This window comes from Pteropus medius, unplaced genomic scaffold (genome assembly GCF_902729225.1).
Source record: "Pteropus medius unplaced genomic scaffold, Ma_sr-lr_union100, whole genome shotgun sequence".
Lineage (NCBI taxonomy): Eukaryota > Metazoa > Chordata > Mammalia > Chiroptera > Pteropodidae > Pteropus > Pteropus medius.
In genome coordinates this window covers 5,554,657-5,626,745 of record NW_024349801.1, presented here as the reverse complement: position 1 = coordinate 5,626,745, position 72,089 = coordinate 5,554,657, and the positions used below count along the sequence as shown (strand labels likewise).

Sequence of the window (72,089 nt, the reverse complement as noted above, 5' to 3'; positions counted from 1 at the left end):
AAGAGGAAGAAAGGCCGTGTCCTCCTTAAAGAGATTTCAGTCCCCTATAAGCTGGCGAGGGAGGTTGACAGGTGGCTGACAGCCTCAATTTCGGCACCACCAGTGGCTGTTCATGCTCACCAGGAAACTGGGGCCAGAGAGGGGCAGCCAGGCGGCTATAGAGCCAGCACCTCCCCCAGGGGCGAAGATGCAGCCTTGAGACGTGGCCCCACCTGTGAGCCTGCAGATTTTATGGAATAAACTGGGGCATCAACACCCAGGAGAGGCCACCAGGGAACGATCTGGCCCCAAATAAAAGGATGTTCATCTGACAATCCTTTTTAAAACATCTAACATCCGACACTAAAGAATCTTGGTTTCATAAGATGCCCTAAATGTGAGTGTCCCAAGGCCTTGAAGTTCAGGCACTGGAGGTCATGTAAGCTGGGACATATGCACGGACACACAGTTGGACTGGCAGTCTTTTGAACTCAATAGGTAGTTGAGTCAAAAAATCAAATCGCTTGTTGCTCTTGCTATATAGACCAGTGGCTCTCAGCCGAGCTGCACATTGGAATCTCATGGGCACCTATAGAAGTCCTGACACCCAAGCTGCTTCCAGACCAACTGAGTCAGAAGATCTGGGAGGCAGGGCTCAGGCATCTGGGGTTCCAGTGCTCGGCAGCATTGAGAACCGCGGGTGTGTAAGCACAAGCTGTTGCCACGCTGGCTGGGGCTTTGTAGGGGGACACAGGGCCTTGTGGCTCCCAGGAGCATCTCTGAGAACCTGAGGGTAGAGGTGTGGGCCATGTGACAGCCTGTGTGAAACTGTGCTTCTGCCTCCATCCCATGGGGCCTCCTGTATCCCTCATCCTGGTACCCCCTCCCCATCTTCTAAGTGTGGATCCTGCAGTGGACCCTTGCCTGCAGAATCCACCCTCTTTGGGGCTACTCTGTGCTGTTGGATTTGTGGCAGCCTTGGGTGTGCACTACTCAGAACTCCCTCCAAGGGAGAACCTGGCAGCCTTCCTGTTCCCATTCCAGCCCCATGTGGGGCTCTTCCAAGGGGTCACCTTTGCTCTGGGGATCCCGGATGGCCTGGCCAAGACTTCCTGCTGGTTGAGAATGTTCCCAACCCTCCTTCCTATCGCTTCTCCTTTTTTGGGTGTCAAACCCAAACTATGGGCAAAAGGTTCTCCCCAGATCCATCACATGGTGTCACACCCTGTACATCTCTAACATGTCTAATATTCCAACTGGCATCTGTTTCCCATGGGACCTGAACTGGAATAAAGTGCAACTTGGCTTCTAGCTCAGGACTCATCAGGGGGGTGTGTCCCAACATACCAGAAGAAGATTCAAGTGACGTGGGTGGCCACAGCATGACAAATGTCCTCACTGCTCAGATCTCTCCCCAAAGTCCCACCGTAAGTAGCCTCTGACCTAATCTCTTTAACGGCCTCGCTCTCTCCTCTCTACCTTCCCTCCCCTGTGAAGTCTCTTCTCCTCTTTCCTGCGTCTTTTCACTGTGCCCTTTCTCATATAAATGTGACCCATTTCCCTAATCAGGAGTATAAAGATCTGAGGGCAGGCCGATTACTCAATCCTGCCATCAGGTCCCCTTGGCAAGGTGGAGAAGGACGTGCACGCTTTTTTGTTAATATTTTTTCCCTCTCCCATGGACACCACCTTAATTACAATAACTCACTTTTGTGTTGCTACTAAGCATTTCTTACATGTATGTAAAACATGAAAGTTGAGGGATTGCTTACCATTTGCCCAGAGGGACCTAAGGAAGGCACCTCCTGACCCACGGGTGGTCCCCGGACCACACTTTCAGGAGCTCTGCCTTAGAGGTGCCCATTCTACATTTAGCCCTGGTCCCCATCACCCCCTCTCTTGAGCCCCACCTTGGAAATGAGACAACAGCAGGTGGGCAACGCCTCCACCCCGGCCTTGTGTGTAGAGAAGCCTCTCAGCCCCAGGTTGCAGGAGACTTCTCTCCTGCTCTTCCCTACCTCCTTCCTTGCCTCCCTGCAGCCACGCGGGCCCCACGGCTCCGCTTCCGTCTTACGTTCGGCTGCGCCAGCCAAGTTGAGAGCATAAGCGGATTCCATGTAAATCCCCCTAAGAGAACACAATCCAGCCTCCGCCAGACCAGCCAGTCCAAGACCCAGACCTTCCCGATCTCCAGTTCAGGAAAGTCATGGGATGCCCCAGAGTCGGGGTGAGTGGCCCGAGGCCCAGTGCATTTGCGGTGGAGGCCACAGGCCTTGGAGAGCCACAGGCAGAACATGTTCTTTGTCAGGACTGAGAGTTCCTGATGCCCTTTCAATACCACCGCCGACCCCACTGTAGAGATGACAATTCTAGCCCCTCAGCAGCCCATGAGGTAGAAAACAGAAAAAGTAGCTGTGATATTAATGACCCCAAGGGTTCTCTAATGTGGCATGTGCCAAGCTTAGAAAAACACAATTACTTCTCTGATGTTTCATTTGCCTGTGTGAATCTTAGATCATTGGTTATAGAAAAGAGATTCTTGGGTCCAGCCATTGTTTTCGAGCCATTATTTTTTGAATGCTCAGGAATCTTGTGGGAAAGGATGACACCTGATGTCACAGATGTGAGAATTGGTGCTCAGAGAGAGCTAGTAACCTGTGCAAAGTCACACAGCTAGTAAGGGCGGGGCCAAGGCTGGAGCTTTGGTCTCCTAGTTCTAAGCAGAGCAGGTAGCTTGTCTGACCACCCAGGCACTAATTAAAGGAATTTTCCAACCATGGTCTTTTCTTTGGGCAAGTGTGTTTTGTCATTATTTTAAAACACAATAATATCAAGCACAAAAAATCACATTCACTCCATGCCAGGTACTGATCCGAGCCCTTCTCAGGTATCGATTCATTTAATCATCACAATTCTGTGAGGCAGGCTCGGGCATTATTTATTACATCTGAAGAAACTGAGGCACAGAAAGGTTGACTTGCCTGAAATCACACAAGGATGTCTGAGCATTTGGGCATTTGCTTCCATAATCAACGTCCTTAACCACTGCCCTCAGAAACACAAAGAAAGGAAAAGTAGGTTTGGCTCATGAACGGGATGGAAACTCACTGAATTGAAGGGTAAAAATCCCCTTGGTCCGTAGCATCAAATAGCTGATTGAGATGCGGCCCCCCATCAACCAGAGACAAACGAGCCTCCAGGTAAAGAGAAAGGGCACGGGGCCAAGCTGTGCAGATCTGCTAATTATGTGACCTGGGCCAGGCCATTCACTCTCCTCAGTCTGCCCATCTGTGAAATCGCAGTGCTGTTACCTACCTCACACTGAGGGTGTTAAATGAATGGAGCGCTTAAAACAGTGCCTGACTCTTCTTAAGCGCTAACAAAGGGTAACTTTCGTTATTCCTCTTTTTCTGCTTGATTCAACACTCCCGCTGAACCAGCACCAGCACCTCACTGCTCTCAGAAAGCTGGAGTGAATTTTTACAGGAATAATGCAGCCCCTGGCTCAGAGCTTCCCAGGCTGACTGAGCAACATCCACGTGTGGTCCACGGGGGCTTATGATTTATGACTATGACTTTGTAAAAAGTCGTAAAGGATTCGCGATTGTGACCGTGGGTAATTTCTCTCATTTCAGCTCTGGATATGAACGACCTCAAAGGGAAAGCTAGCGTCAGCTCCTCCCTACGCCGACACAATCCATTTTAAAGTTTAGGAGCTAGAGACCGAAGGGGCTTATGGAGAGTCTATTTCACTTACTCATTAGTTCATTCATTCATTCATTCATTTGACGACTGTTTCTGAAGCACCTACATAGGCCAGGACTAGACTGAGCACTGGCAAACGGCAGGCATAGTTACTGACGCCAGAACCTTGTAAATAGACACGCGCTATCCAACCACATATCGTGTACACAATCACTTAATTGCAAGTGATGTGAAGGAGAATACCATAGGGGTAGGAGAAAGTGTAACGGACATGGGACCTGGTCAGGAATACCAGGGGGCATCCCCAAGGAAATGGGAGTTAAATCTGAGGGATGGAAAGAGGAACATGGACAGTAGGGAGAGAGGGGAAATCAGTTCAGATTGCAGGAAGGTGGAGGGTTGGAGCCGATGTCCGTGAGCCAATGGGAAGCACTGGCAGGAGACGAGAGGCTGGGAGGAGAGAGAAGCCAGGGTATTTACTCCCCTTCCCCCAGCTCTGTACACACTGGGCTTGCTTGGGCAGTGGCTTCCTTCTTCGGTCACGTCCAAAGAATGATCTCATTGATCCACCTCTCTCCGATGCTGCAGCGCTGGTAGATTCTCTTCTCTTCCCCGCTGGGGCTACGGATTGCAGTTGCTCCCTGCTGCAGCTTCCATGTGTTTCTCCATCCCGTTTCGGTTCCCTCTACTGTCTAATTCTCTATAAATAGCCCCTTCATGACATTCCCTCGAGGAGCCCTTTGGGTGCACTGCCCCTTCCTGCTGACCCTGACCGACGCAAATGCAGCTTGCCTTGACTCGACACTGCTCCATGATGCCCGTTAGACCAGGAGTCTGCCAAAAGCCTCTTCACCTATCCTTACTCACACTCTGGTCTTTACTTTGAAGACTTCATTGTATCTGTCACCTTTCTATTCTCACCTTCTATTCCAGAACTGTATGTCCTCTCACCTGAATTGCTTCCATAATGTCCTAACCTTTTTCTCCTTCATTCTATTTGCCCCGGATTCATGCTGCCCACCCTGTCTGATTAATCTTTCAGTCCTATGCCAACCAGAATGCCATCTGGCCACTGAGAAACCTTTAGTAGCATGAGAGAGAGAGTAAAGGTATTTGGCATCCGACAGACCAGGATTTCCTTACTGAACTTCAGTTTCTTTGTCCGTGAAATGGGTACAGTAAGAGTTGAGACTTTCTTGTTACTTAGAGTGTGCTCATGGACCAGCAGCATCAGCATGGTCTGAGAGTTCGTTACAAATGCAGAATCTCAGCCCCCACCTCCAGACCTGCTGAGTCAGAATCCACATTTTAATAAGATCCCCCAAGGAATTCATACCCACATTCAAGTTTGAAAAGTTCTGCCCTACCTCACAAGATCCTTCTTTGGAGTAAATAAAATATAAAGGTCCTAATACATTATTGACTTCAATAAAGATTAGCTAGCTTCCTTCCCCTGTCCTTTTGTGCCTACAGGAAGGTGAAAGCTCCACCCACCTCAACATTTGATCATGATGAGCCTGGAGGAACCAGCAGTTAACAACAGTGCCTGCACTTGGTATGCGTAAACTCCTTTCACTTTCATAGTGCCCTCTGAGGTGGAAACTATGGCCACCATGTTATGGAAGAGGAAACAGATGCTCAGAGTGGTCCCATGACCTGCCCAAGTTCACAGTGGTCGAGGCAGGCCAGGGGACTAAGTTTGACACCCCAGCCCTTGTTCTAACCACTATGCTCTCCCTTTTTCACTCAACCCGCTACCCTTTGGGACCCTAGGCTGCGCGTTCCTAAGAGCCACAGCGGCTCAGGCTCTCTCGTTCATTCTCTCTTCTATCCACAACTTCCACAGACTGGGAGAGGCACCGTCCGGTGTGAATGTGTCCCCCGCATCCCAGGCCAGTTCTGGAAATTCCGGACAAATGCGCCCTCTAAGCAGACAAGCCAGAACTTAAACAAAGAAACACGAAATGTTACTAACTTGCAAATTTATGGGCAATCTGTCTGCTGGATTTGCATTTTTGGCAAAGTGTCCTTTTGTCCACTCTGCTTGCTGAAATCACCCCATTCTGATTCTTTCACTCAAGAGTGTAACCAGGACAATCATTGGGACAGTGAATGTGACACAAGCAGTGACCTTTCTGAAAAGAATGGCCAGTCGCCTCAGCATTCCTGAGAGGAATTCCCCAGTAGTGGCTGGGAATTTTGGTACCGGTTCTGGAAGCAACTTCCTCAGCTGCTCAGATCTCATCTCTATATTTGGGGTCTCTGGCTTCTCGTTGTATGCACACTCGGTTCCCTTCCAGGAGTGAGCCCCTACTCCAGGATACCCCAGCCATTTCCTGCTTGCAGTCCAGGGAGAAGAGGCAGGGGTGGGTTCTAACAATCTCATCGTGAGGAGGGATGTGGGGGCCAAGGGCCAGGAGCAGGAAGGAAGCCACACGGCTGAGCAGCTGCTGGAAACTGCCTCTGCGGATGCTGCACCAAGAATGTGATCTTATTGCTGGAATAACATCATGGCTACGTGTTCATTTAACACAATTTTAAAGCGTATTTATTTATTCCTTATGAAAGTAATATAACTACCTTCCAGAAATGAAAAGCAAGAAATCGAAAACTCTCTCTCTCTCTCTTACACACATACACACAGTGTTGGAGGTCCCCAAGACCACCCCTATGGTCAGAGATTCACTAACTGTACTCATATTTTCAGCATATACTCATGGGTAAGATTTATTTCAGCAGCGGAGTCAGGATACACAGCCAGATCCTAAGGAAAAAACCCATAGGTGGAGAGTTATCAACTGAATGTTCTGTCCCCTCCAAATTCGTGTATTGAAGCCCCACCCCCCATTATGTTGACATTTGGCGTTGGGGCCTTTGAGAGGTTTAGAGGAGGTCAGGAGGGTGGGGCTCCCATGATGAGATTAATGAGGAAATTTTAGTTTCTTCCCCTTCTGAGAAGAAACTAGAGCTTCCTCTCCTCTGCCATGTGAGGACACAGGGAAAAGGTGGCCATCTGCAAGCCAGGAAGAGGACCCTCACCAGGAACCACACCTGTCTGCCTGCCCCTTGATCTTGTATATCCAGCTTCCAGAATGGTGGGAAATGAATGTCTGTTGTTTAATCCCCCCAGTCTGTGGCATTTCGTTATAGCAGCCCCAGTTGACTGGTACATGGAGTCTAGAGGAATCCGTGCTGTCCCTTCCATGAGGGGTGACACAGAACATTCTTCCCTAAGCAACATGCAAGCAATGTTACTGTCCAGGAAGCCCCATAGAGCCTCAAGGTTTTACTGGGACCTGGTCACGTAGGCGCACTCTGTCCGACATGAACCAAAATTCCAGATTCCCATTAAAAAAGCAGCTGTTCAGCATAAACCATATTGTTTATGCGAACAGACGAGGCACAGTAAAATATCCTTATCAGTTAGAGAATGCAGGAAATGGTTCAAGTACCCAGTTCCCAGACACCAGCCAAGGGCCAGCCTTATAAGCAGGCCTTGCTAAAGAGAGCCTTCTTGGGCCTGCAACTCTTTTCTGCACCTACACACACAACCATAATGTGGCCCCAGCTAGCACTTCACGCATTGCCCTCCTTTCAACGGCAGGCAAGACTCTAGAACGGGTGGCCTAGGAACATGTGGAAAAGAAGTAGTTAGTGTTTATTAGGAACCAGCACAATGTAACAATAACAATCATTTGCATCACTACGGGTAACAACCTTGGAGGACAGGAAATATTATTATTCCCATGTTACAGCTGAGGAAAACTGAAGCTCAGAGAGATTAGGTGACTTATCAAGGTCACACAGCCCTTAAGTGGAGATGCTGTGATTCACATCCAGACCTGTCCTCTGCCTAAGCCCGATCCACTAACCACGACCTAAGGGCTTCACACCAGCTCATTTCCTTTCGAACAGGACTCACAGGGCCATAAATCAAGAAAATGCAACAGACACAGGGAAACCGGATGTGAGAGACCTCTCATGATTTCCTTGACATTCAATCAAGTGGATTTCAAATTATAATAAGGTGGCTCTCCATAGGAATTTACTGATTCAAGGGCAGGACTGCTGGCACCTCAAGGGGGTGACATGTCACAGTGCTGTGGGCTTGATGTGGCCCTGATCAGCCAGACCCCTGATCCCCTCACAACCCATCAGCCCCTGACATAACGTCTAGGATGTGAGGTACGCCCCAGGCAGCAGAGAGAAGTCAGCTAAGAAAGCCCCATTATGGACACTGCTAACCTCTCCCTGTCCACTCAAGCCACAGCAACTACTGCTACACACAGACGGGTTTGATCTAATTCAGAGAGTGAGGCACGATAGTTCTCCTTTTGTTAAATGGAGATTTTATAAAGGACTGGATGGGATTTTGACCTCTCAATGGAGAATAAGAACAGTATTCAGTTAATTGTGTAGTTAATTCAATATAACAATAGAAACCAAAAGGCAGATGTGCAGATATATTCATAAGAGGTGCCAATGGTGCTTTGCCGCCCTCCCCTCTGTACTGATGGGCCCCTTAGCTGCACCGATCTGGTCAGACTCCCCTTCATTGTGTTAGGCCCTTTTGGGGTTCTTGGGCTGCCCTGGAGCGTTACCCCCTGGACTCCTGGCTCTGTCAGCACTTGCCCCAGAAGCACCACATTTAAAGGCGTTTGCAACCAGCTCCCACCCCACCCCAGGACTCTCTGCTAGATATCTGAGCTAGGAATGCCTTTTCTCTCATTTTCTTTAGTGGTTCTGGACATTTCCTGTCCTCTAAAATTTCCTGGTCTGTGGCTGCCTCCTCAGAAGTAGTTCTAGGAAGGATTTTGAAATAACTTTCTTTCATGCGAGAAGATTGCCTTTCCAATCGGTCTGTCTTGCTCAAGGTTCTTTGGTCGCGGGGCCCACAAACACAGGGCCGGCTCCATGGGCCACAGCCTGTGCAGTCACACAAGGCCTGGCTTAGAAGGAGTCCCCAGTTGGTTTCATGATCTGCTGGTGCCACTTTGAAATTCTTAAAAATTTGAACACGTGGCCCCATGGTCTCCTTTTGCACTAGGCCTCACATATTATGCGTAGCTAGTGCTGCATAAAGAATGTGGTTGGGCCACACAGGGCCAGAGGCCAGGCCTGCAAAACCAAAAGGAGCTCTCAGAAAGCCCAACTATTTTTCTTTCTGTTCTTTCTCTCTTTCTCTCTTTCTCTCTTTCTCTTTCTCTCTCTCTCTCTCTCTCTCTCTCTCTCTCTCTCTGTCTCTTTCTTTCTTTCTTTCTTTCTTTCTTTCTTTTCTTTCCTTTCCTTCTCTCTCTCTTTCTCTCCTCTCTCTCTCTCTCTCTCTCTCTCTCTCTCTCTCATCAAGTTCTCATTTCTACACCCTGCTGTATTTTCTCTCTGAGACAACATGGATGCCAGCCCCACCTAAGATCCAGAATCAGTCCCAACAGCAATTTCATAGGACAGAGACTATAACGGGCCCAGCTCGGATCAGGCGTCCAGCCTTGGTGCAATCAGTTCTGGCCAAGGGGGCAGGGTCCTACAGTGCCAACACGGTTTCCATGTAGAAGCAGAAAACAGAGTCAGCAGTTGGCAGAAAACAAGTCTGCCTTGAAACTTCCTGTGAAACACATTCAACAGCTCCCTGGCTGTACTGGCCCAGAATTTACTGCTTAACCATCTCATGCTCACTCTCCCATGAGCTTCCCTTCCAGGAAGGAGGTCCATATTAGGTGATTGATTAGTTGACCTTCGACCTTCAGTCCATTTCCAGTTGAGCTATTGATCCCAGGGAAATTCTATCTACTCTCACCATTTTCTTTCTTCTCCTGTTTAAAAAGAAATAAAACCATGTATGTCAACTACAATCGAAAAAATTTTATTATTTTTGAAAATAAATAAATACAAACCAAACCAGAACAAACAAACACAATTTCATAAAGAGGCTGGGAAGTGAACAATGCAGTCACCTATGAAAATGGCTGGTCTGGAAAGAAGCTTCTCTCTCTCTCTCTCTCTCTCTCTCTCTCTCTCTCTCACACACACACACACACACACACACACACACACACACACACACAATAGAACCTGTATTTTCTAAGACGCTCTAAGCAAGCTATGTATCTTTGGCCCTTTAAAGTCTGACCCTTAGTAACTCATTGCAAAGCATTCTCTGGGGGCATTGAGAGTTCTGTGTGGGACAGATAGCAGCCTCTCCAAAGGAAGTTGATTAGACTCTGGGAGATAAGTCTTCTTCGCTTCCTTCCTCTCTGAGATGATTACGAGGAAAGTGCTCTCGCAGTCCTCGCCAGGAACAAAGGCCCTGTGTCCAGTGGGGCACCCCGACCTGACCTCTCATGCATTATGAATCGCGACCTCATGATCATGTTGTAAAGCTTTCCATGCTCTGAAATGGCCACTACCCCTCTGCAGCTGCAATATGCAGCAGTCCCCTTGGCCCCTTTAGGCTGCTGTCCCTCCACTGCCCCTCGCCAGCCTCAGGGGACTGCCAACCCCCAACCATAAATGCCAGCCGGACCTTCTGTTAATGCCGCCCTGACTGATGTCCAGAGTGCAGGGTCCCTTCTCTAAGAGGATCTTCATTTCGCCTTGACATTCTTGCCCTCCTTGTCTGAGGGGGCCAGGCCCTGCAGGGCAGCCAAGGATCCTAAGGGAATAATGAGTACTGGCTTTGGGGGCAGTCACGGCAGCCTTCCAATCTGCCCGATGCCCACTGCCAGCTACCATGCAGGAGGGTCACTTCCAAGCTCCCTGACTCTGTCTCCTTCTCTGCCAAGGGTGGTGATGACAATTACGCTGATTTCACAGGGGTGATGACAGGTTCAATGTGATCACGTGTGTGAAGTGCTCGGCAGAGGGCCTGGGCCGCAGTGAGTGTGGTGTAAACTCTAGCCAGGGCTGGTTATATAATCTGTAAGCCCATGGCAAAATGAAAATGTGTGGCCCCATGTTCAAAAGGCAGGAAAAATCTTTTCTTTCTATGCTTGTTCTCTCTCTCTCTCACTCTCTCTCAACCTCTAATGTTGTGTTTTTAATTTGTTATGTAATGACATGCTCCCATGGGCACAGGATGTTCACAGGATGAGTGGGTGAAGAGTAGCAGTGGTTGCAGGGGGTGGTGGCAAGGGAGCAGGTGGCTGAGAACTCATTCTGGGAGGCAGGGAGCGGGTGGCAGACGGGACCACCAAGTTCCCAGAGCATGCTTGGTTGTCATCACACTCCACTGGCAAAACACAAATGCAAAGATAAAAATTATTGAGAATTTCAGCTCCCAGAGCATTAAATTCCTAGCATTGGCCCATCTGAGCAGAAGGCCAATTGCCTGTGAGGCGAGCCCTGAACATAGCTATTATTTTGATTCATCCATCACCCTGATTCTTTGACTCAAGAAAGTCATTCATCGAATAAACATTTTCTAACCATTTGGGACTATTGAATAAAGCCAAACACAGACATAAATCATAAGCCAGGGATTTCACTCCTTGGTGTACACCCAACAGGAATGCGTACATGTTTGAGAACTCGTACTAGAACGTTCTTAGCAGCATGACTCTCAAGAGCCCCACATTGGAAACTACCCCAATGCCCATCAACAGTAGAATAATAGTTAAATAATTGTGGTCTGTCCATGATGGAAAACCACACAGAAGGAAGAATGACTTGCAACTACACACAACAACAGGGCTGGATCTCACAAACGTCACACCGAATAGAAGAGGCCAGACAGAAAAGATCACACAGCGTGCGCTTCGTGTATCAAAGCAGGACAATGGCTCCATGCTGTGAGAAGTCAGGATGGAGCTTACCATTGGAGGGCACTCACAGGTGGCACGAGGTGGGGCTGGGGGCCTGGTAACACTGGGTTTCCTGATCTCAAGGCCAATCAAGTGACCCTGTTCAATGTGTGAACATTCGTTGAGCTGTGCATCTCAAATGGGTGTACTGCTCTGTATATATTATATCTCAACGGAAAGTAAAAGTAAAACATTATCATCACCTTTCCCAGGGGCTTATTGTGAGGACGATTTAGGGGGTTAAGAAATTGACTCAGGCATGTCCCCCAGTGTAGCACTCCACCCCAAATTCTAGTTTCCCTTTGCCTCATGCATAGCTTCTTATGCTAGATGTGATTTTGTGACACTCAGAACATCTCTTGGAGCATAACTGTGATGAAAGAGAACCAGCAGTTTCGATGCCATAAAATGGTTGGGGGTTGGCAGTCCCCTGAGGCTGGCGAGGGGCAGTGGAGGGTGACTCAGCATCCTTGACTTTATTTACAGTCCCTGTTCAAGTTCAGCTAACATTGGATAAGCATCTACTATGTGTCAAGTACTAGGGACACGCAAATAAAGATGTCCCTGCCCTCAAAGAGCTCCGGATCTGGTGACACAGAAAATCCCAGTGGCTCAGGGTCAGTAGGCCTCCATCTATAATGGGCATACTGAAATGCCATTTTCAGGGGCCCTGTCACTTGGGTCCTCAGAATTTCTGATTTGCAGTATGGAAAGAGTCACAGGAGAGCAAAGCTTGGATGCTAGACTTCTCATTGCACTGTTTAAAATAGTGGAAAAATCCAAAACAACCTACGTTCTCAACAATGGAAGATTGATCCAAAGAATGATGAAAAAGCTAAATGAGGGAAAACTGGAAATAATGCTGGAGAAGACTCTCAATGACTGCAAATGAGCAGAGGCTGTACATGCAAGCCAACGAGTTAGCCAGCATGTTCCACGGCAGTTGGCAAAAGACACGAGACTCTTGAATCAGAGACAAAGGACTTTACTACACACAGCATAGCAGGCAGCGTGAGCTTTAGGTTTGCATAGGCTGCCTTTGTCCCACGTTCACAGGGGCGGTGTAAAAGGACCCATACAAAGGTCACACACACTGCATGTTCCTCCCTGCTGAGGAACCCAGACCTTGGGGAACCCACATCTCTTCTGCCGGGTCAGAAGCCTACCTAATCTTTGTCCTGAATGGTGGCTTGGTATTACTCGGGACAGAAAATGACCTGCCCTTTGCTCAGAGGGATATCATGTCTAAACACCAAGGCCATTTGTTATACAAACATTCTTGAAAAGACAACCAGGGTTTCTACTTCCAAGACTTGCAGAAACCTGAGAAATCCAGAGAACTGCTTCTCATCAACAACTTAGAGTGAAATTTGGGGGTCACCAGGAAATAGGTTACAAAACTGTCTCTATGTTGTAATTGTGAGTAATGGGTACACACACATGCATATTACATCAGCACTAATACAAGACTGGAAAAAAACACCCCAAAACATTCACAGGGGTTCTCTCTGAGTATTCTAAACTTTCTATAATGAACAAGTATTACTTTTTTTATATGGAGAAAAATAAACATAAAAAATAGTTATCGCTATAGCTAAGAACGAACAGCTAGTCCTTGGTAGGCGTTTGTAAAATGCCAAACCCTGTTTTAAGCACATTACCTGTATCACCTCATTTAACCCTCACAACAACCTATCAGGCAAGTACTGTTTATTATCCCCATGTTCCACAGAAAGCAAACCGAGGCCTGGAGAGGTCACAGAGTGGGGAACTCAAACAGCTGGATTCTGAACCCAAGTGGTATGGCTATAGACATCATGTTCCTAAAATCATGTTTTTGTGTGCCTCAAATAAAGTCTTATTACTACAAAAGAAAAAAACCTAGTTACCAGTAGCTTTTTTATTTATAGATGTAATAATAAATCTAAAAATAGAGACAGGAATTGTTTTCTCTCCACCCAGAAAATTAAACTGATCGAAAACTGATCATAATTGAATAGGAAGACTGCATAATAAAATGCAAATACTATGATTAAGTCAAAAAGGCAGGATATATAATGTTCACAGAGCAATATTGCTAATTTATAAGGAAAAATTATATCTATGCACAGAAAAAAAAAAGCATTAGGACACAATATGTAAAGATACTTCCGTGTTTGCTTTAGGAGTGATTTTTTTTTCTTTTCTTCATTTTCTGAATTTTCTACGATTTAGTCATTGTTCTTTTGTATTGAAAAGTTATAAAAATTTAAGAAAACACAAATGAAGCTAATCATAGGCTATGACCGCTAGTAGAGAATGTTAAGTCCATTCTCGACCGAAGGCTGGAAATGCCACCAGCAGGCCTAATCTGCATGAAGAATATTTTCCTTGGCTGAATTCTTGTTTAAACAAATATCCATGTGTTCTGTCATTATAAAATTAAGAGATTTCGGATAAAATTCGTCTTTCTCTAAATGCTTGCCTTCTCTCTTCCCTCCTCCTTACATTATTATGACCCAGCAATTCTACTCCTGGGGTACATTCAACAGAAACGTGTTCATGTGTGCCCCGAAAGGCATGTTCTAGAATGTTCATAGCAACTCTATTCATAATAGCCCCCACAAGAAACCATCTAAATGCTCATCACAGTAGTGACTAAGTAAAATGTGGTATATTCACACCATAAAATGTGGTACAGAACTTGAGAATGATTGACAACTTCACCTAAATTGTATGAATTTGACACCTAATGTGGAGAGAAAGAAGCCAGACACAAAGAACACCTTGTAGGCAAAGTGTTGATATAAACCAGCAAAGCCGATGCCAGTGTTAGTGGTTAGGACAGTGGTCACCTCTGGGGACGGAGTGGGGATGGGGGGAAGGTAGGATTTGAGGGGCCAGGTGTGCTCTGTTTCTCGATCTGGTTAATGAACTCCATGTTCAGTTTTCGATCATCCATCCAGCCATACGCCTTTGACTTGAACTCCTTTTTGAGGTATGAATGTTATACACTAATAAAAAACTTAAAATGACAAAAGTGAGTATGATAAAATCTTGACATTAAAAAAAAAAATCCAAAGTCTGGTTTCTCTTGAAAAATCAGAAGCCCTAGAAACCCAAGCCCTTGTGGTAGGGGCGGGCTGGCACCTGGGTGGCCCGGGCTGACATAGCCTGGAAACAATCTCCCTATCTGCTCATCCACCTCCCTGGCCCCCAAAGGCACTTGCGTCTGCAGTGTCTCACTTCCGAGGTGAAGAAGCTGAGACTCAGAGGGAGGAAGTGGCTTGCCTGAAGCCACATAGCAAAGTGGGTGGCAGAGCGGTGGCTGGAACTCAGATTTCCAGGCCTCACACCATGCAGGTCAGTCTAACTTCATCTGTCCTGGGCACACAGGAGAGAGCGCAAACCACACAGGCAGGAAGAAGTTTCAAGTGGCTTAACCTCACTTAGCCACAGTTTTCTTATCTGCAAAGTGGGACTAATATGGGCATATACTGAGGGAGATGGTTGGCGAAGCCTGAATGAGGAAGCCAGGGAAAGCACTAAGCACAGTGCCTGGCATGCAGTAGGTGCTCAATAAATGCCAGAGGGAGGAGGTGTCACAGTTGCTCCTGGGGCTGGCACTGGCCTAGTAAATCTCACCAACAGTCTTACCAGCTGAGCATCGATGGCCCAGACACTGGCCGCTGGCCACGCCCCTACCCCTACTTCGTCAATTCAATCTCCTAACCTGTAAATTCTGGGAGGACTGGAATATTTTACTCCCCAGTGTATCCCCAGGACCCAGAACAGTGTCTGCACATGGTTGACACTCAGTAAGTATTTGGCTGACATTGAATGAATGAATGCACACCTTTCAAGTCTGGCTCAAACGGCACTTCCTCTCTGAAAACTTCGATTGCTCCCTCCCCTTGACTCCTGTAGCCCTGTACCCCTTATACCCATCACACCCTCATTTAGGTCTCTCAGGGCAGGAACAGGGTTTTCTCACCCACACAGTGCCCAGCTCGCAGTGTGGGCTCAGTCAGTACTTGCAAGAATGATACATGAATGAAATGAGTAAACGACTGATAAAGCTGTGAAGCAGGAAGTGAATGAGGAGGTGAGTGATTAGATGGTAAACTCATATGTGCTGAGCCTCTGGCCTGTGGCCTCAGGGAAGCCTTGCTTCCTGTTCCCTCTCTCCTGTCTTCACATCTACTTCTGTAGTTAAATTTCCTTCCACCTCTCTCTTGTAAGGACACGTGTGCTTACACAGGGCCCACCCGGATAATCCAGGATAATCCCTCCATAGCAAGGATCTCAACTTAATCACACTCACAAAGTTCCTTTGGACATATAAAGTCACTGTCAAAGGTTCCAGGGATTAGGACCTGAACATTTTAGAAGGCCATTATTCAACCTATCACAGTTCTCCCCAAAACACCCCAGATCTTTCATGGACAATGCCTCCTCAGCCTCCAGATTTCAGCCTAAACTTCATCAACTACAGAGGTTTTTCAGGAATTTGATGTCAGGCAGTCCTGAGTTTGACTTCTGGATTTCTCTGTTATTTCTCTATTTTTAGCCTCCCTGAGCCTGGGTCAGCAGAGAGTCCTTATAATGTAATGTATGCAGTTAATGCCCATGAAATGCCCAGCACATCCTAGAGGTGCACTCAACACTGGTTCTGGTTCTGCCTTGACTTCCCCTCATGGAGAGCCCACAGCCGGCGTCCTTGCAAACTAGCAGAGCTGGAAGGACTCAGAGAGCACGTGGCATCCCACGGCTTCTTCTCATTCATTCAAAGCCACCTTGACAGCTCTTCCCATTTCCAGGCACTACTTAGCATGGATTTTTTTTGTCTCCTTGTTTTCTATTTACATATTGAAACGATCTTGAAGGGACGTGCAGAAATCCAAATTTTAAGTTGAGTTTGAGCCAACATCCCTGTTTAAAATCAAAGCCATAATGTGCATCTCAGACATCCAGAAACACTGTCTGAGCACATCGATCCTCGAGTCCCCTGCTCTTGAGCACTACTCTTTAGGGACGAGTGCCAGCTCGTCCCCTGGTACGAACCTCGTCACTGTGGAAGTACTGTGGGACCTCTTCTCCAAAGGAGGACACTCCCTCCCCTTATAAATAAACCCAGGAATGCCCATCTGCCATCTGAGCTAACTCTGTTGTTTGTCACATAGCAGTACTGTTACTTAGTTCATATTTTTAAAATCAAACTACTGTGGCTTTTCTTTTCTCAGCCTTACCCTAGGCAATATCCTTGAAATCAGGGTTTGACTGAGCCGTGTAGCTCAGTGTTTAACAGCACAGACAGTGGGTCCAGACTGTCGAGGTGGAAAGCCTGGGTCTTCTTCAGTTGTGTGACTCTGGGCACGTTGCTTAAACCTCCTGGGCCTCCATTTCCACACCTGTAGAATGGGAATAGCAGTAGCGTGTACCGCATAGGGGGGTTGGAAGGATTAAACGAGTTAACATATGTAAAGTGCTTAGAACAGGTCTGTGCTGTTTAACAACTGGCTCTAAGGTGAGCCCTGATTTGCAATATTTGCTGATATCCAATTTGCCCAGTGTAAATTGGAATCACTGCTGGTTTCAAGCTACCAATGTGAGGTCACCAAACATGGAAGGGCTGAGCACAGTTGACTCCTGTAAGCCAGTATGCTAGCTGGCTTCAGCATACCATGGAGCACATAGCACCCACAAGTATCACATTAGTCCGTGGTTCTCAAAGTGAGATCTCGGGACCAGAAGCATCAGCACCACCTGAGGCCTTGTTAGATATGCAGATTCTTGGGCCCCATCCAGACCCAGTGGGTCAGAAATGAGAGGGGTAAGCTCGGCAACCTCCATTTTAACATGCTCTCCAGGTGGCTCAGTGTAGGCTCAAATGTCAGAACTGCTGAAGGAAGGTTTAGCTTCTGTTATTGTATGTTTTAATATATTCCAATAATTACATAGCAATTGACATAACAACTGTTCCTTTGTGGGTCCTGAAGTCACAGCACAAATTGCCAGTTTTATATCTGTCTGTCACCTTTTTGGAAGAGTGAACTAATCCCAGGGGACACTGAGAGCCATAGCAGCAGAGGAACAGCTCCAGGACCACACAGCTTGCAGAGGCAGAACCAGAATCAGAGCTAGGCCCCCATGCTCTCTCTGCTCTCTGCCCAGGGACCTTGTCTCCAGTGATCTCCTGGGGTTGTCTAACACCTTTGGCATTATGACTTTTCTTATTTGGTGGGGTTCGTTGATTTTCAAAAGCCCCTTGGGTGAAAGGAACATGATTTCAAGAGAGAAAATGAAGATTCGGGAGTCAGACAGACAGCTTTCAAGGGCCAGTTCTACCACTTCTGGCTGTATGACCTAAGGTGGGCGACCTGGCCATTTCCAGCATGGGCTCCTCACCCAGCAGATGGGGACTCCTGTCTCATCCATGACGGGCTGGGCCAACACCTGGTAACCGAAGGTCAAGTGGCCATAAGGTCATCTCAGGGCTGAAATCAGAAACTCTGAAACCAGACCCCAGAAACGGTGTTTCAGAGTGGAACCCAAGGATAGCATGAAAATGGCCTCTAGAATTAGCTTTTTTTTCCCTTTAACCGAAATAAAGTGTGAATCATGAATAATTAAAGAGTTTCTTGTCCTGTCCTTATGACAGAGTCCCAGGAATTCCTAGAATATTTGGAAGTGTACTGATGTGAGTCATCACTGCCAGGAGTCCCCAAGAGTCAGTGACCACTCCCAAGAGTGAGTTGTCACTGAAGGGGCCCCAAGGGGGAATATTTATTACAAGTATTTCCATCATCTTCTTCCAGATCTGGTGCCCTTATCCATCTCCCACCCTCTCCTTTCAGGTTTATTAAAGATTCTTTTTACTTCAGTACAAATAACTAGCACAGTCACCAGTTTGGCCTTTGGGGAAATCTATATACCACCCATCTCAATTTTCCCCTGTTTTCATGTCACAGAGCCTAATCAACACAAGGTTTGAAAATTATTTTTCACGTTGCTTCCCAATCCTTGTCACATTGCCAGTATTTTAGAACAAAGACAGTAGTCCCCATTTACCGAGTGCCCGCTATAACCAAGATGCCCTCCTGGGTGCTAGGAATAGACAATGGAAGGGAGCAGATGGAGCCAACATTGGACAAGGAGGCAGACGGCGGGCAAGCAGACTCGGGACTGTTACAGCCTGAGATGCCCCTATGAAGAAAAAAAGCCATCTGAGTGAGGGGCAGAGAGATCTGGAAGCCAGGGCTGGGGCCCCGGGATCTGCACACTGCCTCCTCCATATTCTAGAGGGAGGGAAGAAGGGAGGAGGAAAGGAAGAAGAAAGGAAGAGAGAAAGAGAAATAGAGGGAGAGAGAGAAAGAGAAGGGTATGTGGGAGGAAAGGAAGAAGGGCAGGAGAAAGGGAAAAGGAAATATAAGCATGAACTTGTGAGCCAACAAACTCGGGTTCAAATCTCCGCTCTGCCACTTCCTAGCTTTGCGATCTTAGGCAAGTAGCTTCACCTCTCTGAGCCTCAGTTTCATCATCTGTAAAATGGCGCAACTGTATTGCATCCCTCATAGATGAGAACGATATGTGCTTGTCACATAGTAGGCTCTCAATTAAAATAGAAGTTCCTCCTGCAGGGGAAGGGTTCTTGCTCGCCTCCCCCAAACTACCCGGCCAGTTTCTCCTCTCAGCACAGAGGCTTTAGGGCTGCGGGCTCCATGGTAGGCCCAGAGCTAACATCTTCCCACACAGAAGTGAAACCTGAGATCCTTAGTTACTATAACTGCAGACCTTTGGGCTTAATGGCTATTGTCAGGAGCCTTTTAGAAAAACTTCCAAGCAGGACCCAGATTTTAAGGTCCCTGAGGGCTCGTTAGAGCCAGCATTCCATGCCCCCCCCCTCCCCAAACCAAGCAGCCTACAGAGGGCCACCTGCACCCCCTAGAACTCTCCAGGGGGCCCCTCCATGACAGCTGGTGTGCACCCAGCCTGCCCCTAAAGGCGGGGCCTTGTGGTTAGGGTTTTCTCTCTCCTTCTGTCTTTCAGCCCAGTAATGGCCCCAGCCCCCAACGCCATCTCAGCAAAATTGACCAGGCTGGGAAGGCCAGAGCCCTCCCACAGCATCTGCTCAGGTAGCTCAGGTAGCTCCAAAGTCCACCAGAACGAGCACCACCTGGGATATCTCCGTGTCACATGGGATGAGAGTGCCCAGCCCACATTGAATATCTACTACTTTTGTAGTTTAAAAAGATGACAACATTAGTAAGAAAAAGGTCATGGTTAAAGTACTAGTTAAATATCTGCATTTTTTAAGGTGCATAAAAGTAAACTGGTCCACTCTCACAGGCCTTTTGATATCATGACACCGGGAGTCATTTTCAAGGCAGACTCTTTATTTGTAGTTTTGAAATATTCCTTAGTGACTCTTGACCTTATTTATTGCAAGTGAAAGATCCCGGGAATCAGAGTATCATGAGAACCTGGAACCACACCCCGGCACAATATTTTTCTCCAGGAGGGGCCTAAATGCCTCCATGCGGCAGGCCAGTCCGCAGTGGGTTGTACAGTGGAGGCGAGCAGCAGCCCCTGAGATCTGAGTCAGGCTGAGAGTTAAGCCCCAGCTGGTGATGGGAGGTCAGGGCGGGCACACCAGCAGGTGGCCAGCAGGGATGAGTACCCAGGGAGGTGGCATGGGTCAGGCTCCATGCAGAAACGATCAATACCTTGTACTGAATTGCTTTCCAACAGAAAGCACTTCAGTACGAGGTATTAGGTGCTTACAACTCTGAGAGCAAGAGAAGCTCCAGGCTCAGCTTCAATGACAAGCCCCAGATGTGGCAGAACTGACCCAACAGGGAGCTGCCACAGTTAGGAGGTGGGGAATCAGGAAACTCCCAAGAGGATAGTTGAGTCAAGAACACAACCTCAGAGCTGCAACCCAAGGTCAGAGCCCCGCTGCTGCCTTGCGCCTGCTCTGGACACCCACAGAGCTGGAGACTAGATACCAGCATCCCGACAACCTTACTTGCCAAAAGAAAACAGGCCACGGGGAATTGGCTTCTGCCTCCCTCCTGCCTCCCAAATCTAATTGGCACAACCACATCACACCCAACACCCTAGCTCTGAGAGAGTTACTCATTTTTAACTGTTCAGATCGGCAGCACTAAAAGGAGGTGGAAATGAACGCTGAGTACCAAGGGTCATTACCCAGGAGAGGGACTATGCCACGGAAGGTCAAGGACCCAGATAGAGGCCTGGGAGACAGGGCAAAGTCCAGCCCCAAGTCCAAACATGTTCACAGTTCCAGCAGCAAGGAAAGCCATGACACTGCCCCAGTCTAGCTTTCTCGGATGACCCCGGTGGTCCTTAAACGTAGGAATGGGGGTTTAACCTCAGTGTGGCTACACAGATTAACTCCTGCTAAACTCACACTCTGGCCATTCTGAATTGAGGGATGGCCATTCTCAGCCAAGCACTGTGCTGAGTGCTTCATGCGTGACCACGTATCGGATATTTTGCAGCAACCTTATACAATGGGGACTGTTACTGTTACTACCATTTGAAAGGGGATAAAACTGAGACTCAGAGGGGTTTTATAACTTGCCCAAGGTCACACAGCAAGTAAATGACGGGGCCAGGATTGGAACCCATTTACTTAATCATGATATGACATCAGCTACCACTATTTATCTTTAATTTTCTTTTGAAATGGAAAATGAATCAGTGCTTCCCTCAATGCAGTTTGTTTGGCAGGCAATTGTTCTCAAATATGGAATGCATGGGGAAGTAAATAATAAAAGAAATCTTTTGCGGGGGAAAAACCAGAATCTATAGTACTGAATCATCCCTGTGCTCCTGTTCAGAGCCAATATTCTATTCTAAAAATGCCTACTTACCCTGCTAAACGTACCCTGTAACTACATCCTCACTGGAAGCGACTGCCCATGGAGTTGCTGAGTCGGTGGGGAGGAGGGCTATTTCTTGGAGGATGCTCTGATCATCCCGGAAGCAATCTACAATATGGTTCCACAGTTTCCATAGCAACTCCTCATCTGGGCTACTTAAATGAAGGAGAGGAAGCATCCTCTGTCTCTAGGCTATTGTGGCTTTGAAGAGTGATTCCTTCCTTCATCCAACAAATATCATCCAGAGGTCGCAAACAAATGCTTGTGGGAATCAGACCGGTAACATAAAGGAGTTCATGTAAAAAGATGGCAGGGGAATTAACTGGAGGGTCGGAGGCTGTCGGGCCCTGAAGAGTACACACCCTACAGTCTGTGCAGGCAGCCATAACTCAGTCCCAGCCCTTCCTTGCTCTGCAGGAATATAATCCAAGTATTATTGGATGTCAGGATTTGTCAAGAACAGTTGCGAGCTCGGTTTTTGCGTGAAATCTTTCCATTTTTAAACATCAGCAAACAATTCAAAAATTTGAGGTGAGGCTTCCGAGTACTGTTGTGCAGATTATGCACTGTACTTACATGGGACTGGGGTCACCAGTCCCATGTAAGTTCAAGTGAACAGTACCCCCTGCAGTTGTGCATTGGCAAACTGTGAAACTATATATGTGTGGTCCAGTCACTGGTGGGGGCGGGGGGTGGCGCAGGTCTGGCTTGTGAGTCTCCAAGCTCACCAATTCCAACTCTAAATATCTAGCCATAGAGGTTTGCCTAGATTAATGTTTGTGAAACCACCCAGTACAAGCCACATATATACACAAAAATGATGACTATAATAGTATTCATTGATGTGAAAAAGTATTCGCCATATGTTGATAAGTGGAAAAAGTAGGTTACAAAAACTTAAACATAACCTCAATTTTTAAAAATAAAATTGTTCCGTGTATACTGTGTTAAAAACGTGGAAGCTTGCACCCCCAAATGTGACAATAGTTACCTCCGGGAGGTGAAGTATCAGATCATTTGTATCTCCATCTTCTTTATCTCTGTTTTCTAAATGTTTTTAGGATGGCAAGTAATACTTATAAAATGAAAAAATTTAAGTCAAACATTCTGCTAAAATGGAATCAAAAGTTTTCTTTTCTAGCCAAAGGAAGGAGAACAGGACTGTGGTCAAAAGCAGTGGTTTCCAAACTCAAACATGCACGAGCATTTCCCTGAAGGCATGTTTAAACGCAGACTTCCAGCCTACTCACAGCTTCTGACTCAATGGGCCTGGGACAAGGCTTACGTAATTTGCCTTTCACCAAGTTCCCAAGTGATGCTAATGCAGTCCGGGACCAGATACATTAAGAACCACTGGGAAAAAGCATCATTAGGCTTAACCCTCTAGAAAGACTTTCTCGTTGGAATATCTAAGAATCGCTTAGTAAACTTGGCTTAAAATAAAATAAAAAAGCAGATTCGGGGATGATCCCCAAAGATCGTGACTCAGTGGATCTGGGGTGTGGCCCTGGAATCCATTTCAGCAAATATGCCAGGTGGTTTTGCTATGGGTATCTGGGGACATCCTTTGAGAAGCAGGGCACTTCTTTGTGGCACAAGCCCACTTAAGTAGCATCCATTTATTAAATGAGCATTAATTGGCCTCCTACTGTATGCCAGAAACCGTGCCAGGAGCTGGAGGAGATGGACAGATGCCAGAAGCAGCGAGCACCAGAATGGAAGGCTCCAAGGAGGCTGATGAAATGGGGTGCAGGGATACAGGAGGTGGGCCCCTGAACAGTGGGTATCCCTGGGTCTTGAAGGAGGCAGCCTGAAGGGCACTGGGAACGTCTGGGGACATTCTTCCTCTTTCAGATCAGCCATTTACCTCTCAACAGCAACCAGCCTCATTTTGGTTGGTATTTGAAACTTCAAACTCAAAACTCGTGCTACTAGGCCGCATCCGTCTGGTTGGACCTTCACAAGTACTGATCATTTTTTCCTTAGTTTTTGCCTACCTCTCCCATCAGTTCTACTTCAAACGAAGTCATCAGCTCCAGGTGAGCAGTCTGACCTTCCAGCATTTGCTGGCTGCGCTTTGTGAATTCTTTTGCCTGTTTCGAAACAATTTCTAAACATCTGCATTCTAAACCAACAGGAAAACAGAAAAAAAACTAACAAATTCCCATCTGCCCATGACACAGATGCCTACATTTCATTGTGTATCTTTTCTTCAGCTCTTTTAAAGTAAATGAAACATTGCATGTAATTTTGTTCATCATCCCGTTTGAAAATTTAGCTCTGGTATTCTCATTCTGTAATCACTACCGTTTTACAGGTTGCCTTTTACACCACCTTTGTGCTTTGGGATTTATCGGAAGAATCGCGGTCTGTCTTGCCCGAGCATGCCATCTAGGGCTTTGCGTATCCTCAGCAGTGACATCAGACACGGGAACTGCCCGGGGTGAGCCAAAGCGGGAAGCACATGTCAAAGTCTGTACTAGTTCTCTTAGATTTACCAGAAATAACCCGTGGCAGACTATTAGCCCTCCGTTCAGTGGGGCTTCTTTTCTCTTTTACACTCCCCTCCTCCCGCCGCTACAGAAGCAGCTCCCCAAAACCAGAGATGGAGATGGGCTGCCCACTCCAGACCCCAGGCACAGGTAGACAAAACAGGCCCCTCCCCAGGCTCACACTGCAGGAGGTGTCCCCTTCCCAACAGGATCTGCAAGTCTCAGCAGGCTGAGTTTTCCTGGAGCCCCAGACTCCCTGGTGTGGCCCTTGGCCTGCCCCACCTGCCCCACCCAGAGAGAGCCAAGGCCCCATACCTGCCCCAACCCTGGACAACGCTCCTGCCTCCTCATGGTATCTTCAGACTCCTCCAGAGACAGGTAAAAGGAAGAAGTAAGTAGTCAGAGTAATGGGTTCAAGCCCCTGAAGGTGGAGGAGCTAGACAGGTGCATGAGACAGGTAGACAGGTACACAAGATACACAACTTCCTTCCAGGGGCGGGCCTGCGGGTAGAGGTAGAGATGGGAGCACCCCCCAATCCCAGCACCCTCCCCATGCCCTCACCCCACCTTACCCCACCCCTGCCTCTTCTCCCAGGTCAGCACAGAACAGGCCTGATCCTGGTCTGAGCAGGTTTGGGTCGTGCGTGCAGCTTGGATTGTGGGGCAGGGCCCCTCCTTCTCCAGTGAAGCCCGCTCACCAATTGTTTACTGAGCACTTATGTGCCGTGCACTGGGGACACATCGCTGCCCTGGAGAGGTTCACAGTTAGTGGAGGAAGGGAGGAGCAAACAAGGGAGGGAAGTTTCCTGGGGCTTCTGTCCAAATGACCAACTTGGGGGTTTGTGCTGAAAACAACAAAAATGTGTGGTCTAGAATAAAAATGTGTCCTATGATGAGTAATCTCAAAGAGTGATCTGATCATAAATTCCTAACTGGGCAAGTCATAGTGGGTAGTTATGCCTCAGGCATATAACTTTCTTAGCAAAAAGTTTTAAGCCAGCCCTATCCATTGTTCTTGTGTGTCTAGGTTGACACACCTTTGAAATACCAGAAGTAGTACCCCTAGAAGGGAGTATTAACCCTCAAGAGAGCACATAATCATGTTAACTGTCCTGTAATCCGATCCCTGCCTTGCTTTCTCCAATCTTCCTTACATCCCCTCCTTAATTTCACGTGCATAAAAAGGGCTACAAAACTATTAATTCTCTGGAGCATCTGAGATCTTGCTCTCCAGCACATGTCGTCAATTTGGCTCAAATAAACTGTGATAAAAATTCTCTACAGGTTTGGAAGTTTCTTAAGTCAATAAATGCGTTCTCTGGAGGCCAGACATCTGACCTGTTGGCTGGGCCAAGCTTCCTCCAGAAATTGGAGGGTCTAGGGAGGATCTCACCTGCCTCTTTCAGCTCCTGGTGGCTCCAGGCATCCCTTGGCTTGTGGCTGCATCACTCCGTCTCTGCCTTCACGTGGCTTCCTTCTCCAATGTCTTGCTGTCTCAAGTCTCCTTTGCTTTCTTTTATAAGGGACATCTGTCATAGAAGTCAGGGCCCACCCTAAATCCAGGAAGAGTGCATCTGGAGATCCTTAACTTAATTACATCTACAAAATTATCTAAAATAATTACATCATTTTCAAATAAGGACACGTGCACAGGACTGGGGCCTGGACATATTTTTTGGGAACCACCAATCAGCCCACTACATGGGGTGTGGGGGACCTTCTAGAAGAAGTAGGTCAGAGCAGAGAGCAGTGTCTCTCTAGAGGGAGGAGTGGGGCCTTCAGGAAAGTGAAGGAAGGACGGCCAGATCAGAGGTCCAGGGGAGAACTGGATCGAGTCCTGGCTAGAGAGACAAACAAGACCCCCCAGGCTTCTTTGGGAAGTTTAAACTTGATCATAGAGCCATGAAGAGCTCCTGGGGTTCAAGGGCTGATATGGAGCTGCAGTTTGGGGAGCGAAATTCTCTTCTAAATTTAGGATGACCTCTGATGGGCAAAGAAAAGCTCAAAATGAAAGCCTAATCTTAAAAAGAAATAAGCTCCAAAAATGTTTTTCTCTTAGTTTCACGACTTATGAATTTACATTTAAACAAAAACAGAGTGTTGCAGGCCCCCAGGCTGTCCAGCTCCTGGGCTGCTCCAGGCTGGGAGGAATATGAGAGCTAAAAGCAATGGCAGGGTGATGGTCAAGTTTACGCGAGCACTGGTTACCCTTCCAGTCACGAGTGAGCACTGACATGACAGGGTTCTTCCACTGGACTCTTTGAGGCGTTCTGCAGCCCAAACACCTCAGCCTTGTCTCATTCTGTCTCCTGAGGCTGAAACTGCCCCTGAGGTTTTTTTAGGTGGGTGAAGGGGTGAACCTATGACCTATATCCACTCACAGCGTGCCTGGGTTCAAATCCTGCCTTAGCCACTTTTTGGGTGGACTGGATTTCTGTTCATAAATACTTGGCAATATATCCCTGCCCCACTAAACTTCAGCCTGGCCACATGACTTACCCTAGCCACTCAGAAAGGTCACGCAGCCTGTTAGTGGCAGAGCTGGGACTTGAATGCTTCTTTATCGCCCTGTGCTGGCTCCCAGTACCAGCCTCCCAACTCCATCAGGGGATCTGAGCCTCATCCAGGAGTCCACCTGCTCTGGCAAAACATACCCCAGAGGCATTTGTGTTCTCAACGAGCAGACTGCCAAACCCAGAGCCATATAGTGGGCCCCTGGGAGGTGGCACTGACAAGCAGGGGTAGAAGGATCCAAATGCTCCATCGCTGCCTTGGTTTTAGGCCAGAAGGTACTCACATGGCCCAGCCCTTCCCCAGAATGAGGATGGCCTCCCAGGACTACGAAGAGAGTAGCCATCATATTAAGATAACATCGTGCTAAGTAATTTGCGCAGCTCATTTCGTTTAGTGCTCATGTAAATACATGAGGAAAGGCTGTGGTCTGAATGTGTACATCCACCCACATTCACATGTTGGAACCCTAACCCCCAATGTGATGGCGTTAGGAAGTGATCAGGTATATGAGGGTCGAGCCCTCCCAAATGGGATTAGTGCCCGTACAAAGGAGACCTCGCAGAGCTCCCTTGCCCTTTCCATGTGATGTCACCATAATAAGAAATCTGGGACCCAGGAGAGGGCCCACCCCTGACCATGCTGACACTCTGCTCTTGGACTTCCAGCTTCCAGAACTATATGAAATAAATTTCTGCTGTTTATAAGTCACCTGGTCTATGATAGTTTGTGATAGCAGCCACATGGGTGAAGACAGGGACGTACTGTTGTCACGGCCCATTGTTTACAGAAGAGGACACTGAGGCTCAGACCACCTGACTTGACCTGCATGCTGAGCTGTCTTCGATGAGTCATCTCCTTGCAGCTGACCTTTTTTGGTTCTTGTTTTTACCTCTCTCTGTGACTTACTGAGAAACTGGGAACAGGAAGCATCAGGGAGACTGTCATGAGGACAACCCATCCTGAAGGCGGGGACAGCCGGAGGCCTTTCCCACCAGGGCAGCACCTGGGGCTGGGACCCCTCCCCCTTCCAGCCTCACAGAGACCGCTGGAGAATAAACCATAGTGTGAGGGCTGGGCAAAGTTGAGAAACAGCCGCTTCCCCAGGGATCAATCAGCTAGGAGCAGCCACCTCCCAGAGGACACAGGAATACCTGCCGCAATTACTGGCTTGATTTACTGTAGAGCTCCTCCGCCCCACCCCCACCCCCTGGCAAGTCTCCTGAGCATGAGGGTCCCCCATGCCTCACACAATGCCTGGTCACAACAGGTGTAGTGCTTTGAAAAGGTCACATGCATCTTGGCATTCCTCCCATTGAGAGGTGGAGTCAATGTCCCCCTCCCTTGAATTTGGGGGCTCATGACCACTTCCCCCAGTGGAGTGCCATGTGACTTCTGAGGCTTGGTCAGAAAAGGCCATGCAGTCTCTCCCTGTCCTCCAGGATGCTTGCTCTGGGAGTAGCTAGCTACCATATAAGTCCACAACCCTGTCCCATGTGCAGGAGAAGCCACGTCAGGTGCTCCTGTCCGCAGACCAGCTGACCTCCCAGATGACCACAGCATCATGAGACTGCCTGCCACTTGAAGGGGCGAGCTTGGACATCCAGCCCAGTCGATCTGAATGCACCAAATGAGAGACCCCTGCTTGGGAGAACTGCCCGGCTGAGCCCCTCCTAAATTCCCATCCCACAAAATTAAGGGCAAAATAAAATGGTGGTGTTTTTGCACCATTCGATTTTGGAGAATGTGGAAAAGCTGTTGAATGACCAATGAATAAAGTACTTCAGAGTGTGTCTGAGCAAGGAGACTGAAGTATCAAGCTCTATCTCCAACCCCTGCCAGGGCCCGATGGAGGCCAGGTCTGGGCAGTCCAGGCCTTGGGCAGGCATAGGAACAGGTGGAGGCAGGTCCAGGCAACATTACCGGACACCTAGCAGGTGCTAGGAACAGGGGATAAAGAAATGATCAAGGCAAGGCCTCTCTCTGCCCTCGAAGACCTCATGATTCCATCAGACGCCCTGTGAAATCCCAGCTAAGCCCTGAGCCGCAGCTTTCCTCAAAACCAAGCTCCCAGACACGCAAACCCAGTTCCACCCTCCTCCTCTTCCCCTCAGCAAACATTTGTCCAAGGTCCCCTTGTCCCTCCACCCCCCTTGCCTGCTTCGCTCCTCTTCTCCTTCCGTTCTCAGGTGTCACCTCCTCAGGAAAGCCCTCCCTGATGTCTTTGACCAGGCCTAGTCCTTTTGTAATTTTCTCATAGGATATGGCTTTTGTTCCAGAGGGGGTCTTATCCTTATCTGTAATTGTCCCAAGTTCTCTGACCATAGCAAAAAGCATGAATGCCAGTAAGTCAGACACCCTCTGTTCTAGACGTAGGAAAAAATTGGGCACGCAGAGCTAATAAGACCTAGTGGCAGGCATGATGTGATGAGAACTGAGCTCCTACCAGATACCCTCAGAATAGTGCCGCTCCTTAAGCCTTCCTACCTATTTATTACAATAGGTAATATTGTTGATAATTTTGCAGATGAGGAAACTGAGGCCCAGAGAGGTTAACTAACTTGCCTAAAGCCACATAGCTGTGAGCAGAAGAGCAGGTATTAGAACCCAGATGTGGCTGGTGTGGGCCATGGGTCAACCTTCATCCCTGTGCTGTTGTGGGGTAGCGTAAGCGTGACCTTGCACACACCTGGCAGGATTCCTTCCTGCTCTGACTTTAATTTAATTTCTCTCCCCACGCCCTCCCTCCCTACCCCACACTCAGCTCCTCCAAATCCAGTTGTCTGTACGTCTGAAACACCTCTGACCTGATTCTGAATTCCTACCAGGCCTGGTATGCTGGAAGTCCAGTTTTTAAGCTCTAGGACAACCTCGGAAAGAATGTCACAGCCCAGCTGAGGAGGGCACAGCCTCTCAGCTGTTCCTGAAAAGACAGAGGGAAGGCCTCTAACCGTTGGGGAAATATTGCAATCCTGCTATCACGTCACTCTTTCCAATCCAGGGCCTTTCCACTACCCCCAGAAGCCACAGCGATAGCTTCAGGCTATCAGGAGACCTAGGTTCAAGGCATCAGGAGACCTAGGTTCTAATCCCAGCTCTGCCTCTTTCTAGCTGTGTGACCTCAGAGGAATCACACTCTCTCTCTGAACTGCAGTTTCCAGAAAATGGGGACACAAACAGCTACTATTTCTTAAGGTGGTTATTAAAATTTAAATAAGGTTCTCAATATGAAGTGCCTAGCCTTCAGTAGCTCTATAAATGCCTATTAAATTTGAAGATGACAATGGTCTTTGGTTTTACAGTAAAGAAGCTTTATAAGACAAATCAGACATACCTGTTTTTTGAAAAACAAAAAAACATTTATTTCTGTAAACTGTTTGAGTGCAGATGTTCTTCACAACCGCAATACAGCACAGATTTTCTCCCCCCAAATGAAATGAACAAGGAAAAAAAAAGAAAAAGAACTATAAAATATGCTCATGAAGAACCAAGCCAATCTCATCTTTCTTTGAAAAAAGAAAATCCTTTTGAATGTGTGGTGTAGACGTAAGATTAAAACCACAGATGTCCTGGTCCCCCTGAGGCTGGGGCTCCACTCCACACACAGCTAAGGTGGCAGAGCAGGCCTTCTGGCCTATGCTGTCCTTGCCGTTGGCAGAGGACCTTCCCGAAAGTAAGGAATCAGTTCCCAGTTCTACCTAAATTCCCATTTCGCACCCCGGGCCTCTCTCCCTAATGTCCTTGTCACTCTGGGAGCCTCTGACGTTAACCCTGAAAGACTCCTCCTGTCAAATCTGGACTCAGACCTTTGCCCCCACTCCATGTCCTAAGGAGACTTCACTCGAAAGGATGGGAATGGGCCGTTTTGGACCATGTGGCAAAGCTCCTGCCAGACAACTTTTAAGGCAAATTTTCTCTCTTCTCCTTTGGTCTGAGTCAGGCCTAAACTTCTCACCACCGAGCACCGTCTCTGTCAGACATGTAGCTTAGGCAACTTTGAAAGGGGTGGGTGAGGGACCCTGGAGCACATTCTAGGAGGTCTGAGCCTGACGAATGCGGTGAACGTGTGTGCTTATGAAGGCCGCCGCTGATGGCGAGTCTCTGGGCGCAGGTGCCTCCTCCGCTGTAAGCAGGCGGGGGGCGCCAGAGAAAACCAGGGTGGCGGCGCACCCGGGCTCCAGAAGCAGCGTGAGGTCATGGTGAGGTCATGGTGGAGGAGGCCAGGCAGGCCGAGAGAAATGCCAGGGCAAGGGGTCACCACAGGAGGCGCCTCACATCTGAGGATGTGCATGGCCTTGGCATCAAAATGATTTTTCTTCAGAAAAAGGGGGACAAAAGAAAAGGAAGATAAAAGAAAGATGTTCCATGAGCTTCGGGAGATAAGCTATTACAGGGGCTCACAAGGGAAGCGGGGAAGGGGAGTTGGGTTGCAGACAGGGTGGCGGGCGTTGCCTCTCACTGCGTCTCCTCTCCCTGGTGGGCTGGTGGGCTGGTAGCTGAGGCCGATGTCCCCTCCCCCGGGGAGCAGGCAGATGACTTTGGTAAGGGGCAGGGGGAGGGCTGGGGTTACTCCGTCTGGGCATCGTAATTGGCTCCCCCCGCCTTCTTGAGCTCGCTCTTGATGAAATCCTCTGCCAGTTCCTTTCGATCACTGATCACAAACTCTTTAGCGAAATTCTGCAGGAACAAAATAAAACACAGAGTTCTCAGTAAGAAGGAACAGGATCTCAGCATTGCTCAGGCAACACATCAGGAAGTCCTGGCACCTTAAATACTAAGGAATGATCAAAATAAAAATTTGGTGGCAGAGTGCTTTGGCAAACATGACTAGAGATCAGAAAATGGATACAGTCAAGGTACTGTATAGTCCTAAGACTATGGAGATAAGCCAAGGTCAGATGTGGGTTTGAATTCCGGCCCTGTCATTTTCTGGCTGTGTTACCTTGGGTAAGTTCCTTCGACATTCTGTGACTCAATTTCCTCATCAGTGAAAAGCTATCTCGTCAGGAGAATAGTAAGAGATGAGGTTCAGAAGGCAGGTTGGTGTGATGGTAAATGTCTAACATCAGCTTCTCAAAACAAAATAGAGAATAAAGGGAGAAGCCCAGATTTGTAGCTTTTGCCGATTTCTATGGTGCAAATATTCCCACAGTGGTTGATTTCAAGCTACCAACGTGATGTCCCTTTATGTGGAGTTGGGACGACATACATGACTGACTCTCTCATAAGCTGGTACAGGTAGGTTCAGGTACCCCAGGTCCTGACAGTGCAGGGCTTCCGGTCCCAGGCCTGAGTGGTCAGTCTGGGCACTGAATGCACAGAGTAAGTACTGAGCTCTCCAGCTGTACAGTTACTTGAGAGCAGGGGGTTTGTTTACATTCTTTCAATGCAATGGGGCCATAGTGATAAGCTAAATGCAGTCACTGTCCCCTCTTGGAGACCCAAGATTCAATCACAAAATCCCACAGGCCTGGCACACATGAGGCACTCAGTATATACTTGTGGCATGGATGAGTGAAGCAAGTGATCTGGCTTATCAGATAACTCCAAGCCTGAGAAATCAAGTTATTTTATTATTTTTTTTGGAGGGGGGTCTCAATCAGAAGGACTTGGGCCCTCAAGCTGTTTTAATATGTGGATCAGAAGACTTCAATAAAAAAAGAAAAATTTCAGGATGGTGACAAGAATACAGGGAAACTTACCAAAATACAAATAAAGTCTGAAAGCCAGAAAATCAACTACATAATAATAATAATAATAATAATAATAATAATAATAATAATAATAAAGTCCACAAGGAAATAACGTAAAAATTTACCAACATTTATTGTAAACCTATGTGTACCAGATACTGCCACACATTGGCAAACTTAATTCTTAAAATTCTTTAATATGGCCCAGCAAGTCTACTTCTAGAGCTCTAACCTAGAGAAATGAAAGCATACATCTGCACAAACACTTGTACACAAATATTCCTAGCAGCATTATTCACAGGAGCCAAAAAAGTGGAAAGAACCCAAAGGTCCATCAACAGATGAATAGATAAGTAAAATATGATCTGTCCACATAATGGAATATTATTCAGCTATAAAAAGGAATGAAGTACTGATTCATGCTACGATATGGATAAGCCTCAAAAACATTATGCTAAATGAAAGAAGCCAGATGTGAAAGACCATACTGTATAATTCCATTTACACAAAATGTCCAAAAAAACAAATCCACAGAGACAGATTAGTGGTCGCCCGGGACTGGAGGGGGAATAGGGAGTGACTGTCAGTGGGTCGGGGTTATTCTGGGGTGATGAAAATGTTTTGGAACTAGATAGAGGTGGTGGTTTCACCACACTGTCAATGTACTAAATATCAATAAATTGTATATTTAAAATGTATATTTAATTTTATGTTACGTGAATTTCACTTCCATTAAAACACACATACACACGCAAATACAAAAAAAAGGTCACCATATTCCAAGAATGACAAAATCAGGAGAACACTCAAGGTCAAGTTTTACAGTATAAACACAAGCCATTTGCCATGTCAAGCCACTAAGAATATGAACAGAGAGGGGGGAAGGGGGAGGTTAATATTTATCAAACGACTAGTTATGTGCCAGGTGCTGCCTCACACATTTTCTCATTTAATCTTCCCGCAGTATATTAACTTTTTTATTTATGATAAGACCCACGAGTTGGGCTTGGAGAGATTGTGTAAGTCGCCCAGAATGACTAAACATTCTTTCTATTCCCATTCTGCCACACTGTGCTGCTCAGTGTCTGTGTATGTCATCAGTACAAGTGAACACAAGCTGGATGTAGGCGTGAAAAAGGAGAACTGAGAATGAATGTGTTTCTCAACCCGAGCCCCAGTGGCATGGGGGAGGGGTGGAGCGCAGACGCAGGAGGAGGAAGCCAGCAGTTCAAGGTGCCTATAGAAGGAAGTCCAAAGTCTCTCTGCTTCGTGATAGCTATATATGGCAATCTAAAGCAATAAGAACACTCCTGTTTGTGTCCGTTAGTTATTAGATTTAGATTAAGAAAAAGTAAGTTTGATAAAGGCTAAGAAATCTACTGTGAAACTCTACATGGAGCTGTGCCCAATCCCATCTATGGGAAATCGAATTATGGCTAAAATAAGGAACAAAACAGAATAGCAGAATCCAATAAAGACATAACAATAAATGTGAATGAACAAAATTACCTTTAAAAAAAGCTATGTCTCTAACTACAAAAAAAAAAAAAAAGAAAGCAAACCTAAATCCTAGGCTACAGACCAAAGACATGTTTAAAACCAAAAGATTAAAAAAATATTATTCTATCAAACAAAAGTATATAGAAAAGCATCCTCACCCGCCCCCACTATGGAGACCAGCACTTGCCCTCCAGAGGCCCAAAGGGGCAAGCAGGAGGTGACGGCCATGTGGAGGTGGCCCCAGCAGGCCTCGCAGGCCTCCCTACATCAGGATGCTCATGCACCCCCAGACGCTTCAAAGGTGAGTCTATTCTTCTCATCAGGATATCTCATGGTGTGGACTCTAAAAAAGTCCCCAAAAGTTCTGAGTCAACCCAAAACCCAACTGAAAAGCACCGAGATCTCCTCCAGTCCTTCTTCCACATTAGGTCTTGCAAAGCCGGTACATACTGTATATGTACGGCACATAGCAGTACCACGGGCCAAACCTCAAGTGCACAGGAGCCACAGGAGGCCGGTGACAGCACAGCTCTAGAAAGAACAGGAGAGAGAATGCAAAAATACTGTACACAGTCACAGTGAATCATTAATTATAAAACTTTAGAGCGGATCTCAGTGGGGGAGGGAGAGCCTCTCAGTGGCTGGAAATGTTCCAGGTCTTGATCAGAGTGGTGGTTTTATGAGTGTGTACAAAAATTCAAAAAATTGAAATTCAAAAATTTATCAAGCTGTAAACATAAGATTTGTGAGTTTTCTTCTATTTAAATTATACCTTGGTTAACAAAGAAAAAAGGAGGTGGGGGGAATGGAGCTGAAAGGCAAAGAGCATTTGAATCCCTGACATTCACCCTTCTCATTTGATAGAGAAGCAGCAAGAGACCCAGAGAGGGGGAGCGATGTGCCTCAGGGCACACAGCAGCCTCATGGCAGGGGCCCAGGGGGCAGATCCTGGTCTGGGTCTCTCTTGTACCTTCTCTTTCCTCAGGCCACTTCGTGGGCTGCTCCAGACTGCCCAGCCTTCTCATGTCAGCATATCATACCCTCAAGACTGCCCGAGACAAACGTCAAACATTCGTAAGCAAAATGTGCCTGTCTGGGCACACTGTCACCTGTGGTTCTGGAAAGATCTTCTTTGTCATGTCCGGAAATACTGTGTCCCTGGCTAATAACTTCCAGACAGGGTCTCTCCCTTTTCCGCCATGGCAGGACTTTTCAAAGGCAGAAGCCCCACCCAGCTAAAAATGACTCCAATATGGTTTGGAAATAGACACCAACCAAGTTCAGGATACGTTTTGTCCCTGTGACTTTTTTCAAGTGCACATATGCTCATGCTTCAAAGATGTAGGTGAGACATCAGTCTGCTCCTGAGGAAGGCAACTCCAGAGAAGGACTGGGGTTAGGAACCAGAGCTCTGTACATAGTTAAGACTCTATTTGCAAGGCTAGTTTTAAAAGAACATAATTAGTTTCTAACCCTTGGTTTTAAATCATCTCATTTTTAAATGGCTCCCAACTGCCTAAGTTTAAACCCCAGCTTCAGTCCTAAAGCATGCTGGGAGGAAGTTTGGGCCAAATACAAATAGGGACAGTTGTCCATGTCCATCTCCAGCAGCCTGACCTTCTGCAGGGACTTACCCAACGTGAGCCTCGGTCTCCTCATCCGCAAATGGCAACAATAAGAGGACCTACATCCTAGGGCTGTTGTAGTGTGCAACTCATCATCTCTGATGATGTGCAAAGGGCTTGGACACTCGATAAGTGTGCCTGGTGCAAACTTAAGTGCTCAAGGTTAATTACACAGTATTTTGAATGATCCTAGGTTAAGCTTCATTCTCAAGAGAAGGACTGCGGTTAGGAAACAGGACATATTTTGTAGAGTCAGAGATATAAAGAAATTTTCTGAAACACAGAGTGAAGGCACAGGGAGTGGCCGGTTCCTCTTCCTTCACCCACACTGATTTCCCCACCCTCACCATTTTTTTTTTTAATTTTTATATTAGTTTCAGGTATATAGTACAATGATCAGACATTTATATAGTTTATAATGTGTCACCCTCACCAATTATTTTTTAATGACGGAAAGTCCAGGGAATTCCTCAGAATAACTAAGACAATGAACTGGCACCTCCTCGCCCTTGCGGACAGAAGATGATAAATCCAGCTGCACACCCGAAAGATAAGTACAGGGTCGGCCACGAAAGAGCAGTTGGGCAGAACTGTCAGGTCTTCTGCTTAGAACATGAGGTCTATGGTGGGTCACTCACCTACACAGAGGACATGGGGAAGGTCCCGGAATTAAAAATGAGTGGGGAGACTTTGACAGTTAACTTTATAATGTCAGCAATGCACATTTCTACAAAGTGGGACCAGGGAGGAGAGGCAACCTTCATTGTATCGAAAGATAATGCATGCCAACGCAATTTGTTCTTCCGGCAAACACATGCTCGCTGAAGACCACACACTTTCCTAGGTCGTGGGAAGTCAAAATTCCAGTACTCTCTGTAAGAGTCTGAGAGCAGAAAAAGAGGACCAGAGGGCTCAAAGATGCCCCGAAGGAAACAGTCAATGGCTTTGGGCCCTGGTTTCCATCTCCGTGAAAGATGGGGCTGGACGACAGGTTCTATCAACCCTTTTCTCAACGGGCATCCATAGATTTGTACCTAAGCCTCCGGAGCACATGGGACAAAGTTTCAACTTGGATGCCAGAATCTCAGGGGCAATGGAGAAAAATGGCACAGAAAGGTCAACTTTGGGATCAGTGTGGCTTTCAAAAGGAAGGTTGTGTGCAAGCTCAGGACCGTCCCAAACCCTTGCAAAAGAGTGTGGGGGTTAGAATCTCTCCTCCCACCTGTGAGAGATGGAGCAGTGGGTAGACGGAACACATGCTGGCCACAATAATGTGTCTTTTCCCCAAGTGGGTGAAGTTTAATTATAAACTAAAGACCTTGGCATGCTGAAGAAAAGCAGTTGGTCCACAGCAGCTAGAACATGAGCCAGATGAAAATGCACAGCAGCAAACCTGCTGGGCACTCAGCTGCCAACCCCTCCTGGGCACCCTACGCTTCCCTCCTACAACCATTCAACATGCTTCAAAGACCAAAGTTTTAAAAATCCTTCCAACAAGGTGTAATTTACTCAAAAAGAACAGGTTCCTATAATAGGCATGAGTCATCACAGAAAAGCGAAAAAACAAACAGATCAAAATGGTATGGTCTTATGTTTGACAGATTTGGGAACAAAGGTGCCTGCGTCACTATCACAGTTTGGAATGATGAGGTTCTATTTTACTAGGAAGAGAACAAAGGACAACAGAGAGACATGTGGTCACATTTCACATGGGCACAGGGTAACAGATGGAGGGCAGGAGCGCATGGTGTCCTAAAGCATGTTGTGGGGAGGTTTGGGTCAAAACCAAATAGGGGCAGTCATCCATGTGCCTCGAATCCAGACTCCTACAGGGCCACCCACTTCTTTAGCATTTGGGGCACTGTCTGGAATCTGACCCCTGCTTTCCTAAACACAGACATTTACAGAAGCCCTGACTCCACTTTGCCTGATTTCTGACTATGCTTCCATCTACATCAGGGATGCCAAAAATGTGGGAATATACTCCACTCTCTATTCCTGTATCCATGGCAGACATCACAAACCAATCATGCACTTTCCCCAGTGAGGTCAGACTTAACATCAGAATCCTTCTTAATTCAGAACTCCATCTAGCCCCTGCTATTGCTCAACTGACAAGCAGGATTAAATCCAGGTTTAGGTCTTCAAATTCTGCCTGGTCAAGGTTGTGCCTAGCAGTTCTTATGGCTTAGCCCCACCCACTTTGGGGAACTTTTCCCAAAGAAATAACTCAACATATATTTTCTGAAATACAGCACATATACTCACAGTTGTTCATTGTTTTATCAGACTATTTTCACTTTTCAACAAAAGTTGAATAAATAAGTAAATAGTACCCACATTGAACACTTCGTGTACATCGGACATTATATACAGTTTCTTATTTAATTTTTTAATTTTTATAATTCCATGAGTTAGCTAATATCATCCCGAATTTTTAGAGGAAGAAGCTAACACTCAGGGAAGTGAAATAACCAGCAGAAAGTCACACACATGGTGAGGGGTTGGGCTGACACTCACAATTAACTCCATGCCAAGGTCTTTACCAGGACACACACACACACACACACACACAACTACATTCACTGAACAGAACAGTATTCAGTCATTAAAATTATGAACTGTTAGGCGAAAGAACTCTGCTATGATTAATCATATTTGTAAAAACATGTACCATGTGACAAAGTCTCCACAGGAATTAGCAGAAATCACTACGTGAGGTGGAAGATTGGCTGATCATCATTTAGTTTCTTAATTTTGTCTGAACCACTTTTTACAAACACAACGCCCTGGGATAAGCCACCATGAGGGAGAGTCCAGAAGGGACTCTCAATAGGCAGATGTTCTGAGACGATGACAAGAGAAGGAGAAAGGTGGGGGGAGGGGGACACGGAAGGTAAGAGAAAGGGCGGGAAAATCTGAAAGACATAAGATGTGAAGATACAGATGAAGAGCTATCTAGACTCAGTGCCCCGCGCTCTTCAGTTAAGACCTGAACACGGTCTAATGCAGTATCCCCACAGCATGGAAACGACACCCTATTGACAAGGTCAGAGATTGCTACATGGGGCTTCGGGAGGCCAGTGGCTTGTGGCCGACCATGGCAAGGCCTGCTGGACAGAGCTCTTGGCTTGTGAAAGCGGCTTCCATTTATGTTCCGGGCTCAGAATGTGGGGCATCTCCCTCTTTCTCCTAAGATCTAACCACTTAGTTAAAGGAACTCAGATGGAACACAGAGCTGGCTGCAGGGCCCGATTGCCCACCCCACCATTAAATCCACCTCTGATGTCCCACCATCTGACGTCTGCTTCAATGCTCCCCTTGGCTTAAAGGCTCATCCCTCCAAGCCTCGATTTCTTCATCTGTATATTGGGGGTAGTAACAGCACGTGGCCCATCATGAATAAGCATGGCCCTCCACACATGACACATGGCGTCACCCATTACAGGCTGCCAGAGAGCTCTGTATTTGCCATCAGGTGGTTTCTTTTAAATATATGACATGAGCAACAAAAAGTCCCGTTGCCTGAGCCCAGACCCAGGTGAAATGCACCAGCACCAAGGGCCCTTTCTGGTTCTGAGAAGAATAAAGGCCTTTCCATGAACCACAGGCTTGAAGAAGTATAAACACTCCCTGTCAAGACAAACAGCTGAAACCCTCAGGAGGGCAGTGAGGTGTCTACCGATGGTCCCCGAGTGCCAGGCGGCAACTGATGCTTTGCATAGGGGAGCAGCAGCCCATTTAAATCTCATTACATAGAGATGTGTGGGTTCTCCCAGCTGACCCAACCAGCGCTCACTTCTGCTTTCTACTGAAGCAAAAGCAGAGCCTTTGGAAATTCTCATCCACCCCCACATCCCTCCCTGAGTGCAACTGGATCCCATGATTTAATTCAACCCAAAGGACAGTTATTGAATATTTACTAGCTTCTGTTCTAGAAATACATAAATAAAAACATACAATCTAGAACATATGGGAAGAGATTCATTTCTTTCTTTCTTTCTTTCTTTTTTTTTTTAGCATCTGTTATGTGCCCCATACATAATAAAGCAGCCATGGGCCCTACCCTCAAGATTACTTTCTAGGAGTACTTATTTATAACTTGTGGAATTCGGAATATAGTAGAAGCACAGATAAAGGAGCAGTTAATTCTGATTGAGGCTGGTAGGAGAATGGAGTAAAGAATCAGGGGTTTGGAGGATAAATAGAAGTTTACCAGTCACCAAAATGAAAAAACTCTTTTCACATCCATTGCTTTTCTTCAATCCTTCCAACAGCTCTGTGAAAATTTAATTCTCTTTTTCATAAGCGAGAACAAATTCTAGAGATAAAGTGACTTGTCCAAGGTTCTCAAGGAACATTTGACTGAGCTAGAATACCAACTTGAGTCTCACTCCTCTTAAACCCATGATCTTTTTCATTCAACACAGCAGCATCAAAAAAAAAAAAAAAAGCAACAAGCAACCATATTTAGTGTTCACTTTGAAAAAAGGGGAGGGGGTGGTTCTACCATCAAGGAAAATTGGGAACCAGTAAGTTTAAAAATAAATGTAAAAGATTTGTTTCCTGCAGAACTTCTCAGAGCCTTTCATGTGCCATGAAAATGCATATGGCCTGGGAACATTTTTCTTGGTGCTGGAGGACATTGGGGAATGAGTCGTGGGGTGAGATAATCCAGTCCAGGCTCTGAGAGCACACAGTCTTGGCTCCAGGCAGAGCTCCACCACATCTGAGTGCTGGGACCTGGAGTAAGTTAGTCAACCTCCCCAGGCCCCAGGTTCCTCATCTGTAAAACAGGAATAATGACAGAACTGTAAAGAATAAATGATTTCATAAGTGTAAAGTCCTTAAAAGTGTCAGGCACGAGGTAGGGGCAAAATCAAACTATTGTTATTATTGATATTATTACCATACTGGTACACGAAAGCGACCCTCCCAGAAGAGTGTTGGTACGTCTGGCTCTGGGCGGGTCGGGGGAGGTAAGAGGAGGTCCAGAATTTGAGCCCACCCTGCTCCTGAGGTTTAGAGACCAAGAGAATACACGCTAAGCTGATCGTTCCGCACCAACACTGGAATATCTGTCCTTTCTGCCTCCACTGCTTCTTGCAGGAAATACTCTGCCATTCTCTGTTTCCAGTGCGGAAAGCTGAGATGTACTCTCTGCTTACTTGGCTCCATAGACATACACAGAATGTTAAAAAATGAATAAAAAGATCATGTGAATAAAGCCGTCCTGCAAGGCAAGCATGATGCATCCCTGACTGAGGCTGGCTCCAAATCAAGACGGCCTAGCCCTGCACAGGCAGGGCTCTAACGGTGGCGACTGCATTGTCCCCGTAATCCCACAGAGACACCAGAACAATGGGATGGGTGCTTTGTCCTTTGCACCAGCCTGGCACTTCTGTGTGGCAGATGACAGCAGTGGAGAAGCAGCCATGCATGCATGCTGTCTGTTCGATGAATTCTCGGGACTCAAGTCTGGGTGTCCCCATCACCCAGCCTGACTCGTTTTGCCCTGTTTTTCCCCCTGCCACTGACACGGCTCAGCCTGGCTCTGAATACTGACTAAAGAGACCCAAAGTCAAACCTCTTGAATTTTAACTCCTCTGAACTCCAGCCCCAGACCTGCTGCTCACTAGCTTGTGGGTTTGAAGCAAGTCCTATGACTGTTCTGGGCCTCAGTTTCCCCACATGCTGATGCACTTATGCGGCAGGCCCCAGGTGAGGTATGGATTGTTTAAAGTCAGCACTGGCAAGTGTGGGTGATGCCAGGGCCTTGCTGTGTTGCTATGGCGGTGACTCTTATCCAAGCCATTTGCAAGACAAATCAATCGGGCAACATGGATCGACGAGATTCATGTCCCACACCTGTGGCTCAACATGTGGACCTACTATCTGCTAGGAAAATGATTCATAGCATAGAAAGCTGTGCATCACAGTGGGGTCTAAAGAGGAACGCTGGAAATAACTATAACCACTCCTCTGGGCCTTCACCAGACATGGTTCTAAGCACTTTCCCTATATTTGCTCATTTAATCCCCATGACAACCCTAAGAAGCAGATACTATTTTGGATCTCAGGGGACCGAGGCCCAGAGAGGGCAAGCAATGTGCCCAAGGCCACACAGTAAGTGGTGGAGCTGAAATCTGAACACACACCATCTGGTTCAGAAGGCTACACTCCAGACCATTGCACTGCCCTGTCTCTTGTCACACAAGGTAAAACAAGCCTCCTTTAAAGGTAAGATGCTGGCATAAACAAAGTACCCAATTTTTAAAAATGAAAAAGTTTCAGAATATGTCAAAACAGAGTATGACACAACAAATCAACTCGTGTAACTCATTTCACAAACGGGGTAACTGAAGCCCAGGAAGGGAGAGTTGCCCACCATCAGGCAGGTAGTTAGTGGCAAAAAGACCTTCTTTCTTGATTTCAGGGTCTCTACGTCAATTTACAGTCTCTATGTTTCACGCAAAGCATAAGGATGTGGGTATATACTTTTATTACAATAAAATCCAAGGGTGTATTAATAACCTTAAACTAAAAGTCAATCCACTTATTCTTCACATGGAAATCATGGTAAAAGGCATCTGGGGAAGTGGCCCAGTCCCCAAAATATGGAATCCAGCATGTCCCATCTAAAAAGCCCCTTAGGGGACATCTGTTCTGAGTCTCCATTAAACAGAGTTTGGAAAACTGGCACACTTGCCAGGATCAGCATGATTTTAGGGACTGTCAAAACACACCATTATGCCAGCAAAATTGACCCTTTGTAACTTAAATGGCTGTATTTGCAACCGTAGTATAAATGTGAGGTCTTATAATAGCTTCAGGTAATAAACTTTTATGCAGAAGTGGAAAATGCAAAAGAGAATGGTCAAGATATTACATTGCATCTGTAGTTTAAGATGCATCCCAGCTCCGGCCCCTCCTCTCATCCTATGAATACCCGTGCTTCTCATCTACCAGCATTTCTTTAACAACTGGATTAACGCTATAGCTGCCAATCATAAAGCCCTGCCTCTCTGCCCCACTGGATGTGCATGTGACCTAAGCTGGGTTAACAGGAGTCCTTAAGGGAATGACTGACACAGAAGGAGGGGGGCTCTCTTTCACCTGGGATCAAGATCCAGAAGAAGCAATATGTCTGGGCCATTTCTCCTATTGTGCAGAGGCCACCTGAGGCCAAACCCGGAGAAAAGAGAGATGAAAGGAAGATACTGCTTCAGTTCTAGATCTAGCCACACCTAAAGCCAGCAACCCCTGTACTTCCCAGGTCAGAGAGCCAGACAATACCCCTTTCTACTGCAATGTCACTGAGCTTGCAAATGAAATTATAACCAATATTCCCAACTGAAGGTTCCCACCAAAAAATCCTATTTCCCCAAATCACCCTCAGTTACTAGCCCACTTAACCAAACTAAGAAGAGTTCTAGATTTAAAAGAAACTCAACTGACTGCTAATGGGTACGAGGTTTCCTTTGGGGACGTTGAAAAAGTTCTGAAGCTAGACAATGGTGACGATTGCACAGCGCTGTGAATGTACTTAAGGCCACTGAACTGTACACTTTAAAATGACTAAAACGATCCATTTTAAGGTACTGTATTTTGCCAATATAATTTGCAAAATTCAAAAGACTGCGCTCATTGGACACATCCAGATGAGCATTCTCTTGTTCCCTGGCCACATCCAGACTGGCCAGGGAAGAGGACTAACTAAGTGTGAATGGCAACATTCAGCAGGAGACCTTGGCCATGGAATATGCACTTTTTTTGTATTTTCCGTTCTGCTGCCATAAAAGAGACCCCTTAAAGCTAGTTCACCATGAAAATCCAACAGTCTTGGAGAAAAATAGCCTGTAGGGTTAAGTAGGTGGCCTTCCAGAGCTCAGATTGTTAATCAGTAATGCTGATTAGGATGTGAAATAAGTGACACTTAAACATTTACTATGTCCCAGGCATAGTGCTAACCCTTTGGGAAGGTAATCTGACAAGCCATACTTTTTTTTTTTGGTTTTTTTTAAATTAATTAATTAATTTATTTATTTTATGGTGACATTGGTTAATGAAATCCAGTAAGTTTCAGCTGTACATCTTATCAGTAAGGCATATATATATTTACAGTGTGTGTTCACCTCCCATAGTTAGACTTCTTTCTGTCACCACAAATTTGACCCCTTTTATCCCGTCTACCTTCCTTCTCCTCCCTCCTCTCTCCCCTCTGGGAACCTCTAGTCTATTGTCCATGTCCATGAGTGCCATACCTTTTTAAAATGATCATCACGCCTACGAATTCTGGAACCCCACCTCCTGAAAATGTATTCTAAAGAAACAATTCATCAGAAGAAAGGAGCCGCGTGTGTCAAAATGTTGGTTGAAACATTATTTATAAAAATAAAAACGGGAAGCAAGTCAAGAGGCCAGCAATAGGGGACATTTAGTACATTACAGTACACTTGAGAAATGGGACAGTCAGCCACTAGAAAACGTTCATTACAAAGACTCTGCAGCCATATAATTTATGAAATTATGTTAAGGAGAAAAAAAAGCCAACTAGACCGTGATTTGAAGACTGATTGCATCAATGCAGAGGTGGGTGTGCTCGCCCACAGAGCTGGTAGGGAAGATGGAAAAACAGGAATGATAAGAACTTTCTGCTTTCTTATTATTTTTTAAGTAAAAGTTTTATGTTGGGGACAATTTTAGATCTACAGAAAAGTTGCGAGAAATAGTACCAAGAATCCCCATATACCTCACACCTCATTTGCATAATTGTTAACATCTTGTGGTATGTTTGTCACACCTAAGAAGCCAACACTGGAACTATAACTAAACTCCATATTTCATTCTGATTCCAGCAGTTTTTCTGTTCCAGGATCCAATCCAGGATACCACACGGCATATAGCCTATTTTTGTGAGTGCGTTTTTTGTTGTTTTTTTTTTTTTATAATTCAATGGCTTTGGGCATATGTATAGGTATGTACAATCTTCACCACAGTCGATTTTAGAATATTTTTATCAGCTGGAAAAGAAACCCCCTACCCATTAGCTATCCCGGGTTTTGAAAAATCCTTTGGCAAAATGGAGAACCCTTTGGTAAGGAGAGAATTCTCCCTCACTTCTCTTCCCTTGGTTTTCCTTTCTGGAATTCAGATTTTCTTTTCTCAGCATGACCTCATGCCCTAGCTCAAATGAACCACCTTGAAGTTTCCCATAGTGTCAATTTTCATTATGTCCAGAAAGGGGAAAAAAAAACAAACTTTAAAATAGAGAGCTCTATAAATTAGAACTATGCAGGAGCTCAGCAACAAAACCAAAGGCATGCCCACCTTTTCCACTTTCCTTTCAGCCAAACAGGGATTTGAGACTAAGTCAGCCATGTTTAGTGCCCAGTTATCCAGTCTAGGAGTCTGTGCCATTGCTGATACAGCCTTTGTCATTCTATAGCCACCAAAATTCTCATAAAGCCCCCGCTGGCCCCTGACATAAGGTTGACACTTATTCATTCAACAAGCATTATCAAGCACCTGCTGTTTGCCAGTAACTGTGCAGAGAGGGCGTGCATGAACTCTCACACTGGGTGCTCACGGCCACCACTGGAAGTCAACCATGATCATCCATGACTCAAATAGGGGCCATGACTTTAGTCATCTTTCCAGCCCCTTCTCCGTGAACCACCTGCCCCAATCTCAAAGGTAGACTCCCAGCTGCCACGCTTCTATTATGTGATGGTCAGGATCACAAACCCAGCTACCTGCCTTCTAGCCCACTTCCTGAAAACAATTTTGGTAGCATTTCACCAATAGCTGTGATGGTCCAGAGATGGAGCATGGCTTCCTGGAAGTCACAGCTAAGTCACAGGCCCAAGAGCCAAATCCAGCCCTCTCCATCGCTGCTGGATAGTGCCCTTTTGTGGGTGTGACTCCCAGATCCTGAAAGAACACAGGCCAGTTACCTGCACGACTTCTTTCACCAGGGTCTTGTCCGTGCCAGTTTTGGCTCGCTGTAGCCCGCTGACATTCTCTCCGATCCACGTAATGAGGGCAAACTTTGACCTCTTGCTCATGGCGTCCCCAGTGGTGAAACGTACGAAGGCAAACAATCGGATGTCATCTGTGGCCAACAGCAAAAAAAGGGCACAGGGCTCAGTTAAAACACCCCAAAATCATGTCCCCGAGAAGGTGCTCTGACCCATGAGTAGGCCTGGGGTGGCACAGCAGGGCCCAACAATGACCTTGGCCAACATTCCTTCATTTGATCCCGACAATAGCACCCATTTCGCAGATGAGAAATAGAAGTTCAAAAGGGTCATGTGACACTCCCAAGGCCACGCAGGCAGGAGGAAGCCACACTGGGAATGTGAACCCAGACCTCTGTGGCTACTATGCCTAAAACCCTCCCATCTCTCATACGGTCTCAAGTTTTGGATCTTATCCCCAATCTTTGAGGCCTCACTAGGAATGGGAGAGCCACGTGGTGGAGAGATGGAAATTCAGCTTGGGGAGGGATGAGATGAGGAGGAAACAAAGAAAGTGGCCCCTATTTTGGTCTGGGATACAGCTCTGGACCCACTGAATGTATCTAGCTTATGGCTTGACAATTAGGCCATTAAGAATTCGGAATATTCTTCCATTAGTGTGTTCCGATTGTTATATCTTATATGTTCATTTTTATTATAATGATTCTGGGAGCTATTTTGTTTCATTGATCTACATTTGTGTTTTTTTTCCTTATCACACTTTTTTCATTAGCGACCCTTTAGAATCTCTTCCACAGTCCACCATGCTAAGTTCCCTCCAACCTTTATTGCTCTGTGTTACTAAAATAATATGTGACATTCCTGAGTTTTTAGTGTCCTGTGTGTGTGTGTCCCACTAGGCTAGACTGGGGTCACTCTACCTCGGCACTCAGGACACTTGGGCTGGTCATGCTTTGTCGTGGGGCATCCCGTGAGCTGCGACGTGGAGCAGCACCCCTGGCCTCCACTCACGAGATGCCAGTATATGCCGTCCAGTTATGACAACCAAATATGTCTCCATACATTGTCCAATGTCCCCTGGGGGGCAGAACTGCCCCTTGCTGAGAATAAATTTCTAGATATAGTTTGTGTCCCTATTTAATCAGGACCCCCTTTGTGTTTTCCACCAAAATTCTGTGCTTTTCATTGAGAAAAATCACATATCCTTGCTCTGCTTAACTCCTAAATAGTTCTTACTTTAATTGCTCTTATCAGTGAGATCTCATCATAGTCCCCCACTGGTAAAGGTTAGCACATGGGGATGTCACTGGTTTGGGTTATTCATTCTGTACCTGTCGCTCTGCTACGCTCTGATGTTCTTAACGGCTTTTAGTTGCTGGCTTTAGAATTTCTCAGGACCCAATGACAGTGTAGAGCTGTGCTTCTCAATCATTCATGTGTATTCAGATCACTTGAGGGTTGTGCTAAAATGCAGATTATGATTTAACAGGTCTAGGATGGGGCCCTGGGGTCTGCATTTCTAACTGGCACTCAGGTAATAACTGATATATTTGAGATTTTGTTTTTTAAATCAAAGTCCCTTTCTTCTTAGAATCTTTCTAGATGCCTCCATGCTGAATCCCACATAACGTATAGGTTTACACCAAGACCACAAGCTCTGAGTGTAATGGAGTCTAGAGCCGATCGAGCTCACTGCTTGGTTAGTACCTCAAAGTCTGAGCACTGTCACGTGAGAAGCGGCACTGTCTAATAGGTAATCATCTGTCGCAGGGGAGCTAAGACACAGTTCTCAGCAGGCCACAGAGTCCTGATTCAAACTCTACAGACCAGGCTAGGGGACACTCTGCCAAATCCTTATGATCGTTCATACTGGCACAGCACCCCTCAGTTTATAAAACACACTTATGTTTTACTACCTCGTTTGGTCTTCATGACAATGCTGTATGGTAGGCTATGGCAGGAGGAAGGATTTGCCGCCATCATCTTCATCAACATCCAAACCACCATTTGATAGATGAGGCTCAGAAGTCATGTGACGTGCCCAAAGTGACACTAATGACAAAGCCAGGCCTGACAAAGGACCTAGATAGCTTGGGTGTCTCTGCCAACCTGGCCCTAGGAGTCTGGTGGGGAGCTGACCACAGGGGTCAGTGGGTAACAAGCGGTGGGGGACAGAGAAGAAAGGATGGTCTTCGGATACTTCACAGGCCAAATCGACAGGGCTTGGTGACCCACTGGCTATGGGAAATGAAGAAGGAATCCAGGGGATTCCCACATGGGGGAGAGGCAGAGATCTATCTTTTATTCCTCAAGGACTGTGACAGTCTGGGCCTCAGCTGCCTCGTCTACAAAATGGAGCGATTTTTTTTTTTTGTCCTTCCCACTTTTTTTTATCAAGGTAAAAGTCATATAACATAAAATTTACCAGTTTAACTATTTTAAAGCATAAAATTCAGTGACATTTAGCACATTCACAATATTGTGTGACCATCACCACCATCTCATTCCAGAACATTTGCATCACCCCCCAAAAAAACCCCGCACCCACTAGCAGTCACTCCTCACCCTCCCCTCCCCCAGCCATAAGCAACACTAATCTGCTTTCTGTCTCTGGATTTGCCTGTTCCGGACATTTCACACAGATGGAATCATACACTATGTGATCTTTTGTGTCTGACTTCTTTCACTCAGCATGTTTTCAGGATTCATTCACATTGTAGCATGCTCAGTATTTCATTCCTTTTATGGCTGAATAATATTCCATTGTATAGATATGCCACAATCTGTTCATCTCATCATCTGTTGATGGACAGCTGGGATGTTTCCAAATTGGGGTGAGTTTACACATCCTTCATTAGCTGATCATGAGGATTAAATATGAACACTGTGAAACCCGCCTGGCCGGCCACAGTAGACTTTTCTCCCTGAAGCTGTAGCCACAGGGTGGAGCTGCCAGGTGGGTAGTGAGCACAGGAAATGAGGCTGGTGGGGCTGAGGAACTGAAATTCACTCAGCCACACTTAACTGGTGCAGACGTGGCGTGGAGGTGAGTCGCCAAGCATTTCCCAGCATTCACAGCCATGTCTGAGAAGCCAGTGCACTGTTTTGAGTAGTGTTGTTGGAGGAAAAGGAGAACCCGCACCAAAGTGTTTAATTAATTAAACTGCAGCCTTGACCTGAGGGGAAGGCAAGGCCACACAGCAGACGCCAAGGCAACGCAAGCACAGAAAGGCAGTCTATGTCCCGGCAACCACTCCATTTCCGATTTCCACGTCGGTCAGCCCGGACATGTGGGTTCTGTGACTGCATTTGGATCCCAATCATCCCACCACCGGCCAAAGCCTTCATGTGGGAAAGTTGCAAGCCATGTGTCCCAAGTACCAGCCCAGGACCTGGCACGAGATAGACGCACGATAAGTAAGTCACACACCCCCCACACACCCACAAGGATACAGGGAACCTAGCCTTTATGGACCTTCCAGAACCACAGGACAATGACATTTAAATTATCATAGCAGGCAAGGCTGTTTTCCTGGGTGGCTGTTTTCCTGGGTGGCTGTTTGGTGTTTATCTGACAATAGTTTGCCAATAAGATTGCTGATGTTTTTGAAAATCCAAGAGTCACATATGCTTACAAATGTTTGCTGCTCAAGATTTGGCCCAACATTGAAAAGTCAGCTAAATCTGAAATGAAAAACCTGCTGGTCTGAGCAACATTTTCGTAGCTGCCCACACAGACCTGAAGTCTCTCTCTCCCCCGCTCACCCTGAAGGAGGCTGTAAGGCTAATTTGACCTTAAACTGATCTGTACAGGAGGAAGTTCTAGTTCTTAGTCGCTCTTTGGGCTGCCTTCCTGCTTCTGGACAACTGGGCAGACTAAACACAAACACGCAGCCACGGCACAGCCTCAGAAGTGAAAAATATTACATCCCCTCATTCATCTCCTGCTGACATCACTCTGACATCAGGAAAATGTGGGTATATCAACTGAAAGGCATAGCTACACTTCATCATATATGTACATAGTATGCGTGTGCATGTGTGTATGGGATGTGTGTGCATACACACGTGTGTGTGTGCTAAGATGGCAAATCTGGCTGGGAGACAGTTGTCATCACCCTCATGGTGCTGCTCAGTCCCCGATGGGGCGAATGATACATCTTTTCAGACTGAGGTTTAGGAGTTGAGGGTACAGCTCTGGATGACCCTATTGGGAGAAGGTGGGCCCAGGTATTTGCACCAGAAGACACCCCGAGCTCCCTCTGTCAGAGGCCTCAGCACAACTGTCTACAACCGCAGGTCCCTGCGCTGTCAACCCTCAATCTTCTGCTCTAGGGCATCCAGGTTGAGTCCAAGTTCTGGAATCCATTAGAAACTCACCCCACTTTATACCAGCTCTGTGACCTCAACTAGAGTCCTGAATGTCTCTAAGCCTCAGTTTCCTCATCTACAAAATGGGTTACCTACCTACTTCATAAGGTGGTTGTGAAGATTAAATGAAAAAAAATGAGACATGAAGAGCTTGGCTGATGGGAGTGGTTGCTATTTTTCTATCCCCCCTTCGCAGTGAAACTGCCCTCAGAGGTGTGTCACAGCCTCCTAACTGCCAAACCCAGAGGAGAGACTCCCAGCCGCGACCTTCCTCACTGGCCTTCTGTAGCCACCAAACTCACTACTCGGGGTTTCAAAGCTGGGCACTCCTGGACACACAGTCATTTAGTCACTCATTCCATGAGTGTTCCTTGAGGGCCTACTGTGTGCCGAGCCCAATATTAAGCTCTGGAGGGTACAGATAAGACCAACGAGGGTCCTGAAGATAACAGAGATCAATGTTTATTGAACACTTACGATGTCTAGACACCTTTCTAAGCGCTTACACGAATTTGCACATTTCTTCATCCCAACCTTTCTGTGAGATCAGCACTGCTCACAGTCCCATGTTACAGATGAAGACACTGAGGCTTAGAGAGGTGAAGTGATAAGGAGCCAGACAACTCTTGCCCTGCCCACTGATGAACTGGTTAAGCCTAAATCAGCAGTTCTCAGACCAGCAACATCAGCATCCCCCAGGCACACATTAGAATATAAATCCAGGGCCTGGAAACAGAGTTTGAATAAGCCCCCAGGGGGATTCTGATGTCCCCAAACCTTGAGAACCACTGACTTAGGGAAAGAGATGAGAAAAGGAAATGATGAGGTTTTTAGCATAGAGAACCCACTCCACGCCTGGCAGGGAAAGGGGATGAGTAAAAAGTCTCATGGGCAGAAAAGCTGAAGTGGCCAAAAGTTCAACCCCACTGCATTCTTTCTCACCTGCACCCCTTTTAAGGAAGTGAGCATATAAAGAAGCTTCCTGTGTGGCCTGGCTTCTCAACATTATAATTTACAGAATTAGAGGTGTCTAAGTTTGGTTCCTAAGTATCTCACCATCAAAGACCTGTCTCCATCAAAGACCTCTCACCATCAGGACCGTCTCCCCAGAGACTCTCCCTCCACCCAAATCCCACAGCCCAAGAAAGAGCAGAGGCATATTTAAAAAAGAGCTACTGAACCATGACACTGGGTATCAGGGAGTTCTCTCTGTTACTCCTAGATCATTTATTTGACATAAGCCATCATTAACAAGGATTCCCAAATGCATCACAAAATCCCACAGAGGCCCATCTCATGGAAGATGTCAACCAATGACAAAGCAAGGTCAGGAGCCCTGTCCTCGAGGACCATCCACCTCACTGTGTGCTGACTTCTGGCCAGCGCCATGAGCTCAAAGCCCAGGCTGACTGCATGTCAGGTGTCCCCAATTTGAGGTTGTGGAAATCCTCCCCTTCCTGCCCCATGAGAGTCTTGTTCATGAAAAGATGGAGTTTTATTAACCCTTACACAGAGTTAATAAAACTCCACTCTCAAAAAACTTCACCCCTTGGTTAGTCTGCGAAGCCTCATCACAGGAAATGAGCATGAAAAAGCTCCTGGACCAGCCAATCCCACTAGCCTAAAGGACTCCTCAGGACCTAGAAACCCTAAGCAGGGCCCACCTGGTTCAGTTCTCCCTTCAAGGTTCCTTGCCTTCGTTTACTAAGTTAACACACAGCATCAAGTCATCACAAGTAAAATTCTGGGACCCTGCCTGGCACAGAGTAAGAGCTCGCGAACACTGGCCGTCACTGTGTTATCACCTCTGCAGTCTCTTCCTCCCTCTGGCTCTCCTCTAACCCGCTCCGGGACCCTGCATTTCCCTTCTTTCTTTCCTGCCTTAGCACCCCCTCATCTGAGCCCTTTTCTCTCCTCTCTTCCCTCCTCCCACACTCTCCATTTAGGACCAGAAGGAAGGGAAAGATTTAGGAAGAGAGATGAGGAAGGCGGGAGGACCAGGGAGGTGATGCTAAACAGTTAGTTACAGCAAGGGGATAAGGGAGGACACAATGACACCAAGAGGGGAGATGACCACAAATGGGCATGGGAAGAGGGGTGAGGAAAAAAAGGGGAGAGTTAGACTTCTCTGGAATTGCCAAGGCCACCAGGATGAGCAGCTCTCGTATTTTCCCAAAAACTACAAATGGCATAATCTGCAGCAATCTCAAGAATTTACCCTGCCTCCCTCACCCAGACTTGACATCTTCCAAGGCTAAGGGAATCCCCGAGGGGCAGATTCTGCCCAATCTCGCCTAACAGTCTCACCAGGGTGACTCCAGCGCAGAATCCACATCGATTGAGGGCCCGTGCTTTCTCCCAAAAGGGACCTAGTCTTCCCCTCTACCTGCCCCAAAGCCAGCCCTGGCTGGAGAGGAGACTGAGGATCTACGATAGGCCAAGCAGTGTACAAATTTCTCATACCTTTGCAAATGCTTTGAATGATTTTTTTCCACTAAACAGAACACATATTAGGTGCAGAATAATAAAAAGTACAAATAAGCAAAATTAAGGGTCTCACCACCTAAGTAACCCCTGTACATGTTTTCATGCACATCCTTTTGATCTTTGAAACTACTTTCATACCCATTGAGTTTCTGTTATATCCCACAGTGCCAGATACATAATAGGTACCCAGTAAATATCTGCTAGCCAACAGAAAAAAGGGCTGAGAGAGAGAGAGCTAATCATTTCATGATTTCCATCCAACACTGAACCTCAGAGCAAGACAAGGAAAGGGGGAAGGAGAACATGGAGGAAATTGCCCCAGAGTGCTACTAGATTACAACTCACTCTAAAGCTGACCTTACCTTATATAGACTCTCTAAGAAGTTATGCAAACAAAGTTCAGTAAGAAGAAAACAACCCACACACCGAAAAGCTGAGCTGTCAGCTTCCACTGAGTGAGCTCCCTGGAGTGGGTATGAAATATAATGGGAAAGAATTCTAACATCCTGCCGCCCAGGGCAAGGCAACAGCTGGATAGTAGCCCCAGCAGCGCTTGCTTCAGACAGGCTGCTGCTGATGCGGGGAGCCCGGGCAGGGACAGGACTGTAGGATGAGAACTTGGGAAGCATGTCCTCTCTCGGACACAGGAGGCACAAGAGGGTGTGTTGGGTGACTCCTCACCCCACAGGGAACTAAGGCCTGAGACTGAAAGGAATGGGGTTTGTCCCTAGAAAGGAGAGGTTTCATTATTGAAAAGCCCCATATCACTTGTTCTCTCTTTTTCAAAGTGACTTTCACATTGTTTGTCCTGATTGGTAAAACAAACAACAAAGAACCCACTCAAAAAATTTTTTAGAAAATATTACATTAAATGCAGAATGACCCAGCTTTCCCAGTTTTAGAGAACACCAGAAAATAGAATACAGGATAGCCAGAGGAAAAGAAAGATGATTGCTTCAGTAGGAACCCTCAGGGAATGGGCTGATCTGGATACCCAAATTATGAGGATAGCTAATGGTCTTCCCCCAATGACAAAGCAACCAGAACTTTTTAAAAATGATGACTTTTACTTCCTTAAATGGAAGTCAGTGTATTATAGCAAACCCCACCTTCTGACTTAAGAGATCAGTGGCTGTAACAGCCCCAAAGGCTCTGAGTACATCATTACAGCATCTACAACGAGACACTCCAGGGACACTGAGGAAGTCGGGGTCTGATTGCTTGAGCACTAAATGCTCCTGGTGCGCACCGTGCTGCATTCTTGTATCTGCTTTTTGTAGCTTTTCTGTTTTTCCATTGCTGTCGGCTAGTCATTTGACAAACACTTATTAACAGAACAGTCTGTGATCCAGGGACTTTGCTGAATAAGTCCCTACCCTCGAAAAAATACACAATCTAGCCTGGCAAACAAAACAAAGTATGTGAACACCATGCAATGAGAGTTATCACAGGATGAATAGGAACATCAAAGAAAGAAGAAATTTAACTCTGCCTGGGGGGAGGTGTTGATCAGGGCAGGCTTCATAGAAGAGATGATGTTTGATATAGGTCTTGAAGGATGACTTAGAGTTCATCCAGCTAACAGGGTAAGGCCAAAGGGGGCTCTTATCAACTACTTCATGAATAGACTCTAACAGAATTCCAGAAGAAAGCAATAGTTTCTGTGGGCAAGTTCAAAATGCTTGCCTCCCCCTACCCTTCTTTCTATTCCTGACTTGCCAGAGGCTAGAGGAACATATAATTAGCATATTATTACTGTGTGTGAAACAACAATTCGAAGGCTCAAAATGACTTTTCTGAGGGGCTCCTCTAGCTTGCTCACCCCTACTCCAGGAGGGCAGGAATCTTGTTCCCTACAATATCTCAGGTGCCCACAATGGTGCCTGACACACTGGTCATGCTCGGTAACTATTTTTTGATTAAATGAAGAGCATTTGCTTCATCTTATGTAGCTACTTTTCAGTCCCTAAATCTCGGCCTCATTCAGTTCAGTGGGAGATGCCATTTTATAAAAGTAAAACCAATCTCCTTCCTGAATTTTAAAGGTATAGCTGCCACCCACAGACAGCAGGAATGACTAGACCAGCAGCGATGATCAGATGTGGACAGACAGATAACAAATGACTGGTCTGGACAAATTTGCCCTTTAAAAAAAAAGCATGAGGAAAGGGCAGACCAACAACATGACATTGCTAGAATTAGCCACGCTTGCGTAATGAATGTGGGGGTTCTTCTCTACCTTTCATGCTCACATCACCGGGTACGGTACCTAGAAGAACAAAGTAAACTCTAACCCTCAGCAGCCTTAGAGAACCAAGTAACCTGGATTCACATCCCGGCTCTGCCTCTTCCTGCTGTGTGACAATGGCCCAATAGCTTTCCCTCTCTGATCTCCAGTTCTCTGGGCTGGAGAATGGCTTTTCCATCTCTGCCTCAGAGTCCCTGCGTGGTGGGGACAGACACACAGAAGGCTTTCCATCCCTATGGCTATTAATGACATTCCCAGCCCTTGAGTTTGCCCATACATTTACAGATGACTCATTTTACTCTTCTATTGATTCGTGTATTTATTAACCCACATGAATATCCAAGACAGAACCCCTACTTTTCTTTGAGTACTCATTTCTGATGCAAAGGATTAAGGCAATAAAACATATCCTTGGCACCAGCTCCATGCAGGCTGGATTGGAAAGATGAAACCACGGCCAAGGGTACGACGCTGTGTCTGAATGTCAATTCTCATCAGCAGTGGTTGACAGCGTAAAGCCCTCACAACTGGGCCTGAGACTGAACAGATGGTAGAAACCGGAAGAAAATGATGACAAGGACAATGGTTACTATTATGGAGTAAATGGAGGCAGCGGGAAAACGAGAACACACGCGAACAAGACCAGGTGAGCGTGTGGGGTGAGGGGGCCGGTGGGGCTGGAGAGTCACCGTGGGGAAAGGCAGGTCTGAATGGAGGAAAAAGTGGCAGAACTAAAAATGCTGACCTGGGGAATAGCCACGAAAAGGACCAGGCGAAACTCTAGAAGGTCATAGAACAAAAGTAGTAGGAATAAAATGCATGCCACTCAGTAAAATCCAGAGTCCTCAGCATGGCCTGCAAGGCCGGCCACGCTCTGGGCCCTGCCCACCTCCGCTCCCTACCTCCCGCACGCTTGCTGCCGCGGCCTACGTGGTTTCTGTCCTGCTTACCCTTTCTCTTCTTTACATTTTAACAACTGAGATGTCATTTATATACCATCGAATTCACCTTTTAAGTGTACAATTCATTGGTTTTGTATATGCGCAGGTTGGGTTCCAGAACATTTCATCCCCCAAAAAGAAACCTCATACTCATTAGCTGTCACTTGTCATCACCTGTCCCTACCCTTCATCTGCTTTCTATCTCCATGGATTTGCCTGTTCTAAAAACTTCAAATAAATGAAATTATACAATATGTGGCCTTTGGTGTCTGGCTTCTTTCACCGAGTATAATGTTTTCAAGGTTCAGCCACGTCGTAGCGTACGTCAGGGGTTCATCCCTTTTTACAGCTAAATTCATTGTCGTCGACAGACATCTGGGTGGTTTCCACTTTTTGGCTATCATGAATAATGCTGCTGTGGGCATATTCGAGTACAGGTTCTGGTATGGACACGTGACTTCCTTTCTCTTGAGTAGATACTAAGGAGTGGAATTGCTAAGCTTAACTGTTCCAGGAACCGCCAAACTGTTTTCTACAGCGGCTGCACCATTTTCCTTTCCCACCAGCAGTGCATGAGGGTTCCGATTCTCTGCATCCTCACCACCTGCTATTACAGCCTGCTAGTGAGTACGGTGTGATATCTCACTGGGGATTGATTGGCATCTCCCTAATGACTCACATCGTTGACCATCTTTTCATGTGTTTATTGGCCACTTGTTGACCTTCTTTGGAGAAATATCCATTCGAATCCCTTTTCAATTGGGTGGTTCTCTTGTTACCGTTGAGTTGTAAGAGCTCTTTATATATTCTGGACACCAGGCCATTATCAGATTTGAGGGCCTTCCCTTTTGCTGGACACACTTCCTCATTCAGATGGCCACACATTCAGGTCTCTTCTCATTCAGGGCTCTCCTCGGTGTCACTCCTCTTTAAGTCTCCTCGGACCACCCTGGCTAATGGTGGCTTTCCTGCAGTCTGTAGCCCATTGCTTCGTTTTATTTTCTTTATGGCACTCATCTTGTTTTGAAGTGACCTCACTTGCTAGCTTGTCTATTGTCTGTCCCTGCACTCCCAACAGAAAGTAAACTCTGTGACTTAGAGCACTCCACTTCTCCAGGATCCAAAGTGCCTGGCACACAGTTAAGTCCTCATTTTAAATTTATTATTGAATTAATGAGTAACTACAAATCACCAAAGAAGAAAGTTACTTCCCTGGAATCAGACACATGGCAGTAGGTTTTGCCAAATCAGGAACAGAGCAAGCGGCATCCAGTTCAGGGCTGCAAGAGCTACCAGAGTGAACACAGGCCCTCCTCTGTCGGGCAGGGAGCCACAGGGGATGGGACACCCTGGGCTCACACAGGGGCTGTCCAGAGCCTGGCTCTTCTCACTCTTCCCCAGAAGTCCCAACATGACCCACAGGGGCCCAGGTCCAGTCTGAGGCAGCAGCTTTCTTCATTTGCAAACCATGAACAATACACTCCATTCTGTAGACAGGGTAGAATTATAGCCAAAAAAGGGGAAGAAAACTACTTCCGGGTCAGATCAGATGACCTCTAAGGGATATCCTTTCAGACAAAAGAAGCAATGTCAGAATTTTACCCTGGGAAGGATAGAGGCATTTGAATTGTAGAATGTTGCTCCCCAGAGACCATCACAGGTTTTCCACTTCAACAAAAGTGGAAAAATTACCTCTGAGCTAAGTATTCCCACAAATATAACACCAGCCAGAGGCACGGGCATTAGGGACTACCCTTAGCAGTCAAGAAAAGAGCTTGTAGAAAGTTGTGAGGAGAATAGATCCTAAGAGTTCTCGTTGCAAGAGAAATTATTTTTCTTTTCTTTTATTGCATCTATTTCAGAGGAGGGATGTTATCTGAACCTATTATGGTAATCATTTCACAATATATGTAAATCAAACCATCATGCTGTACATCTTAAACTTATATAGTCATGCACGTCCATTATTGCTCAATAAAAAATGAGAAGAGAAAACAGCTTGCCTGTGGTCCTCCCTCCTTGTTTCAAAGGAATTTCAGTTGCAAGTATCAGGAAGCAGTGGGGAGTCAGGAGTAGTAGCCAGGAGCACAGCCACCAGGTTAGGAACACAGCTCAACCACCCTCTGTGCAACCCTGGGCCAGTGCCTTCATGTCTCTGAGCTTCATCTATGAAATGGGAACGACGGGGCCCACCACACTGGGTCATGGTGCAGATTAAATGACCGTAGCTGACAAAACAGTAGTCCCTAAAGATGCCCGTGTCCTAATCTGCAGAACCTGTGACTATGTGACCTAGCAAAGGGGACTCTGCAGCTGCGATTAAGTTAAGGCTCTCAACATCTAAATGATCCAGATGGGCCCAGTGTCATCACAAGCATCCTCGCATGGGGAAGAGGGAGGCAGGAGAATCGGAATCAAAGAGATGGCATTGCTGGCCTGGAAGATGAAGGGACAGGCCATGAGCAAAGGGATGCGAGCAGCCTCTCGAAGCTGAAAAAGGCTAGGAAATGGATTCTCCCCTCAAGCTTCCAGAAGAAAACGGCCCTGCTGACACCTTGATTTTAAGCCCAGTGAAACTAATTTTGAACTTCTGGGCTCCCAAACTATATAAAATGATTAAATTATGTTGCTTTAAGCCACTAAGTTTGTGAAAATTTGTTGTAGGAGCCATAGGAAACTCATACAATGACTCAGCACAATGCCTGGCACAGTAAAGGTTCAGTGCTCGCCATTATTTTTTAAAGTATTATTATTCTTTGTTATTGGCAAAGAAGCTTCCACAAATGCATAGAAGATAAAATGAGTGCATGAGAAAAAATAAGATAGATGACCATAAACTAGGTCCAGAACTAAAACAAGATCAAAAGCAGGTTAATTTCAAAAAGCGCTGATGAAATAAAACACAAAATGCTGAGGTAACAGCCCTGCCTTCAGTCACAGGCCTCTGGGGACCTGGTCCTGCTGAGGCCACTGAGCTGAATGTAAAAAGCCAAAAGCATAGCATAAAATTAAATGGATAAGGAATGTAGGCATGCAGGGACTCCGAGCAGGAGACCCGGGCTACAGGCCAGCTGAGGCAGGGGTAACAGCCTGGGGGCCTAGGGGCCTGCAGATCCTCACACAGATCACAGATCACTGTTATGTTGGCAGAGGGGCCAGCAGGCCTTCCAGGGTTGAGCTCAGTTCTCAAACATCTCAGAAGAATGTCATTCATTCATCTATTCAGGTGATGATGGTAGAACAAAGACCCAAAACAGACCAGGATTCTGCCCCGCCAGGAGCTGCGATTCTAGCAGGAGAGTCAGATGACAAACGGATGCACAGGCTCATGTGGCTATAACTTGGGAAACTGGTTAAGTCCTACAATCATGACTTTGCCCACACAAGGAAGTGACACACCCACTAGGAAAAAAGAGATTGGGACTAGCTAACCATGAAGGATGGAGATTCTCCACTGAGGATACTGCCACCAGAGTGACAAAGCCCCTCTTTCCAGGGCCTTGCTGTGGAATTGAAGAAACAGACAATCATTGCACAATGTAGTGGCATCATAAAGGCAAGGAACGCATCTGAGCCCAGGGAATATGCATTTACACTGGGCCTTGACAGATATATACGAGTCCTCCAGGAAAGCAAAATGGATGAGGACAGAGCACGAAGACTGTCCACGAGTCTTAAGGAAGGGGGAGGGCAGAGCAGCACAGTGCAAGGGGAAAGCTGGGAGCTTCAGACACAGATCTGGGTTCAAAGTTCAGTTTTTCCACTTATTGTACCATCTCAAGTGAGCGACTTTTGACTCTCCAAGGAAACCATAAGTAAAATGGGGATAATTCCTACTTACAGTTGTCACTGTACTCACTCCAGCCACATCCCTCACAGATGAGAAAAAGTAGATGAGTTAATACATGCAAAGCACCTACACAGTGCCTGGCATTTGGGCATCCACGAGGTCAGAATCTTATGTGTTGAGGATATGCATGGCAGGGTGGGTAGCTGGTGAGCATCTGCTGGAAAAATTTCCTGAGGTATAACTGAAATCAACCTCCGGAAGAAGATGCAGCCAAGTGATTGAAAAAAGAGGCTGACAACTTCAGAATTAAATCAAAGAGTTTATTAAGGGAACTTATGGATAACTTGGGCAGCAGCAAGATGGCAGATCTCCGCACCCAAAAGGGGATGGGGGCCTAATATTTATACATATTATACATATAGCCTCCAGGAACACAGGTGGCTTGATCCAGTGGCATGGACTTGTTAAGAGCTGCACATTCCAAAGCCCACCCATCCTGGGATGACCTAGAAGTCACTGAGAGCAACTTGCTTCTTAAGATGGTGTTGGTCACACCAAACACTTGAGACCATTTTGCCTAATAGCACCCTGTCATAAAGGGCATCCATGTAATCTCTAAACATTTGGACCTTATGGCAAAAAATACAAAAGGTTCTTAAGGGGAGAGGGGTTGATGCAATCTGATGTGAAGTTTAGAAAGCCACCTCTGGCCTGGACTGCAAGTTCACTGGAGTCGGGGAAAGGGCCCAACTCAGCTTTCGGCAACTTGGCACACAGTAGGTGTTCACCAAATGTCCTGGAGAAGGAAATACCATAATCAAAGGTGGGGCCCTAGGAAACACCCACACTTATGGGGCAGGAAGAGAAAAGAGAACCAAGAGAAGGAAGTGAGAACAAGAGATGAGAGAAATAGAGGGAGAACTAAGGAACCATTGCAAGGCAGAAGCAGAGGGAAGGGTATATTTTCAGTAAGTAGAGGTCACTGACAAATGCTTCAGGGAGGTCAAGTGGAGGAAAGACAAAGAAATGGTCACCAGATTTGGCAGCCAGAATAACCAAAGACCTATGCATGGGATTCCATGCTCTGGGTGTGGGGGGACACCAGAATGTAATGAGGTGAAGAAGGGAGCGGGGACACCAGAATGTAATGAGGGGAGCAGGTAGACATAATATCTACACGATCCATAAGCAACACTTTCAAAAAGTTTACATTAACTCCTAAGGATTTTCAAGGGGCAAAAACTCAATTCAATTCAACTAGTTGAACACTAGTTGAACAAAGGACACTCTACTTACCAGGAAGACGAACATCTAGCAACCTTCCCCATGCGAGATGTGGCCACAAACTCAAAAGCAAGCACAAATATCACCTATAGACAATCTGAAAAAGAGCTGTCACAAAACCCATGAGCTTATGACACAAGCCATGCGATGCAGCTCAGGACCTCCCAGCAATAGGTATGTGAGAAAAGGATATTGAGACTGAATGTTGCAGAAAACTATGAAAGCAGTGGCTCAATCGCCCTTTAGGGTGCCACTTAAAAATCATAACCCAACATTGTTTCTTAAACAAAGCCAGTGCTCAGCCAATGTTTATTGAGTGTATAACTGACACACTGTTTAGCACTTCACAATGTCCAAAGCACTGATTTAAAGCTTCCTTTTGACTTCATATCCTTTTAGACCCATTAGACAATCTCTCTCCTTCCCTTCTCACTCAAATTTCTGAAATCCACGTGTATGTACAACTGTGGCGGGGTGGGAGCGGGGGACCCAAGGCAGAACAGCATGATACATAGTCTGCCAATTGTACATGTGTTGTACTGCTACACACACAGTGCCACAGACGGCAAGTGTATTTGTCTCTTGCATTCCATCACCCTTCTTTGGTTATGGCAAAGATTCTCAACTTGACCACAAACTCTCGTTAGACTCTTGACCACAAACTCTAGTCAGAGCTCTTTCTCAACTAGGTCTCAACTTGTGGACTTGTGTGTTCATCTCTCCATTATCTGATTTTAGCAACAATCCTGCTAAGTCAGTTTAGCCAGAATCCCCCATACTCCATATCTGATCACCCTTGAAATATGAGCATGGTCCTCATCCTCCACCATCCTCCTGGGGTGATGTATGAGCACCCCAGCCTGCCTTCAGCAAGAATATTGTTAGGTTGGTTTGGCCAGAATCCCCCTCACCCCTGATGCTTCCTCTTGGTAATTTTCCATCCACTCACCCTCAACCTGCTCTGTGACTATAAATTCCCACTTTGGCTTGTTGTACTCAGAGTTGAGACCAATTTTTCTTCCCTACTTTGCAATGGTCTCTATACTTATCACAACAGTCCCCTGAATAAAGTCTGTTTTACCATTCTTTAACAAATGTCAGAATAAATAATTTTTTCTTTAACAGTAAACACGCCCCCATCTTCCTTAGGAATGAACCCACTGCCACTCTCAGTACCTGGTCAGGCTGACCCCATCCTAGAGGGGCATCGCTCAAGCCTATGTTAATGTAGTTTGTCATTCTTCTTGAGATAGAATAGACCAGAGGAGGGAGCTGTGAGAGGATGCATGGTTAAGTATGGCCTCTTTCAATCCCTTTCTTAAACATCTATGCCAAGTGTTCGAGCAACCTCTTCCAACATAACTTTCATGATGAGGGGGTCTCACTACCTCCAGTGACAGCCCATTCTAACTTGAGGACAGTTCTTCCTCATATGGACCCAAAATCTATCCCTGAAACTTCTACTGTTTGGTGCTCTTCTATTACAGGGAGTTGGGATGGGGGTAGCAACACTGAAGAAGTTCACATCTTCCACATAACAGCCGCTCAAACATCTGAGGACAACACACATGTCCCCCTGAGGTGTCACTCCTCCAGGTTAAATATGCCCAATTTCCTTATCAGTTCTCACATGAGAGGTTTTGAATTCCTTGCCCAACCTGGATTCTCCTCTATTATCCTGTTCACAGCTGCCTACCCTAGGGAAATGATTGGAAAAAAACCCAAACAAACAAACAAAAAAAACTCACTCAAGCTGGCTTAAGAAAAAAATTCAATTGGCTCAAAAAAATTCAAATGGCTGGATCCAAGAATTTAAGCCATGTCATCTGGTCACCACTCTCTATCTTTGGCTCTGTTCCTGAGTTCTCAGACAGCTTTCTCTCCAAACGGTAGATGGGTCCTATAAGCTCCAAGCCTTCGTTATGCTTACAGGTCTTAAACCCAGAGAAAGATAAAGGGATTCTTTCCCAACAACTCCACCCAAAATCTCAGGAATGAATCTGATTGGCTTGACTTCAGCTTCCTGGGCCCAACCCTCAACCAATCAATTAACAGAGAAGATGACCTACTCTGATTGGCCAGGTCTGGGTCAAGAGCCCTCCCAGTGGGAAGGGGAAGAATCATCCATGCTGGAACTACATTGGCTGAGCAGGATTATTATAAAATAGGAAGAAGGAGACATTCTCCCAAAGGATGGAATGCTGGACAGACAAAAACGTTGGAAACCACATCTCTCTGTGAGTAGTGTTTTGAGCTGAACACTCCGGGCTCACCAGAGCATCATGGGAATATCATCTGCACCCAGACTATCATCCAGCCAACATCACAGGGCATCTACCCCAAATCAAGCTTCATGTTGACACTGCCCTCCATGAATGTACCTTTTCTGGTAACCAACCCACACATCAAGTTTATTTCAACCTCTCCACTAATGTGCAACACCTAAGAAGGTGCTACATTAACAATAGCCACATTTATTGAGCACTGACCCTATACCAGGCACTGCCCTACAAGCTTTATATGTGTCATGTCAGTTTATCTTCACAACCTAGGCATTACGTGTAACCATTATCATCAACTTACAGATGAAGAAACAGAGAATCTGGGAGACTTGCCCACGGTCACACAGCACACCAGGGTGTCTCAGTGGAGCAAGACACCCTGGCTCTACCATCAATACTCATAACTGATCGGCTCTAAAATCAGCACCAATAAAAAACTAGATTCATTCCCAGATGCCTGGATTCTTTCCAAAATAAAACTACTTACAACAGAGTACCTTGGGGTCCATCAATAAAGGAATAGTTAAACAATGTTACATTTATATGAGAGAACATTATGTAGCCACTTTAAAGGTTGGGCAATGACAATAAAACATCAGCTTCATGAGGACACGGGCCTTCCCTGCTTCTGTGTTTATCTTCAGTGCCTAGTACAGTATCCTGCAGAGTAACCAACTCATGTCCATTGAAGGAAGAAAGGAAGGAAGGAAAGAAGGAGGGAAGGAAAGAAAGAGGGAAGGAAGGAAAGAAGGAAGGAAGGAAGGAAGGAAGGAAGGAAGGAAGGAAGGAAGGAAGGAAGGAAGGAAGGAAGGAGGGAGGAGGAGAAGGAGGGAGGAGGGAGGGGAGGGAGGGAGGAGGAGAAGGAAGGAAGGAAAAGAGGGAAAGGGAGGGAGGGAGGGAGGGACGGGGGAAGAAGGGAAGGAAGGAAAGAAATGAGAGGGGAAGAGAAGAAAAGAGGGGGAGGGGACGGAGGACAAATGAATGAACAAATTTCTGCATGGTAACCGAACTATATCTGGTTTGTATTCTCTTCTTTTTTCTTAGTCTTGGTTTCTGAATATTCTACAAGGAACATGTTTTACTTGTAAGGTGCAAAAGCAGAACGTGATTTCATAGATGGCCCAAGCCAATGCCTTGTCACATATAGGTGATCTATGAGCCCTTTATGCTTTGATCAGAGAGAGATCATGTGTCCAGTTAGTCTGGCAAATGGTTCCTTTCCTGCTGTCTTTGCCAGCTGAGCCCCAGCTCCTCCTGACTCCCAATGGCTCTTTCAGGGGAACCAGAGACCCTACAGCGCAGCTCAGTACCCATTTCCTCTCCGTCGCCTCTTCACCTTCCCACCTTTCTGGTGCTCTCACACCACATTCTCTACTTCCACATTAATTAAATTCTACCAATGAGATCACAGCGATGCTAATTAACATTTATGGAGCACTTGACTATATCCTAGGTACCAAAGACTTGCTTCCTTTCTCCTCCTAATGACCACATTATACCAGAAGGATGACCAAGGATGACCCTGTGGGTGCTCCAGGTCACATGACTGGCAAGTATTGAAACCCAGGCCATCTGATGCGGCCCAAATCTTTAACCAGTGCGCTAACCAACTCTTACCACATACTGAGCACCTATGGCATGTGGACCTGGGCCGAAGTCTACTGCATGCCCACACTGGGCCCGATGCTCACTGCATGCCAGCTTAGGGTCGAGGAGTGCCTACTGTGAGCTAACCCAGGGTTAAGCCTCGACAGTGTGCTGAGGTGGGGCATACACTGAAGGCTTCAGAACAGACAACGCAATGTCATAAGCACTATAAGAGGAAAAATAATGATATAAAGGGACAATAACAACAGTCAATGTGTATCAAGGGCCGGTGCTCTCATTTTAGAGGTAATATTTTAGTTACCCTCAGAGATAGGCATTGTCAGGATCCCCATTTTACAGACCAGAAAACTGAAGAGTAGAGGAAGGAATGGCCTTGCCCAAGGCCACACAATAAGAGAGGGGCAGAGCTGGGATGCGAATTTAGAGCTTTTCTGATTCCAAAGTATCCTGGCTGTTCAAATAAAGAAGGGATCGAACTAGGCTGAATATCAGATGGGTTGAGATAAGGAAGATGAATCCTCTTGGAGGCAATATCCAAAGTCAAAGGCCCGAAGGCTGGGAGTGTTGCACAGTGTCAGGCTACAGGTGCACAGAGAAGGGTTTGGGAAGCTATTGGGCAGGAGACGTGGGTGGAGACAAGTTGAATGGAATGCCAATCAGATGGCCTATGCTTAATTCAGTGGGCAGAGGGGAGTCATGGAAGGTTAATGAACAGAAGAGTGACGTGATTAGAGAGGTGTTTTAGAAAGTTACTCGAAAGATGCGGGGAGAATGGATATAAGATGAGAAAGAGCAAAGGCTGGAAAACTGTTGCAATAAAGGAGTCATGGGTGAGAGGCAATGGACCTGTTTTTTAGTTTGCCCCTCTCAGGAAGTAGCGCACACCCAACCCAACTCCCCAGCCCCGACTCTTCTTTTAGAGAGCCACCCTCCCCTGCTCCAGGGGTGGGCACTGATCCAGACTCAGTCAGCCAGAGTCCCGGGGACTGGTTCAGGATGGACACAAAAACCCAGCCAGGCTGAGGATAGTCTGGAGACCCAAAATCATTGGCAGAAGGACTCTCTCTCTCCATTGGGATGGCTCTGCCTGTGGCCTGGAAGCAGAGAAAGCTGGTGGCCACGTGTATCACCACTCAATGAGAACCTGCCCTCCGGCCCGCCCGCCCACAAGAAGGGCGATAAAGGAGGAAGGCAGAGAGAGGCAGGAGATGGAAGAGATGGGGTTTGAACTTGGGCAGCCTTACGTGTAGCTAGCTAGCACTTCTCTTGGACTTTCCAACCATGGAAGTTACAGACCGATTTTTTGCGTAAGCTAATCTGCATGGAGATTCTCTCACTGCACCTGAGAGATCTCTGACCACCTATATGGACTGAAGTATGGTGTAGAAGCAAGAGCAGAGATGGAGATGATGACGGACCGCTTAGTGCAGAAGGAGGAGCCAGATGAGTCCAAGGCCAGAAGAGCCAGTGCAGGGCCAGACAGGTCTCCAAATCCTGCCAGCAGAAAGGAGCAGGAAGATGATGGCCCAGCAACTTTCCAGATCGGCGACCTTCCAGAAAATAGCTGCAGTGGACAAGGAGAGGCCAGGCCTGGGGGCTGGGAGAGATGACAGTGGGAGGCTGGACAGACAGATTCCATCCTGGAAAATGCTGGGCAAGAACAGGAGAAGGAAGATAGTAGCCAGAGAGGAGAGGGGAGGGGAAGGAAAGTGTTTCAGAGAGACAATGACCCAGGAGGGGCTGTCAGAGAAAGAGCCCAGGAGGAAATGCCCCACTCCTAACCCTGCAGCCCAGAGCAATGGAGACAGAGACCAGGTGCAGTTCCTGGTCTTCCAAGTCCTCTGTGCACCTTGTGAGATGTCTGGAAACAGGAAGCCTGTGCTAAAGGGGACCCTCAGGCCTGTCAGGACACCTGGCTGAAAATTAGGCCTACAAAGAGCCCTCCCTGCATCACACAAGTGGGCAAACATGTCTTTAATAAGCTGCAAACAATCCCACAAGCCCCAACCAGAACCTGCTGTACCACTAAAGAAGTCTCATGGCTGGGAGAGGAGAATCTAAAGCACTTCTTAGAGCTAAAAGGACAAGAACATGGGCCTTGGAGCCAGCCTGCCTGGGTTCGAGACCCCCCAGCTCTGCAATGTCCTAGCAGTGTGATCTTGGGCAAGACGTTGAACCGCTCTGGGCCTTGGTTTACTCATCTGTAGAAGGGAAACAATCTCAGTAACAGAGACAAAGCATGTCAAGTGCAGGGACAGACACATCAAAAGTTACTAGTTAGTGTTCCGATTCCTTTGTCACTAGGTTGTAAGGACACAGCAGCGGGAAGCAACAAGCTTTTCGGGGAGGAACAAGAGCAGACACAGCACCCATAACTCGCCTATACATTTGTCTAACAGATGGCTGGGGAAGGAAGGCAGACTTCCAGCCAAAGCAGACTGAGCTTTCAGATCCCACAGTCCATTCATAAGATCAACAAGCAGCAGGGAAAGCATTTTTAGTTCCCCCGCCAGGCATGCCCCACTCCCATCCCTGTCCTTGGAGGAAGGGTCAGAGTAGAAAACCGCAAAGCCCAAGGGAGGAAGGAAGTGTTCTCTGACCCAAGCAAGCCCTTCCAGTTTAGCAGGCCCAATGGCCAGAAGCATCTGTTCAGAATCTATTGACAGGATGCTCTTTCTTCCCCGGGTCACCTTCTCCTACTTGATGAAGAGAACAATAATAGCTTCAGAGGCAGAACCCAGTCTGATGGGGGCAGGGGGGGCGGAGTGATGGATGGCCAGGCAGCAGGAGGAAAGAAACTGGTAGTTTACTGTCCCCCAGTTCAGGGAATAGGAAAGCTGGCCTGAGAAACAAAGCCTCAGAGCCAGCAAGGCAAAAATCACTGCTGAATCTCCTATTTGTGCACCAAATCGGGAGAAAGTCAAGAGTTTATGCTTATTCCACTTGCAAAAGCATTTGCCACGGTGGCAGAAGAATAGCAGTGGTTGAGAGGGCTCCTGAGTCAGGGGTCTGGGTCCCAATCCTGACCCCACCAACTCTCCACCCTGTGCATCTTAGGAAATATGAGTCGTTATGGTACTTTATGAGTCTGATATTTTGAACCAATCTTTTACAAAAGCAATGAGTGAAAGTCTGGAGGCAGCTCTCAGAAAGACATTTTAGTTGGAAGAACATTAAAAAGAAAAAACCTAGTACCACCAGCCCGTAGCCGACACTTCATAAATATTCTGTGAATGAGATTAATTCAAAATGTCATTTGATTAAGAAAGTAGTTAGAAAAAGGAGCAGTCGCATGATCCTTAGCACAATTTTGTACTTTAGTTCACAAATGACCATGTAGTTTGTACAGGCATTGTCCTGAGCATATGACACACAATGACTCACTTATCTTCACAACAACCCTCCAAGGTTACGGGTGAGGAAAACCAAGGCCCCCCAGAGGTAAAGTAACTTGCCCCAACCAAACAGCTAGAAAGTGACCACTCAGGGATTCAAACCCACTCTCCCAGGCTAGCTCAGAGCCCACGCCCTAACCTCCAGGCTGTGCTGCCTTTGTCTGAATATGTTTCCAAGCTAGAGACCAAGGGCTAGGAGGAAGCCCACTCTCCGATCTCAGCTTTAAAGGGACCTATTTACCAATGATGCCGAGCCTTTGACTTGATCGAGGGGTTTAGGGTTATGCACACTACCTGTTCTTTCCTTTTAATGGTTCATAATACACCAGGGAAGTGCACAAAGTTTACAAATCTTAAGTATTTGCTTAATGATTTCTTATATGTGCACACACCTCTATAACCACCTCTAAGATCAAAATACAGGACATTTCCAACGCACCCTCCCCCAAGCCTTCCTTGTGCTCCCTCCCTGTCAGTGGCTCTCTATCCCAAAATGTGACCACTATTCTGACTTTACACAGCACAGATTAATGTTGCCTTTTCTACAGTTTCCTATAAATGGAATGTGGGGTGTATTCTTTCATATCTGGCTCTATATTAATCAAATAAAAAACATATATCCAGCACACTGAAAATGATTGTGGTTGAAAGGAGGGTGCACCTGACAGTTCGTTTCTCTTGCTCCAGTATTTTTATTTTGGCTCACTGACCGATCAAAGGGAAAGGTGGGAGGGCTGAACACTGGAGTTTGGAACCGCAAGAGTTGGCTGTGGAAAAACCAGTGATCCGCAGGGGGCAAAGGAGCTGTCCCACCCGGAGAGGGTACTGCGGAGCAAGGAAGCTAGGCAGGCAGTCACCATTGGTTGCTCCAGATGTCCAGAAAGGAAGCTTTTTGAGGCTTTAAAATGCTCAAATCTTCCAGAGCCGGGGGCGCCCAGAGTGGCCACAGGCTCTTCCCAGTTTGGCCTCTGCCACTCCTCCCCCAGACTTTAACAATTTCTCAAAAGATCAGGAATTCCCCCAAAAGGTGCGTCTCATACCTGTGCACAGTTGGATGAAGTCCTGATATTCCGCTCCCTGCTCGCCCGGGACGATGGTGGAGCCCTCATATTTAAAAGTCACCCTTTGGATTGGGAGAAGAAAAAACAGACACACGTCAGCGTTGGTAGCTGCATGGTGCCGAGCTTCCAGCAGGACAATCTAAAAGATGCCCTGGCTCGAGAGAAGCCAGTGCTGGCTTTCCACGCTGTCCTGGGTTAGGGCTGAGGAAGACAGCACCGGATGACCCTTAATCCGTCCCGCCTGGAAGACGGCTCAGTGCACCAGGCCCCTCGCGAGCTTGGGGAGCGGGGCCTGGAGAGCAATAGAAAGTTCCTCACCAGATGACTGCCGAGCCGTCGTCGCGCACCAGGTTGTACGCCTCCCGGCAAGCCTCTTTGTCGATTTTAGTGGCCATTGCCGCGGGACCACAGCGGGGACACTCTGCCCAAGAGCACCAAGCACGCCCCGGGCCAGCCGCAGGGATCGGAGCGCGGCGGGGACGCGGCGAAGGCGGGCGAGCGAAAGCGGCGGGTGACTGCAGCGGCGAGAGCTACGCAGGGATGCGAGATCCGTGCTTCGAGCGCGGCGGCAGCTGCGAGTGCGTACTGAGCGCTCGCCTGGACCAAGGCCGCGTCGCCCCGCCCCCTGGGACGCCCCGCCCAGACCCCTTCCAGCCATTGGCCCCCCCAGGCCGCGGCCGCTCCGTCCCCGCTCATCATTAGTGGCCGAGCCGCGGGGGCGGGGTCTCTTTACTCGCAGGCGACCAATCTTAGCCCGGTGGGTTGCGCAACTCCGCAGTGAGGGCTAAAGGGGCTTTTTCCCCCTCCCTCTACCGCCTCTCTGTCTCTCCTCCTTCTTCCTCCTCCCTCCCCCTCTTCTTTCTCTCTTCTCCCTCCTCCCCTTCTTCTCTTCCCCAACCCCTTCTCGCCTCCCCCACTCCCCAACTCCTCCCCCATTTCTTCCTCTGACCCTCTCTCACCTCTTCTACCCTTTTTGCTCTTGTCTCCTCCTCTTGAACAGCTGTATTGTTCACTCCCCCCTCTGCTCTCCTCCTTGCTCCACCCACTATTTAACCCCTTCTCCCCCTACCCTATTCCCTCCCTCTCCCTCCACCAGCCACCTCCCCTCCTCTTTCCTCCTTCTTTCACCCTCCAGTATCCCCACCCCCAACTCCTTCCTCCGTATTCCCTCTTTCTCAAGCTCTCTTCCTCCACCTCTTCCCTTCTCCCTTCCCTTCTCTCTTCCTCTTCCCTCCCCCACCTTGCATCTCCCTCCTCCTTAGTCCCCTTCCTTCCTTCTCCCCCCTCCCCAGGGCTGCAGAGCTCCCCAGATCCACAGGGGATCTCCAAGTGGCTGACTTAATGCATCAGACCAAAGGAGACTGCCCCCACCTCACCTCAGTGTTTGGCTCCGAGGTTTCTAGGTGGGGAGGAATTAGAAGGAATTAAGCATCTGAAACAGGAGGGGATACAAAGTGGACTGCTTCCAAAATGCTGGTGGGATCACTGTTTACTTTGTATTCTGGTTATTTGCATTCACATCTTATCTCTCCATTTGGGTTCCTCTGAGTGAAGAGCTGACTCATTCTGTCTTCTTCATTTCCTCACTGACTCACTCATTCATTCTCTCATCCAGTCATTCCACAGAGACCAGTTACAGTGTCAAGACAGATAAAAGGGCCAGATCCTGGAGACCAGCCTGCTACTTTCTAACTGTGGGTCCTTGGTCAAGCCTCTAAAGCTCGAAGATTACTTTACTAGAATGGAATAATACCGATACTGACATCCTAGGTTTGGTTTGTGGTTTAACCAAAATGATACATGTAAACAAATATATTAGATATTTAATGAAAGGTCATCGCTGTTGGTTATTAATTAAAATAAATCCTAAATAGAAATCCAAAAAGTCAAGGACAATGTCCAATTAATAATAAAATTCTGAGTGGCAAACAAAAAAGGTCAGTCAATGAATTAATCAATGGGTAGATGGTACCACATTTCCAGGAAAGTGGGGGCAGGTGTTGCTATTGCAAGGGAGGAACAAACTTTCCTCTACCATCAAGGTTCTTCCGGATGCTTTAATAATCAAATAGACATGAGACAGATTAGCAAGAGAAAATAACAAAATTTAACACTTACATATGTATGGGAGCCCCACATACAGGAGAGATTCAGAGACAGAAAAGGAACATGGGTAATAAGACATCCTGAACTAGGGATGAAGTATGTTTCCTTGGGGGCTTCAAAGAGTCATTGCAGAATGATAAGACGAGCAGATGCTTAGTAAATAGACATTTGTCCTGCCCTATATATAGGTCAAAAGAGGTTATCTCTGATAATATCTTATGGGCAAAGGCCCTTAATTCAGGTTCTTCTAGGTAGTTAAAGAAGGAGCAGAAGTTTCCCTTGAGCCTGCTGCTAAAGGTACCTTTGGCTCAGAACGATCTGTATACCATGGAGGCACATCTTGAAGTGACTCATTCTGAACCCTAACACTATAATAAAAAGACAAAAACAAAGAAATTCTGATTCAATGCAGCCCAAGGCAGTTCCTACCTTACTCCCTGATAAAGGTAATGAGGCAATTAACCACTGGAGAGAAAAACAGACAAAAATGGATCCACACATCACACCATTGACCAGGGTAAATTCCAAAAGAATCATAAATATAAACGTAAATAATGGAAACCACAAAAGTTCCAGAAGAAAACATAGGAGGCTTTCTTTATAAGTCTGGAATGGGAAAAGTCTTTCTAACCATGATCAAAATCCAGAAGCCATAACAAAAGATGGATACTTTCAAATATTTAAAAAGTCTTCAATAGAAAAAAACATACTGCCTCATGCAAAGTGTAAAAACAAAAGACAAAGCAGTGAAAAGTATTTGTAGCTCAAATCACAAAGAATCTTGCTGACTTCTGAGAAACCAATCTAAAAAAAAAAGAAAAGAGAAATGGGCACAGGATATGACCAGACAGATCAAATGGCTAGAAAAGCAAATTAAAGCAGGACTGAGATACCTTTAAAAAAAAATTAGCAGGTTGGCAACAATCAAAGTTTGACAAGCCTGATTTATTGGTGAGACTATGAAGACTCAGGCCCTCTCATACATAGCATCTTGGAGAACAAGTTGACACAATCCCCTTTGGAAGCCATTTGACAATATCTAGTAAATTTATAAATCTATATGCTCTTGACCCATCAATTTCCCCTCAAGGGTTAGTGGTGCCCAGCTGGATACTGGAATCACCAGGATGCCCTGGTTTCACACTCACAGATTCTGATAAAATTGATCTGAGGTGTGGACTGGGTAGCTCCCCTAGGTGGTTTTCATGTGCTGTGAGGCTGACAGCCACTGCTATACATACATTTGTGTGTGTGTGTGTGTGTGTGTGTGTGTGTGTGTGTGTGTGCGCGCGCGCGCGTGCACACGCAAAAGATAGTCAATGTTATTTACTGAGCTTTATTTCTAGTA

At 46.6% G+C, this 72,089-nt stretch overlaps 1 protein-coding gene across 1 annotated transcript; it reads right to left on the bottom strand.

The window, feature by feature from the left end:
* Window positions 1-29,714: 29,714 nt before the first annotated feature.
* COTL1 (coactosin like F-actin binding protein 1) lies at window positions 29,715-69,227 on the bottom strand. Its single transcript, XM_039888760.1, has 4 exons — window positions 68,954-69,227; window positions 68,615-68,697; window positions 45,145-45,302; window positions 29,715-31,047 (listed from the first exon to the last, which is right to left on the bottom strand). Exons 1-4 carry the CDS (start codon window positions 69,028-69,030, stop codon window positions 30,937-30,939), a joined length of 429 nt encoding a protein of 142 aa, XP_039744694.1. The 5' UTR covers window positions 69,031-69,227; the 3' UTR covers window positions 29,715-30,936.
* Between the last annotated feature and the right edge of the window lie 2,862 nt (window positions 69,228-72,089).

What these genes read in the sequence shown, in the direction of transcription:
- COTL1 (XM_039888760.1), bottom strand. Translation starts at nt 69,030, where the DNA reads ATGGCCACTAAAATCGACAAAGAGGCTTGCCGGGAGGCGTACAACCTG. An exon ending in CTTCATCCAACTGTGCACAG is followed by an intron (nt 45,303 to 68,614) that starts GTATGAGACGCA and finishes TGTTGGCCACAG; the next exon opens with ATGACATCCGATTGTTTGCC. An exon ending in TGGTGAAAGAAGTCGTGCAG is followed by an intron (nt 31,048 to 45,144) that starts GTAACTGGCCTG and finishes TTGTTCCTGCAG; the next exon opens with AATTTCGCTAAAGAGTTTGT.